Here is a 65,890-nt window from a genome sequence, read left to right as displayed (position 1 = left end):
TTTCTTTCTTTCTTTCTTTCTTTCTTTCTTTCTTTCTTTCTTTCTTTTTCTTTCTTTCTTTCTCTCTCTCTCTCTCTCCTCTCTCTTTCTCTCTCTCTCTCTTTCTCTCTCTTTCTTTTCCTTCCTTCCTTCCTTCCTTCCTTCCTTCCTTGCTTGCTTCTCTCCTTCTAGAAAGACTTTAGTGATATTGTCTATTCCATCCCCCTTCCCCCATTTTTTCCCAGTTTAGCTCATATTTTGTCTCAAAACAAGTGGAAGGAACTTTGGCATTTTGTTAGGAAATGAAAGTAAAATACATGTGAATGATGTCATGCTGATGTGCACCTAAACGTGAACACCTGCTGCTGCAATTATCCCTGCCTTAGCCATCCCATGGGGCCTTAGCTCCACTTGGACTGACCTGCCTCATCACACTGCTCTGGCTCAGCTAGGGCTGAATGCCCGGCTTTTCTCAGCGTGTTGCTGGCATATGCCAAAGAGCTCGTGGATGAACTTAACGGAGGACCAGGCTCTATCGTAATGACTTGTTGAGGGTCTTTCCACGGAGAAGGGCATCCCTGTTGGCTTCTTCCCAGCCAGAATGTAAAAATGTATCAAGAGCAGAAAAAAAAACATAGGTAGGAAAAGAAAAAAAAACACTCCTAAAATGCACCAGGTGTTGTGACAAAGCCAGTGAACTGCCGTAGATTTGTACAATAGTATGTCATCTAATCATCATCATCAGAACATCTCCAGTAAAGCTCCTCTGACAAAGGAGCATTAAATTAGGGCACATAACACAATGGTACAAGGAGCTTTGCCAGGAGATTTAGCTGGAAAAAAGCCTTTCCATTTTCAGGCACTCCCCACAATGAAAAGAGCAAAAAGAAATTAAATTCCAAAACTGAAAAAAAAAAAAATAAGGGAAAATAACATTTTATCTATGCTGGCAGTTGGCTAACATTGTTATGCCATGTAACTGTGTGGTTGCTCTGTTCTGGTAACCCCTGCCTGGGCACGGCCTCTGTAGAAATGCTTCTTGGTCTCATGAATCGCTCCCAGGAGATGCCGAACATGACTAAAAGACTGGAAGACAAGATGCATGCAACAGGACGAGAACCAGAAAGACTGGAGGATGACTGAAAATCTGTCAGGGGAATATCTATGCAATGACTGTGCAGGGAAAGGGACATGGAGGAAAGATGCAGGATGTGATCGCAGCAACCTTTTGCCTGTCCCTCCCTTGCTGCTGGTCCCTTGCAGCCCTGCACAGAGCTGAGGGGGGAAGCAGTTGTCTTGCTGGTCCCAGCTCCAAGACAAGGAGACCGGCGCTGGCCTCCGTGACATATACCTACCACTCTCCATCGCACACATAAGCTGTGCAATAGTTTGCTTGGCTGAGAGTTGACATTGTCTTGCTATTTATGAAATCAATAAAAGCTTTTTGTTTATTGGGCATATGTTCTTGGTTAAAAGGTTTATTGAAGCACACTCATCCCTCAGAAAACATGTGGATGTCTTCTGGGACGGACAGTTGAATTTTTAATGTCATAGGAGGTCGTATTCAATTACAAATACCATAGCGTATTAACAACACATGTACAGCAGCTTCAAAATTGATAATGTGCCATAACAATCTACTAAAGTTCATAAAAAGGGTTGGAGGCTTTTTGTGAATCGATGCATGACAAAGTACCGGGGCACATGAAATGCCCCCGCACCCTGCCTTTGAAGATAAAAGTACGTATGTCTCCATACACTTGCCCGACTGACGCAGGCGCTGAGCAGACACCTCTCCTTCTCTCCTTCTGTACTCTGCTGGGAAGAGTTCTCTGTGATTCTGCCACCCACCGAGTAGGCATTTGCCTTTAGAAACTTCTAAAACACAATATGCATTGGTAACACAAAGCAGAAATGTCTCAAATGCTTCAAGCGACATCTCGACGTTTCCATTTTTCTTTCCCTCTTCCCGAATTTGTGGTCATTCTTCAAACATTGATACTGTAGCTCAGAAGATATTTTTTCTCAGATTGCCACTTAATGAAAAGTCTATCACCCTGAGAGCAGCTAAAATCAGATTTCTTAAAATAACAGCACTATTAAGGGAGCATTTAATGTCGACAATGCGGGGCTGTGGAAAGTGGAGGGATGCAATATTTATGTAACCGAACCAGAGTTTGGAAACATCTTGGCATCAGAGACTGTGCCAATACTTTGTAAATCATTTAGCTTAAAGCAATTCAGGGAGAGCAATATGGAAACTTTTTTTCAGGTTCAGTTCAGCACTTCAACAAAAAGAAGCCAATGAAGAGAAAAGATTAACCCACAGAAGTCGATCATGCATTTCAAAAGAATGTTTTCACTTAAAAACTGGACAAATAGTAGTAGTAAATGAGCTTAAAAACTACAAAGCATTAGCTAATATATCATTTTAAAAAGAAAGAAAATAAATAACCTCCTATTTTGCCTAGTTTTTGTTTTGTTGAAAAAGAAAAGGCCACCAATCAATTACTTGTACAGCTCTATCTGAGCTCGGCTGTTGTTTGACATTTCCTTTTCCCTTTGTTTCAGTTTTAACACCTTTCTTTCAAACACCTAATTTATCTCACTCTTATTCTGCTTTTCCTTTTAGATTAATATATATATATACATGCATTTTTCTGCTTGCTTTGAATCTAACAGTGAAAGATGCTGAGAAGATACATTGTATAGGTGTGTTTGTTTCTTTCCTTTTTAACCTTCTCAGCTATGTTCTTTAATAACAATTCTTGACCCAGATTTCTGTATAAAAAGGCAGCATAAGCATAGTCGCTGAAAATTAACTGTACACTACCAAAACCAGGATTAAACGACGCAGCACTCTATTCTAGAATATGTAATTGTATTGAATAACTTCAGCTAGTGTGGGTTGTTGATTTTGCATCATAGTCTTTTAAGAGGTCACAAAAATGTACTGAACATATTTCTGCTAAAAACAAACAAACAAACAAAAACAGATAAACATATTATCACGGGTCCATTAATTTCAAAATGTGGATCCAATTGCAAATGATCCTTTTATTTTTCGTGGTGCAAAACTTAATCAGATCAATACACTGTAGATCTAAGCACCTGCTGTGTTTTGTTTGCTAGCATAACTATGTTTCAAGCTTTGTCTTAACTTACTAAAAACCAAGTTTTACGCACATCCAGCCACGGTATCACCAAATTTCTATTTCTGTCAGTAACACAAACAACTCCTGCATTTTGCTTCATGGGAGAAAGACAAGCAGGTTTAGCAGTAAAGGAAAGCTCTAGCAGGGAAGTTCACAAGATAATTAGAGATGGCTGAAAACCAGAACTGTCATTGTGCAAAAAAAGTCATTTAAATTGTTATTTCAAATTTATTTATAATTTAATTAGACCACAGTTTCTTTGCTTAACGTAGCAGGGGCTAGCAGTAGAGAGTTTACTTTGCAAAACTAAACTTGGATTTACTTCGGGTTTGTGAACACACTTTTTCCTTAACATAGCACTGGCAGTATGGACTGAATAGGATTTTCTTTTGTGATTTCCACGCTCTTGTTTCATTTCAAAAGCATCACATTTTTGGGGCATTTCCCGAGTGACTGGCATCTGTCACTGTTACAAATCAAATGTTGCAGGACTTCCTCCGCCACAGAGAACTTTCATTTTTCTAATTGCAGTGATTTCTGTGATGCGTGTGGCAGGACCCTGAAGTAAGCTTTGAGGAAGTCTTCCTACCTCTAGCAGATTTTAAACATAGGCTGTTTTCCTGCAGAAACCTGTCGGCTGCCTCCCTGCCAGACCCTCAGCGGGTGGCTTTGCCAGGAGGCTGTGGGGTGACAGAGCAGCTAGGCCTGGGGCTGGGGACAGCTGTAGGACGGCGCAGTCACCACAACGTGCCACGCCAGCCAAGAGGCCCCGGGAGCCCCTGGATTTGGGGCACCCGGCAGCTGAGCTGTCCCAGACTCCTCTTTGGGTGGTTTTACCCTGCTTGGATGAGGATTTTTTGAAGTGGACATTCATGCCCATGTCAGAAGAAAATAGCACTGCTTCACCAAAGATTTTTTTTTTTTTTTTAATAAAAAATGCCTGTTTTCACTCATTGCCATTGAAGATGCTCAAAGGAGCATAGGAAAGGAAGGTGCCACAGCCCCATGGGTGCCAGCGGGGCTCAGGCACCTAACCCCTCGAGGTGCCACGGAAAATCCCAGACCGTTATGAAATCAAGCGATGCTCAGCTGTCAGCGCACATTCCAGCAAGGGCTGTATGTCTCTCATTTGCAGGCTCCAGACTGTCTCTAACTGTTTGTGCCTCTCTTTTTAGCACAGGAACAGTGCTGCTTCAGGGAACAACGGCGCGTTCCTGGTGCATTACAAAGTAAGACCCTTGCTGCTCTGAAGGCGCCCGTGGCCAGCGATGTGGGGACAACAGATCCCACTAAAGATAGGTTCATAGTTTGGGTGTCAAAATGCCTCTCAAGGACTGGGCTTCCTGTTCAAGCTTTTGCTATATTCCCTGGTTTGCATTTTGCCACTCATTTTTCTCCATTCCTCTGCAGTGAGCTATTTTTCATGAATATCTAGCCAGCAGGAACCTACCCTGCTTCAACTTTACAAGAATCTTGACAATTGAAATGCTCCCCATCATGTGTTTCAAAGCAAATCTCAACAATTCTCCATCTATCCCCTAGCTGTGAATTGCCCAGACATCTGATCCAAATTATGGCTTCAGCTGGCAGGAACAGGGGTCTGCTCAGTGCAAATCAATTGCTTCCAAACAGTTCACTTCATCTGTGCAATATTTTTAAATATAAGTTTGAAGACCAGATTGGTAAGAACTCTTGGTTATCTCTTATTGTCAACTAAAGACTATGAATTCCTCCACAGTTTTCAAAACAAGTGGAAAATTTGTTTCCCTGGAATTCCATTGTTTAAGGGGAATGTATCCATTCTGATGCAAAATTTCAGAAGTATATATATATATATTGGAATTGCTTAACAGGAAAACAGGAGATTGCTAAATTACTCTCATTTTCTCTTCATCTGTCTCATTTTCCTTTTATTGTTACATTACAAATTTTGTCATGTCAGAAATGCTGTTAAAAGGTTGTTTCTATGTTTTTGGATTTTTTTCTCTTAGAAAAAGAGAAAAAAAATCCAAAGACAAACCTAGTCTAGAACCTAGAATTTTTATTCTAGGATTTGTTTGTTTGTTTAATTTTTGACTTTTCGTTGTACATTAGAATGAAAACAAGCTTCAAAATGTAAGAATTCACCTTGGGATAGAAATTTCTTCCTTTAACAGTTCTGAATTTGATCACAAAACTGGCTGAATCGTCTCATTGATAGGTCTCGCATTACACACTGGATTCCAAAGAACTGGCCACTGTTCATCTCCATCTCCAGAGAGATGCACTGCCTTGGTGTCAGGCTCTCTGAACCTGGGCTAGGACACACCTCCACAATGAAGAGCTTTCAGTGAGGGCCGACATGGCTCAAGCCCATCACTGTTTTCAGCTGCCGTGTGCCTTCTGCCAGCCTTTCCCTGGGCCGTGAAAGCCCATATTCAGGCTCTCCAGGTACTGAAGCTAGTGGCGCGGGTCATGCAAGGCCCTTCTTGCACAGCTGCATTTCCCACCTACACATGGGAACTCACAGTTCATCACTTATTTCTTCCAGGATAACAGAGTGAAAAAGGACACAAGGCAGGTGCAACAAAGGGCACCTTTGCCTCTTAAAGATCCTAAAAATTTTCCTGAGCTGCAAAGTCTCCACAGGAAGTCCCATCCATGCCTGTAAATCAGATATTTTAGGCCAGGGGCTGGCCAGGCACAGACATTATACCCCATGCACACCGCTCTCCCTGCACGCAGCCCAGCTCCTTCGAGGATAACTACTTGTTTTCTCAGGTGTCCTTGCTGTGGGAAGCCAGGCAAGCTCTTTGAGAAATTCACCGTCTAGCCAGCTAGCTCTTGCATTACTGAGTAACCTTTCTAATCTTTTCCATGACAACTTCCATGGGTATAAGACCGATACAAGTGATTTAAAGGCCCAATTTTTACATAACTGCCTAATCTCAAATCTTCACCTTGAGGATAGCCTGGAAACCATCACCTCTCCTTTGTAAGACTTTTTGCCTCCTCTCTCCTTAAGTCCAAACATCTGTTCTTCCTATATCAGTTAAAGTTTATTTTTTCTTTTATCTTTTCTGGAAAGCATGGTAGTGCTTAGGGTATTGGTCACCTGAATTCACTAGACTAGATGGGGCTGATAAAATTTGACGTCTACTTTGGATCATTTACTATCACTATTGGAGGAGCAGACAGATTTTTATTTAACTCTTAACCTGCTTTTACTACACGTTGTCTGGCCCTTATGTTCCTAACCTCTTATATTTTTGAACCCTATCAAGATAAAGGATATCAGATAAGCGTCTCTTTTTGGAAACATGTCCAGCTTCAAAATGTAGGTACTTCATGAGGGGAAAGACTAGGTTGGCTGTTTTAGAAATAAGCAAAACAAAATAATTATACTGAAAATTATATTCCTGATTTATGACTTTTTCTAATGGAAATTGTTTTGCCCTTTTTAAAATTCAGAAATGTGAAGTATGCATCATACCAGCGCTGCACAGATTCATCTGTTTCTCTCGGGAGGGCTTTTGCCATTTTGCAAAAATCACTCATCTTAGACTCACTCCTTGATGGCGTAGGTTATCAGTGGTGCAAGTGACACCGTTGTCTCCTCAGACTCCTTGTGTGATGGCAGGAGCAGAGCTGCCTGCGCTGGCAGGAGCTGTGGGCCTGGGCTGCAAGAGCCATGCTGGAGCCCTGGCTGTGCTGCCAAGCCCCACTGACGTGCCCTGCGGACAGGCACAAGCTCACTGTGAGGTACACACAGCTCTGCAAGGACTGTTCAGACCCTCGAGGGCTGACTGCATCCTGCGCCTCTTTTTTATTGGCATCACGGTGTCTCCATAGTTTGTCGTGAGTTTCCTCAGGAGAGTTCACATCCTGCTCAAACGCTGTCCTTTGCGGCAGGAAACAACTCTACCAGCACCTTGTAAAGTCTTGTGAAAGCAATACTGTCAGAGGCACCTCGTTAGCTATCCTGATGGCTGTAGCCTCAGGAAAAGATTTGATCCAGCTGCCATAAACACGAATGTAAACAGATCGGTGTGTGGCCAGGAGTGAGGCAGGGGTCTGGGAGATCCACCTGTGCCCAGAGGTGGAGCAACACCAAACTCCAGCCTCATGCCAGCCCTCACGTTTCCACAGCATGAATCCTCCACCAGTGACAACTGCCTCCTGGTGCCGGATCAGTTATTCACCAGCACAGGGTCACGCTTCTATATCATGGCTTATCTGCTAAGTGCCATCATCCAAACAAGTAGAGGTTGTGGCTGGCACAAAGAACAGTATTTGGTGGTGCCACCTGCATTTCTCTCTTTCCAACCCACCTCAGTGTTTCTGAGCGCCTGCTTTGAAGCATGTGGTTATTCTCAGCCTTAAATCAGAAGGCCAGCTACTCTGAGCATGGGTTTAAGAGCTAGTCATTTACCTGTCGCTGCAGTGAGAAGGTTTAAAATGAATTTGATAAAGCAAATTTCGATATCAACATGTCAGCAGCATCATTTTAGCCAACAACTGCTGCCATGTCTTACCTAGATATACAAGGCAAATTTCCAGCATGTTATTTAGGAGTGAAGGAATGGCCACGTGAAAGAAGATCCGAAGTGCCCTGGCCTTCAACAGCAGCTGGTGCTGTGTGAATCAGAGAAACCCTGTAACAACTGGCACACCTAACCAGGGCTTGTCCTGACACATGAGATGGGAGACATCTGATTTTAACAGGGAGGCCAAAGGGTGCTGCTTCAGAAACTTTTCATGTGATGAAAATACTCTGCACACGTGTGTCCCGTCAGTGCCCAACTCCTGTATGAGCTGTGAGTTGTGGGTCTGAGTGACATCTGTCCTGCCAGGGGGTTACAACACCACGCCTGGGAACAGGGATGTGTTTGGTTTCACCATGCCCGGAGGAGGATGTACTCAGCTGGGTGTTTGGATTAATCTGAAAACAGGATAGAGTTGATATCTCTTTCTGGATTTTATTTTGTTTTAGTTGTCTGATCAATTTATCTCGGGACATGTCTCTACCAAAAGCCTGACAACTGGAAGTGGTACAGACCAAAGATAATGACAGCCGCTGCATGTGCTGGGCCAGTGGCGATGCCAGGGCTAGTGGCTGTGGACGGTTTGGGTCTCAGTAGTTTGCCTGAGGGTTGGCAGCTGGCTCCTTTTCAGTTTCTGTAAAAAGTGTCTCTCTTGTGAGCAATTCGAAGTGTGGGTCTCTGCACTTAGGGCTCTTCAAAGAGACTCTTCTTTTTATAGCGCATGTTCCAAGAGGCGATAGATTTATGTTTTGTGCCAGAGGTGCACTTGAGTAAAGACAATTGAACTGATGTTTTATTGAGTAGCGAAGAGATGCTTTTCTTAAATGTGGTGTAGAGTGTGCAGCTCTGGCTTGATTTGATTACTGTTCAGGAAAATGTTCCAGGTTGTTTATTGGTGTTTTGAGTTCCTCTTCTGAGGAACATAATAGTTTCTTTAATGAATGTTTATGTTTCTTCCATGCAGATAATTTGTTCTCTTGGCAAATTGTTTAATGACTGATTTTTATTTATTTATTTTTTTTTTTTTTTTCTGGGGGAGTGACTTGAGACACTCTTAACTAGAGGTTACACAGGAAACTTTTGGAACTGCATCCTTTCTGCTAAGTGATTTAGTCTTGGCTCATGTTTGGAGACATTTCCACCCTGAGGAAAGACAGTATAACTCACTGAGGCTTAGTGCCACTCCTTTTGTGGTCCACTGGGCGGCCTTTAATGCAGTGGTAGGTTATTTACTTTCTGTCTTTATTGTTTCTAATGGAGCTATAGATAAGAGCTGGGACTAGTACTTGATAGCTTGTCTTTTCTTTCAAATCTTTTTGTCCCTTAACTTTCTAAGACTCAACTTAAATGAAACATGTAGTTGTGGTACTGTTGGGATTCCTCCTAAAGAGATGGGTTTGCTTTGAGGGATGCCTTTTCCTCTGTTTAAGTATTGCTGGAAAGTAGGAAAGTGAATATTCACTTCCTGTAAGCAACACAGAGAGCAGACAGCCCTGGGTCCTTGCCACACAATGTGAAGTTCTGGGATCTGTAGAGCCAACATAAAACACTTGAGATGTAAGCTCAAGTACTATCAAGAGTAAAAAATAGCAAAAAGTAATCTGATAGAATCACAGAATCAAAGAATCATACAATCATATATTCACAGAATGGTTTGGGTTGGAAAGGACCTTAAAGATCATCTGGTTCCAACCCCCTGCCATGGGCAGGGGCACCTCCCACCAGAGCAGGTTGCCCAAAGCCCCATCCAGCCTGGCCTTGAACACCTCCAGGCATGGGGCACCCACAGCTTCTCTGGGCAGCCTGTGCCAGGGCCTCACCACCCTCAGAGTGAAGAATTTCTTCCTTATATCTACTCTAAACCAACCCTCTTTTAGCTTGAAGCGTTCACCCTTGTCCTATTACTACACCCTCTGACAAAGAGTCCCTCCCCAGTGGCCCCTTCAGGCACTGGAAGGTGGCAACAAGGTCTCCCCAGAGCCTTCTCTTCGCCAGGCTGAACAACCCCAACTCCCTCAGTTTGTCTTCATAGGAGAAGTGGATAGGACCTCTGAGATGACAAAGTCTGGGGTAAGAGGTCTGTGCTCAGCTACTGACACCCCAAATGTCTGCTCCTGCTCTCTTCTGTCTCACTCTGGGCTTAAGTGTGGGGCACAGAATGCAAATGGCAGTGTCAAGGCTCCTGGGGGACAAGCTCTTCTTGGACCTCCATTCTGCAGAACATACCAACTGGTGACTCACCAGATCTTATCAAGATCTTCACAGCATCTCAGCTTTGGACCTGCAAGGACTGGGAGGGATTTTGTTCCCTCCACACTGCCCCCTGACCCTAGCAGCCCTGTTCCCAGGATGGCACCCAGCACTAGCAGTTTGCCACTTGAGTTTCACAACATCTGCTAGTGCCTTTTTCAGGCCATCTGAGGGAGACGTGGGGAAAAGTTTCGCCACTCAGCTATCACCAGGCCTTTATCCTGAGGCATATGAAGAAGAAGAAGAACCCCTGGGGGATGAAGCAATGAAGTTTTGTCCCCTCTCTAGATGTCATTGTTAGGTGAAGAGTTTGGCAAATAGACTGCGAGCTGCATGTGGTTTGGCTGGGAACACTCATCATTCCTCCTTTGATCTCAGCTGGGTTTTCTCTCTGAAATATGCAACTTTTGCCTAAAACACATGTGGCTCTTGTACCAGGTTAATGTCTGTGATGGGGAACGTATTTTGATTGTGGATTGAGGGTCCTTGGTCTCTGTTCCAGGTGTTTTTGGAGTAAAGGCTGCATTTATCTCCTGTGTTCAGTTATTGTATAATGCTTAGGAAATGAGACAGGTCATTTGTCTTGTTAATCCCCATAACTCGTTATTACAGCCTCTTTTAACTGAGCCTTGTTTAGGAAAATTGTGAAATTGCATTTCTGACCTTTTCATTTTGCTTATTTCAGGCAGCATGTGAGTAAGCAAAAGCTTCATTTTGTAGAGCATGCAAACAGGATTGCTTCTCATCTGTGCTGTCTCCGTCTCCCCTGCTCACAGTGCTCTCCTGGGCAGCCTTTTCCAGTGAATCTCATCCTGGAAGGAGAATATGTTGGTGATTGCTTGGCTTCTTCCCCATTTCACCTTTCCTAGCTTAGCATTTCTTGTCACCTACATTTTTGTGTGTGCTTTTCCTTGTTATGTAGAGGGTTTGGCCAGAAACTCTGTTTCAGGGGCTGTTTAAGCTGCCTTTCTGAGAGCACTGTGAAAGAGTTTCCAATCCTTAAACATATGAAAGAAGCATGTAGAAAGTGGACAGTGGGTCAGACTACTGAGGGTGAGTATAGACCAGTAGCACAAACTTATATTGATAAAATTAGAAAGGTGAGAGGTAAAAATGCGATGCAACTAGCAAGAGGCATCAAGGAAAGCAGACACGTATTCATAGAAAGATAAAGACCAGGCAAAGCATCAGTCTGCTAAAGGAGGCAGAAAGCTGTTGTGAGAAAACATTAAGAAAGTCACAATATTAAAGGTCTTTTGAAATGAACTACAAAATGTTAAGTATAAGCAGGTACCTAAATAAATCAATATCAGCTGCAAAGGAGAACGTTTTAATTCTAAAACAGGCAAAGAATGAGTTAGAAATTATTTAGATATTCAGAAGTTTTCAAATGGGCTGGGACTGAGAGGCTTCAGGCTGTGATCCTGAAGACCTGGCTGAAGTAACCTCAGAACAATGCAATCACTGCAAACACTCAAAAGGCAAACAAGGTGGCCTGAAGATAAGAAAATGGACCATGTGATGGCTAACTTTAAAAAGTGTAGAATGAAGACAGGAAATGATCAAATCACAGAATCACAGAGTGGCCAAAGGAAATTGCCCCTGAAAAAACTCTTGATGGAAATAGTTGAACAAACTGCAGGTATCTGCAAGACAAAGAAGATGAGTATCAGCCAAGATGGATTTGCCAAGCATAAATAATGTTGAACCAGTTTTATTTCCCTCTACAACAGGGATAATATGCCTTGTGGAAGGACAAAAGTAGGAGTTTCCACATACCATGATTCTAGCCAGACCTTCCTTGTCTCTGTATCATTTGTTATCCTCATTATAAATTAGAGAAGCATGACTTGAATTAGATGTTTTCACTCTTTTCTAACATAGGTACATGAGGAAGCTCAGAGCGCTTCATTGTAAAGTGTACCTACTGAAAATATGCCTACTTCTCTTTGCTACGTTTCAGAAACCAGCTAAAGGTAGCCCCTATCAAAGCCTAAAGACAATAATTTCAAAATCATTAGCTTACATAATACTGCCACAGGGCCAATAAAAAACTGGTTACACATATGTGCCCACAAAGTAGCCACTGGTGGTCCACTGTTAAAATGTAAAATATACAGATGGGATTTCTTTGGAATCTATTCTAGGTTTGCTCTGTTACTAGCTAATGAATAAAAAGTGCATGGGTCTCTAGAGCCACAAATCACAGCTAGCAACAGAAAGGTATGAAGCGCTCTCCAGGGAACAATGTGAGAGGATTAATAAAATAACTTAATAAGCTGAATTCTATCAACAGTGCTGTTTTGGTGGCAAGAGAGCAAATACTGTTCTTGCAAAAGCAAGATTTTTGTCTTGATTGTAAGACATAAGAAAAGACCACCCCATTCTATTCAGTGCTTGCTAACAGCTCAGCTGGAATACTGCGTGAGCTGCTCTAGTTTATGTCCCTGCAGACAGAGAAAGTCAAAGGAAGAGCAGCACAAATTACTAGTGATCTAGAAAATACAGCTTATGAAGAAAGATTGGTTCTCTGGTCAAAGGAAAAGAAGACCAAAGAAGTAAGGAAGAACTTTTGTGTCCTTATATACATATAAGTTTGCTGTATGAAGGAAAGGAATAAGCAGTTTCCTATATTGACAAAGAAAATTATAATAAATAATAGGATTAAGTTACTGCAAAGGTTATTTGAGATAAACATTAAAAAACACATTACACTATTGAGGGTTACAAAGTGGAGTCTGTGAGCGCCCCAGTGCTGCAGGTCTTTGAAGAAAGATCTTGCATCTGTGAAGAAAGGTGCAAATGCACTTGAGGCAGCCTTAGGGTGATGGATTGGACTCAGATGCCCCTTTACAGCCTCTATTTCTAGGAGCTTGTGAAGTTGTCCAGATTAAACACGATGACGATAACTTCTGGCAGTGGATTTCAGCCAGCCAAAGTGGCCAGCTCTTTGCAGTGTAATAGGCAGAATAATTTACAATAGGCATTTTTTATAGTACTGCTTTATAGTACTACAAGCAGGTTTATGTATTATTTTACTTGAGAATGACATAGATGGGACTATTTATGAATCCAGTTTGTAGCTGCTATTTGTTTTGCACCTGGGTTAGATTTAAGTTGTATCTTGAACTTTTTATGACTTCATGCATTTTTACTGTTAGCGATCTACTTATAAATCATCATGTCTTGAAAGTCTTGACTGAAATCAGATAGGCATAGTCTGTCTGAACAGCTTTGTAGTCAATGGAGTTTATTGCTCCACTGTTCACGTACTTCTGATTGTACACGTACATGCTGAAGGGCTTGGGCCCCAGCACTGATTCCCAAGAGATTCCACTGGTTTTACAACCATCAAACCGTAAAATAGTTTGGGTTGGAAGGGACCTTAAAGACCACCTGGTTCCAACCCCCTGCCACGGGCAGGGACATCTCCTACCAGACCAGCTTGCCCAAAGCCCCATCCAGCCTGGCCTTGAACACCTTCAGGGATGGGGCATCCACAGTTTCTCTGGGCAACCTGTGCCAGTGCCTCACCACCCTCAGAGTGAAGAATTTCTTCTTTACATTTAATCTAAACCTACCCTCTTTTAGCTTGAAGCCCTATCGTCTTGTCCTATCACTATGCTCCCTGACAGAGTACCTCCCTAGCTTTTCTGTAGGCCCCTTTTAAATACTGAAAGGCCACTATAAGGTCTCCTTCAGATGTCCCCTCTCAAATACTTCCAAGAAACATCATGGCTTTACTCTGCACAGTATGGGACCTTTACTGACACACCATGTTTGTCTGTGACTGCATCTATTCTCTGTCGTGTCCCTGAGTGGAAGTCGGGACTGCTGATCTGTTTCCTGGTTTGAAAATTAGTACCGCATCTGTCATCTTCCATTCCTGTGGCACCACAGCTGAGGTGCTACGTATGGATGGATTATGTATCACAGCAGTAGTTTGAAGACTTTATATCTGGGTTCCAGCTATATTCAGAACTCCCGTGTGAATACCTCTGGGCCCTGCCAGCTAGCCGTGATCCGTATTATCAGCTGTGCTGAAGTCTCATTTATTCACTCTAGCTTTAGGAAGCTCCTTGCCCTAAAGAAAGAAGAATGCAGTGCACACGGAAAATTTACTGCTAACTTTGTTGCCGTGGCCTTTTGCCTGTCTTGCTCGCTCCTTCTACTGCTTGGTATCATATCAGTCTCACAGACTTCTGGCTGATGTCCATCAGAGTAAAATGTGCTGTGACAGACTGAGAGATGCAAGGTTGCTGTGCCATTCCCCAGCCCAAACCCATTGCAGGGCTGACCATGCGTTCCCAGGGCACAGCTTCCTTTAGGTTCTTATCAAGCAACCTCTTCATTTTTCTGTGAATCACATTAAAAAAAAAAATAATGCAAAGAACACAGTCATTATTGCAGGTTTTGTGCATGTGTGTGTGCCTTTTTGGCTCCTGCAGGACGGCTGAACTTACACACTACAATCCCTTGTGTGGAGCACTCCCCAGACGCACAGAGACCTACCGAACGGCGTGTGCTGCTGAGCAGCGAGCAGAGAGCTGTGCTCTGGTGGCTGCAGGACGGCTTCAGCAAGGGGAGCTGGTCTGGGCTGTCCCTGGGGAGGGTGGCCCTGCGCCTTCCCCCGCAGCAGGACGCGGAGCCGTGCCCGTGCCTGTGCCATGCTGTGTGACGCCGGCCCGGCCACCTGCGAGCTGAGGCCGCTGGCTCCAAGAGGGCCCCAGACACCCAAGGCCCTGGCCCAGCTCCCTTTTGGGTCCAGCTGGGGCTGGGAGTGCTGCTGACAACAAAACCTTAAAGCCGGGACCAGGGCTCAGCGCCAGTTTGGGTTCCCGGCCTAGCAGGTGCCAGGTCCTTTGGCCTGCCACTTGTGCCCGTGACCGGCTCACAGCGAAGCAGGGCAGGTTTGTGGGGAAGGGGCTCGGCACCGGGGAGGAGCAGCCTCCTGCACACTTCTGTAGTTCCCAGAGAAAGGTTTTGGTCTCTGCAGCTGGTAATTTTATTGCAAAGATAGAAAACATCACACTCACCAACTTTGCCAAAAGCACTTGAAAAAAACTTCAAAGAAGGACACGGCTCCCCGCCCCACGCTCAGAGGGCAAAACATCCCTTTATAGGGAGTTAAACCAGACCTATCGCATGGTGGGGGACACGTGTCAGTGTGTCAGACCCTTTGTTGCTCAAACTCCTCAGTGACCCTTTAGACGTTAAACGTGACTTTGTGCTGACAACGGCTGAGCTTGTGTTCAAGCCTCAGAGTAGGTTTCTGTGGCTGAAAGCTTGAGCTTTACGCTGTTAGTCACAGTGTAAGACACGGTCCTTCCAGTTAAATTTCACACAGACATAGCAGCAAACAGCAAGGTACAAGACCTACCTTCCTGTCTTGAGCTCTCCTTGTGGTGGAATGAGCTTTGCTTACCAGAAAATTGGTTGTTTTCTCATTTGTCAAGAATGCATACCTCTTCAAATCCATGGCTTTCTTTAGGGGAAGGAAAAATGCACTCAGTTTTTATTAATTTTCCTTTTTTTCTTCAACTGGTGCATGATCAGATCGGGTCAGTCAACTCACTTTCTCTACATGAAGGAGGAAATGGGGATGGAAAAAAAAAAAAAAAGTCTCACCCACTTCTTTTATGATAAGTAAGACTAATGAGTGGGTTATGTACGGAGGGCTCTGGTGGCTCTGTTAATTTCCCGTTGCTCTCCCATGTGTCTGTCTGTATGTCCCATGTATGTCAAGTCTTGCAATGCTCGATGATAGCACAAAAATCCTGCTGTCATGGGAAAACCACTATTTCTATGAAGTGCTACCTGCAGTCTGACTGAAAAAGTTCCTGCCACGGGGGAAAGCTCAGGGCAGAAGTTCAGCTCTTCCTCGGCAGCCCCTCCTGTACCTGTACGTTGCTCTGGACAGTGGCTCCAAAGGCTTCAAAAGGCTTCAAATAAAGGAAGGAGCTAACCTTTAAAATACTCTGTGGCACTATGAGCATCAAGCCCTGTGTTGCCAGCCTGACAGAGCTTGCTGCCCCTGCGAAAGCATTTCTTTCCTTAGGGACACCACAGGGAGCACCAGGTGCTGCAGCACAAATACTGACTAATGCCTGGCAGCATCTCCACAGCAGGTCCAATGCAGACATACCTGGGGGGTTCAATGGAAAATGGACCTCAGGGTCTTAATTTCTGAAATGTGCACGCACCAACCAAGCTAGCATACACAGATCTTGTTCCAGAGCAGTCCTATTCACAGCACTGCCAACTGCACATGTCCAAAAATCACAAATCCAAAAATCACTCCCTGTATATAAAGGGACTAGTTTTATAGTAACGGGATTAAGAAAGAAAACAACAGTGACCTTTTGCCGTGCTTGAACCCTTTAATCAAAACCAAGCAACAATTTCCAACTTCTCTCTTGCTCCTGACAGCTAGAAACTGAATTATTGCTTTTAATCAAGCCTGGGGTTGCCCTGTGTTCCCCAGGCTGTGGGCACCGGGGCTCTCAGAGCCCTCCAGTACCGTGATAGCTGCAGAAAAGCTCCTCGGCTCCACAGAGCGCACCTGCAGCAGCAGAAGAGCAGCTCTGCATATGGAGTTCATTCTCAATAGCTATGGGATGAGCTTGTCTTCTCTTTGCAGCCTGTTTGAGCTGATATTTCCAGCAGTGAGAACTATAAGCCAGCTTTTGTATCAGTGTGTGGTGAACAAACACAACCAGCTGTGTATTTACACGGAGATGCTGAGCTCAGCACAGCTACCTCGGTGTGGCAAAGTGCCTGTAGTTTTTACCATAAAGGCAGTAGGCGAAGGCACAATAAAGGCTGTGATATATAAATACGTGTGGCCAGCCTTCATGCTTGCTCATGAAGCCACGGTGCCTTGTCTGCACCTGGTTTCTACCAGGGCAGTTTTATCCCACGGCAGCAGCTTGCAGCATGCGCAGCAGGGCCAGGAGGCACCTCCTGCGGGCAGAGGCCAAACACAGCTCTCCAAAGCACAAACGAAGAGGCCAGGTAGGAGGATGTGAGACTCAGAAGGCCATTGAGATTCTGTTCTGTGTTCCCAAAATTATTTTCACTTTTTATCCAAAGACTGGAGTGCAATGCATAAGCAGACCTGCCCTCTGTGCCCCAAGCACAGCCGCTCATCCCTCAGCCACACAGCCAGGCTCTTTCTTGCTGATTTTCTCTGATGTGGCTTTGAACATCCTCCAGCTGAGAAAGCCTTAAAACCCTTGTGTCTCATTTCCTGAGCACATGTTCAAACCACTAACTTAAAATTGAGGCACTAACCCCGATGGCTGCCTAACTCTGCTGTGCCAAGGGTACGGCACCCAGCTCCGGGTCCCCAGTTCCACCTCAGTAGCCCTGCGACTGCAAGCTGACTGCAGCAGCCCCATGGCCCTGCAACTCAGCAAAGGCTTCAGAGGAAATCATGCAGGCAGGGAGCGGTGGACAGGGGCCCACCTCCAGCTGGCAGGCCAGCGGCCTGACGGCTTTCCCTCAACGCCCGCCGCACAGGGAGGCTTCACGCTGAGTGTGGTAGCCCCCAGCTATTACCTCAGTCTGGTAGAAAATAGATGTAGAGCGTTTAAAAGGAAATAAAATGTGTTCTCCAGACTTTAAAATATCCCTGTGAATTTCAATAGAGACTGTGCTTCTGTCAGGTGCTCCAGGATTAAAATACCACTAGAAAATACCTTTAGGGAAATTATACCTTTTAAAATAACCCTATCGCATAGCAAGAGCCTGATTAGTTTCCTTTGTAATAATGTATCTAAGACTTCTCCATATGGATTTAAGAAGCTAACCCAACTTGGAAGTGTCCAAAAGGAAAGCACTTTTTAATGTGAAGCTGTCTTGTCCAAGAATTTAATTTTAGCCCCGTGTTTTTGTAGAAGAAGATTTACCATTGCTGAGAAAACCTTGTGCATTGTCACTCTAAATATAGATCCGCATGCTGCAGGAATACTGAATAGTTTGTTCTGATCTTCAGGACAAAATAATATTTTTACTTCAGCATGAAACAGTGCTCAATCTTCATCCCCTTTGTGGCTCCAGATAAGTCAGTCTGGCCCGCTGCAGACAGAAAAAGCTTTTTCTGCACTGACATGGAACAATGTTTTCTTATTCCGGTACAAATTTAAAAACCATATTCCTTTTCAGGGTGAGTGTTTTATGATGCTGAAAGAGGAAAAAATAACAGATAAACATTTATTTTGTCATAGAGAAGGAGTTACTTAGAGCTGTCCTTCATTTTCTAGGCATGAGATCACAAACAAATGAGATTTCAGGTCCCCAAAGCGATGCAGCAGCCCAGCCAAGTACCCCAAAATCTGAGGGGATTCATCACATCATCCCACAAGCCACGGTGGGACTGGGATCCCCGTGCTGGTGCCCAGCTCAGCTTCCCCCACTGCTGCCCCAGGTGATGCCCTTGGCACCCCAAGCTGCTGGGGGGCTGGCAAGAGCTTCAGCCCCTTACATCAGGCTGGGTGAATGCAAAACCGCGTGCCTGGGGGGTGTCAGGGACGGTGGTCCCCGTTGATCCGTCAGGTGTTGTGCCGGGAGCCCTCCGGCCTCCTGCCCGCCACCAAGGTTGATGCCCTCTGCCAGCACAAGCCCAGCCTCTGCCAATCTGCCTGCGAGGGATTCTGTGCTTTGTTCATGGTTTTTGGTTGTGTTTTTTTTTTTTTTCTTTTTTCCTCCTTTTTTTTTTTTTTTTTTGTTTCCCATAGAAATATTTCACAACTATGGAAGGAGGAAAATGGCTCACGCCATCAGCTCTGTCTGCAAACTCTCTCCCACTTCTTGGCAGAGGAATTTACTGGTGGTGCTCTGGCACCATCGTGCACTCCCAGGCTGAAGAGATTAGTTGTTTTAGTTGTTTCTAATTAATATAGAATTTTAAATAAGTTTTCCACATAAATTAGACTCTTGCACTCTTCAGTAGTGCCAGATGGACAGAGTCATCTGTCAGAGATTAACAGTCATTAAAGGACCACTTAGTATTAAAAAGAAATAACAATTCTGTAGGATTCCAAGAAAATTTTTGCTTTGTACAGGGGCTGAACTAAACAATCACATGTGAAGCTGCTCTTGTTTTCAAAGATCAGCATTTATGACTGCTTGTATAATGCTTTGCTGAACTTGAAACAAGGGATGGCTGCATGATTAACCCATTTTTACCGCTCAGGGACGTTTCTGAGGGCTGCTCGTCTGGGATGACACTGCAAATGCTGCAGAAAAAAATGGAAAGTGAGAGACAGCGCAGCTGGCATGCATCCATGGGCAAGTGACAAGCAAGTCAGGGATTGTTGCAGGAAAGGGTTAAGCCCTGGATAAGGTGCCTTTCCCTTCGACTTCAGAAGATGGCCCTGTATATGGTCAGCAATGGCACTGCTCAGCTGAGGCGTGCAGCCCCTACCTGCAGGCTCCCCCCCCCCCCCCCCCGAGCCTTCAGCACACACGCAGCCCTCAATAGCACAGAAATTTAAAAAATGTAAGCTCCCAGATCTCCAAAGGCTCAGCCTGCCCTTTGGGTACCAGAAGCACGGGGTGGTAGCCTCACAGCAGGAGCTTGCTGGGGCGCAAAGCACAGAGAAAGATTTGTGCAGCCTCTGGGCTCAGGTTGTACCTGGCAGCCACTGGAGGTGGGGTTCGCTGGACCAGGGGGCCCTTCGCCTTCCCCTGTTTCTGTCACTTAAATCTATCGATGCCAACCAGGACAGTGCTTAACAGAGTATTTTCTGTTTCCACTGGAAGAGTCAGGTGTGGTCAGACAGGTGACAGGACTGCCACCAACAGATTTCAGGGTGCTAAAAAGAAGAGGAAGTTATCTCAATTTATCTTAAGGGACCATCTACCTAAACCAAAAGTTTTCAGACTGGTTTTGCCTAGCACAATTCACCGTAGGTATTTCCACCACTGACAGAGGCTAGCTCAGAGCAGGCTGAGGTTACCTGGGGGGCGGCAAGCATCACATGGGGTGGCACCACACAGTGCTGAGATGTGTGAGGCCATGAGGTGATGCTCCCCACTTTCACACCAGTCTGACCTCAGCAGAAATACCACGTCACTTGGGATGCTGTGCTTTGGGGAAGCGTTGATAGCCTGGAGGAAAGCAGCAAGTGCAACAAGTCATGGTGCAGGAAAGGAGGGAGAGAAGCAGGGCTGCTCTTGGAAGGAAGAGAAAACTGAGTAGAGGTACAACAAAAGGTTTTTGTATTAAAAAATAGTCAGTGCAAAGGAGGTAAGCATCTTGAACAAGCCTGCTGGAGCAGGAAGGCAATACACGGGATTAAGTTGCAGAATGGAGATCCATACTCAATTCTCTCTCAGGAAGGGCAGAAAAGCCCTGACAGGACCATGCCAGGGACTGCAAATCACCATGCCAGAGGCTTTCTGCGGACACGTGAGAGAAACGTCTGCCAAGGGTAATTCAAGTGTGCACACTCTGAACCAGAGGTGGCACGAAGGATGTCCTGACTGTCACACTATGTGACACTGGCATCTCTCCAAATGCCTGCAAGCCAAAAAAATACCCTGGTAGCCGTGGTGGAGGTCACTGATGTTACTCTGTTGCTGCTATCTAAAGGAAGTCAAGTAACACTGCTTCTGTTTTTAAAATGAGGAAACTGAGGCACATATCCCTGCTTAGGTAAAAGCCTGGTGTTTGACCAAGCTTGCCACAGAAGTGGACAAGAAGGCCGGTGCGCTCTCCTCTAGACTGTGCAGCCCCACTGACAGGGATCTGGGGGAGCAGACGCCCAGCTGGAAGCTGCTTTTTGATAAAATCAAGGTTATGCTCAGTTCTGTGTCTATGTTATGTTGCTCAGGGAAATAATTAGGAAAAACATTGTTTCATTTATATAACAGCTTAGAAGAACTTTAATCTTTTCTGTGAACCTTAGGTGTAAGAGAAAGCTGAAGGTTTCGTTACACTTCATTTATCTATTAAATCAATGCACATCCCCCCATCTCCAAGGGGGTCCTTTCTCCCCTGTAAATTTCTTTTTAGAGTCACACGCTGCAGGAGGTGATGTATTTGTCTGTTAGGCCAAAAGGAAAAGGGCAGTTAAAACAATAGACTTAATCCTTCTGATCTGATGGGAGAGCTGAAGAAGCTTCAACCTCTTTTGAAGAATCCCGGGAGGGCAGAGACTGAGAGCTGTTCCTAAGCCATCCTTACAAAGCATTGCGAAATCCCTTGGTGAAAAATACCCCAGAGCAGTGAGTACATAACTACCCAGCTGCGCGGTACCAGCAGTAGTGCAGCCAGCAGAGGAAGGGCTGCAGTTATTCCTCATCTCACCTGGGCCCTTTGTCTCCTTTTTATCCCCCACGTTCAAGAGGGACACTAAAAAACTGGGGCACACCAAGATGGTTATGGGGTTGGAGACCTTGTCATGTGAAGAAAGGCTGAAGGAACCAGGGTCATGCCAGTCTTTCAGTATTTGAAGCATAGTGGTGGGGATGACGACGGCACTTTCTTCACAACAATGCGCCATAGTGGGATGGGTGAGGTTGCTTGAGGCCAAATTTTGTCACTGGATAGGAGAAAGTTCTCCACCATGACACCAACCAAAGGTTGGGATATGTTGCCCAAAGACACAGCAGAATTTCCCTTGCTGGAAATCTGCCAGGCTGGGCATGACAAGGCCTCATATGGCCAAGGGTACAGCCCCGCTGCCAGGACACACTGACCCAGCTGCGCTCTCTCACCCTGACCAACCTGGACTTTGCCCCAGATTTTGTTTTTCTCAGCATAGTGAGCTGCTGGAGACCTTCACAAGGCTGGCTATTGCCCCATGTCACCTCTTCTCCTACAGAGGTGCATCTGTGTGGTAGCACCAACAGGGCCCAAGCCTCCTTTCTGCTGGAGGCAGAGCTTCGCCAGAAGTCAGGCTGCAGCGGTGTCTGGAAAAGGCCAGGAAGGGCACAAGGCACGAGGGGGGCGGCCACTCGCCAGCAAAAAGAGCAACTCAGCCATGGGAAGGGAAGGACAGGGATTTCGAAATGTCTTCACTGACCCAATGCTGTTACAGCTGAAGTCAGCTGGAAAAAACGCAGACACGGTCTTTCTTTCTTCTCTTCCAGACCACGTCTTTAGTCCCTCACCTTCTGACTTCATTTTGGAGCAATGCTTGGTTATAAAATGAGCTGGATCCAGCCTGAGATTTCTCTCTCAGATAAGATGAGTTCAGCAGCTAAAAGAACCTCCAGTAACAGAAAAGCTCAAAGCTTATCTGTCAAGAAAATGAAACGTAGCAGTGTGTTTAAAAACCAAAAACAAAGCAGCTTGGCTCCTAGTCCTTTTTAACAAACAAAATAATCTTGTAAAATCATCTCGCAGATCGGATAATTGAAACGCCTAGCTGGGGTCAGATGGCATGGACATTTTGTCTGCAGACATGCTCAGAGCACCTTCTCGTTGTCCCCAGCTCTGTCCAGCTGCCGGAGCTGTCAGCAGCGCCCACCCACCCAACAGGCAGCGCCTGCCATCTGGCTCCCTATCAGCCTAGTAAGAACACAGGGCTTAATCAATCTCCTGTCGACATTGATGGGAGCTTGGTTGGACTCAGAGGTATTTTTCCAAGTGTTGTAGAAGTCAGCACCCATGCAGAACTAAACGTGCTCAGAGGCCCAGCCTGCACTGCACACTAGGAGCCAGGCAGTCACAAGGATTTTGTGATCTGTGACTGGCACAATTTAGGACTTGGGCTCAGACTGCTGAAACCCACCAGATCTTTGCCACTGACTCGTGTGGTGACAAGATGGCATCCATAACCACTCACCCATAATGCCTCTTCCACCAAGCTCACAGGAAGCCTTCGCATTTCCTTATAAAACTCAGGGGGCGAGGGCAGCTCTCACCTTTAGCAAGTTCCCACCTCGGCCCTAACTGAGGAAGAACAGTCTTCATGAAATACCAGACAAACCAAAGCATTTGTGCATGACTTGCTAAGCACATGAGGGGCCATGCCCAGAGACCCAGCCAAAGGTGCACCATCACCACCCTTTGAACGATTGTTTATGAGCTTTGTCAATTAAAATATTTGTATGTAATAGATGCTGTCGCCATATGTTGGCTGTGGCTTGGGACAAAGGAGAACTTTGGGAAAAAGATCTCAAATGGCATTTTCTGCGGCCCCCCCCATTTTTTTTTTTTTAATACAGTAATGTGACCGCTTGAAGATGGGCTTTTAAATGCAGCCAGGAAGTTCAGGACAAACTGGAAAATGAAACACTGATATTTTACAAGTAATAAACTGCTGTTGGCTTGCAGAAACAAAAAAGATACTGCAAACCTCTGTCAGGACATACAGTACACATTTCTCCACCAAAAAGCCTCTACTCTTCCCCGGACACACAGAAGCCCGGAGAAGCACGACACTGACACCTAGCGTTAACCAGGCCTCCCCTCCCCCAGGTAAAATTTGATGTAATTTAATATTTGTTAACTGTCTTTCAAGAAAGGCACTGGGCACCCATGCTTCCCTTTGTGGTCTGCATCAGTTAGATCACTGAAGTGCTCAAGCGTAGGCCAAGTGCTATTATTTTTTGAGATTTCTCCCACGCTCTCGTGTTAAACAAACAGCAGAAGCAATGCTGTTACTCTGCTGGTCAAAATGGGACTGCTTCCCTCCCGCTGGGTCTCTGCGAGGTGACAGTGGGGCAATTTCTTGCACGCACCTGGACTGCAAATTACTGTAACACTCCTCAGAGGCAGAAAGGGTGACACAACCATTTCCACACACTGAGCCACCGAAGGCACAGGGCACTGCCCCACGCACAACCCTCCAGGATGGCATGGAGACAGGCAGCCCCCAGGCCAGAGGGTAGGTGGTGGCCAGGAGAGGCCATGGCAGCAGTGACCACCCATGTTCTTCTGCCCATGGGCTGCGTGGTGGTGGGAACAGAGCCCTGGGCCCCAGCAACGCCACAGGCCTTTTACAAGGCACTGCCCGCAGAACAGGCTTTGGTTAAGACTCCTGCTAAAGGTCACACAGCTCTACTGCAAGCAGAAGCAGGTTTTTGGATGACTAGCTGACACCTTCATGGAGCAGAGAAGGCCTGGGCCTGGCCAGCGGAGCACCCGCCTACTGCCCATGCTTCCGGGCAGCTCCTGCAGGCCTGGGGGCATGGCCTCCACCCCAGCCTTGTCCAGGCCCTCCTCAGGAGGCGAGCATGGTTGGAGTCATACCTACCCTCTGCAGAAAGCTGCTTACACATCTTTTAGATTTACATATATACATACACACATTCAAGTGAACACAAAAATCCCCTTTAAGTTTCCATGAAGTACACGTTTGTTTCTTCTGCAATCCATGTTATCCACTTCACTGGAATTATTTTTCCACACAACCTCAGCGTTTTGGACAGTGGATGGGCTTGGAAATGCGTGAGACACACACAGGTGGTGCATTGTGTTGCTGTGCCTCCACAGCAACTTTCCTGATGGACAAATGCTAAACACTATCAGCACTAGGTACTCATATGCAATAACCAAGATCATTTATTCCAGAACTGGCTGAAAGCGGTACTGTCAGCTCGCAGCCCCACAAACTGACATTTTTCCCAGTGCAGAAAGCATCATTTCTCCCTGAACGTATCATGACACCAGCTGGCAGTTCCCAGCCATCCATTTACAGCAGACATCTTACTGACAGGATTGTCTCCTTCAATTGTGATCGTGAAGGAAATAAATTAAAAAAAAAAAATGTAGCATTAAAAAAGACACAGGAACTCAGCAGCAATTCACCCCAGCTGAGCTTAGAGGCTCACTGTCCAAACCTTTGTAACAATTTCTGGAGATAAAGGGAAAGTAATTGAGTCAGCAGTTCAGCATTAGCCAACACATCCCAGGGATGTGCCCCAGAGATCAGGAGGTGAAAAAAAAAAAAAAAAAAAAGGCAATCTGAACTTTTTACCCAAGCAGAGACTTGATGCAAGAGCACTGTTTTGTCATTGTTTTACAATTTGCCACAGAGAAGATCTGAGGAACTCTCCCACCCTTAACTTCTATTTTATTAACACGGTTATATTTCTCTTTTCAGATACTGTACCAGGGAAGCCTGAAGTTGCACTGCTGGCTTTGCTCACAGATTTGTAGCCCTGGGTCATTGCTGTTTCCCCCCCCCCGCCCCATTGGATTTAAATACAGGAAGAGAGATTGGGATTTTAATTTGTTTGAAAAGAGTAATTATGTAATTTTGCTTTCACAAGCTTTGAAAAGCATATATGGAACTGTTTGTTGGGAATACATATTTACCACCAATGGGAAGGGCTAAAATGGCTATTTTCATCTCTTAAATCTACCATACAGGGCCACCATCAACTTAGAAACTTGTGTTTTGCAGGGTGATGTCCATCAGTCACTTCTGCACAAAGGCCCAGGCACCTTTATTTACCTGTAATTTGAAGGTATCAGTGTAGGATTCTCACCTTGGAGCTTCAATTCGTTGAATCCAATGCTTCTTCTCCCCTTCGAAGCAGCGGTGACAGACTGCCCACCACTGCAGCAGGGTGGGCAATGCTGCAGCATGCCAGCTGCTGCACAGGACAGTAAACCAGCTGACATTAAAAGACAAACTGCAACCATTTTCTTCCCACCGAAGCCTATTCTCCTCATCTTTCTCTGCTCTCCTCAAAAAGAAGTCTAAAAAAAGCAAGCAAGCTAGCTGATAATTGCATCTAAATTTAGCAATATCACCACCGTATCATTTTCGTTCCTGAGGTGGAACTAACAGGAGACGGATCTCAAACCTTGCATCAGGGAGCACTTAGACTGAACAGGCACCCAGAAATTACAGGAAGAAGCAAATGCTAAGTTCGCAGCTCATGCTGGAATTAGATAACCCCAAATGACACCAGGCATCTGGAAGTTGTCTGCACTACACACAGACAAATTATTTCTAGAATTGGATAAAATGAAATAAGGAAGAAGACAGACACCAAAACCCCACAACCTTGAAAGAAAAAAAATCCTAGAAAGCTGGAATAGAGATAATAGATTTTGCATTACATTTATCAGCACAGAAAGACTACAGCCAGCTCATCCCTACAGACCAATTCAAAGCCATAAGGTTTTTCTACCATCTATTGATTACACTACCTGGCTGCACTGTACGCCCAAACCCAAAACATCTCACATCTTTGATGTGTACTGCACCAGATCCCAAAATTCAGTTTTCTATCACAACCATCTTTCCATAGGCTAGATTCAGGCTCAGCTTCAGAAAGTTTATCACAGAATTAGGAAGGCAAAAGGTCACTAGACAAGCAACTTCAGCTATTTCACCATGAACATATTAGCTTGGGCAATTTTTTGAGAGCAGATCAGATACTAGCTGGCACACTGAATTCAGCCTGAGAAAATAACAACTGCAAATAATAACGTGATGTTATTTGAAAGCACAGCTTCCCTTCATGCAGCGGAGTTTTTTTTTTTTTTTTTTTTTTGGTCAGAGAATAAGGGGAGGAAACAAATCCATTAAATGCGGGGGAGGAAAGGGGGCTGACAACCAACCCGGCACCAGCCACTCAAACCAAGTGCTGAAGCACTGTGGGGCTGCATGTGCAAACATCAAATGACAAGTTCCCAATGCCTTTGCTGCCCATCGTGCTCATGCCAGCACTTCCTCATGCTTCTGCTGAGCTAAAACCTAGGCCAGGGAAGAACTAGTGCTTCATTTCACTGCCAACAACAGGAAGCTGAAGAATTGTTTTAAAAACTCCTCTTAAAGACAGTATGTTAAAAAAAAAAAAAAAAAAAAAGGTCTAGGAGGCCCTTTTGTACAATAACATGAGAAGAGGAAAAAGTGTATTTTAATCAACATTTTCACATATTGAACATTTCTAAAACATCAACATTTGAAGACAATCACTTTCCTGGATGGATTCATCACACCATGAGCACAGTCAAATCCCGGTAATCCTAAGCACAGACAAAGCCTCCACAGAAGCGTACAGGACTGCGAAGATTCACTGTTGTGTAAAGCAGATACTGACCATCCCAAAATGCTATATTCAAATGTGGATTTGAGTGAAAACAAAATCTGTAGTAAAGGCAGTAGTGGAAACCGGAGCCCTCAGTGAAGATCTTTTCAGGAGCTCATTATACTTAGTTTCTTTTCCTTCTGACATTTTAAACCGAGACACCAGGAAACTGAGTTCTGAAGTCAACTCCCTCCAACCCCACCAAAGATTCAAGATCCCCAAAATTAAGTTATTTGAAACCAGATATATTCTGCTCTCAAAGTTTTAAAAAAATAGTCCTGAAGTTAGAGCAGACTTCAGAACACTAACTTCCTCAAGTGGGTTTCTGAACTTCCGTTGCTGGTATTATTAGTAGGCACAGAAATTCCCATTTTAATTAAAAACTTTATTTTGAAATACATTACAGAGTTTACATGTGACGTGCTTTCACTGTAAGATATTTCGTAACATTGCACTGAGCAAAATGGCTGACCATTTTCCTTGAAGCTCTTCCAGTTATGCTGTGTTTTTATTAACAGGATCTTAGAGAACTAAGATGCAACTTTGATATTTGTATTCAGAAGCTATTACTACATTTACCTTAGGGAGAAAGCATACATTTAACCCCTCCAATTAACTGCGTGCTTCAGTAGCAAAGATAAGCATTCAGCATTAAGACTGAAAGAAATCCGAGTCCTAATTAAACTTGTATCCACCAAAGATTAAAAAAAAATAACTTTCATCACCAAGTTATTTTTAATAAGGCACAGTCAGACAAATATTAATAAAGACTGGCTACCAACTCAATTTTACTTGCACAGTCTTCCTGCTGGTCTGTCAAAAACAATCTGAAGTTGTTTTTCCTGTCTGCTGCCGGGAATCTTCAAGAACAAGACCAAGCAATAAGGCAACTAAAAGAAAGAACATGCAAGGAGGTTTGGCATTCGTGATAGATTCTGAGCATCTGCAGAGTAGGTCATCCTGTCAGTGGTGCTAACTTCTTATTAAAAGTGTGAGCAACTGCGATAGGGAAGACAGAAGTGGTGTAAGGAGGGCCTGTTTGTAACAAAGGCTATTGCAAAGGGTTGGGGTTTTTTTGTTTGCTTTTAACAGAAGAAAATCAAAATGTTGGGTATGCTTTCAGGTGAAGACATTATATGCAGCAATTCCCACAGCTTTCAAAGATAATCTAAATTGAATTCTGAAATTCCCCTCTGCTCCCCAGAAAAGCTGAATGTAACAGGAGGTTGCCTGACAACTGGTCAAATATCAGGGAATGAAATCTCCATTTAGATAATGAGCCAGTACTGCCATCCTATTTAGCATTTCTTATTAGAATGAAAGGACGTTTTGGGAATGATAATAGCTCAGACAACCACACCACTATTTTGGCAGGAAAAAAGTTCAAGAACTCCTAAGATGAGATGATATTTGAAGAACATGAAACAATTCAACCCCCAGCCAAAGAATTAAAAACACAACAAAGGGTGGGGAGGGGAGATGGGAAGACAAGGACAGGACACAGGAGAGAAGCATTACCCTCCCCTCTCAATTAAATCTGTAAGGATTACCTGCTTGAGCATAGCACTGTATGGCTTCTGTGGACTACGGACGCTTCATAGACACTCGTAAGAATTGTCATTTCAAGCTCTTTGTTTTCAGTTTTAAGTAATTTCAAATAAAAATACTGCATCCATTCCCCTTCAATAACCAAATTAAGCATAAGAACCATTAAAAGTATTTCTGATACAACTGTGTATCACATACTAAAAGATAGTATTTTATAGATAATACTGTAAGCCCAAATTAAAATATACAAAAGAACTTCAAAAAACCTTTTGCACAGCTGAACTCATAGTGCAGGTTTAAGAAAAATCTGTAAATGAAGTAGTCATAACAAACGTTGAATATAAAATACATTCTTAAATATTTTACGGAATGGCTGAATTATCAAGCCTAAGAACTGAGGATAAGGGATGTTAATGACAAGCAGCCACATACAGAACACAAAGCAATAAGTTTAAATCAGACTATTTTGGTTTGTGTAGCCCTTTATTAGCAACTAAAATAGAAGATATCTGTTGTACATCACGGGTAGTAACTGACTATACTGGAGTTTTATTATATTCTAATACAGGATCATTTATAAATGCGTTGTTTTCCTTTTTTCTTTTATTAAAAAGCTTCCACCCCTTTTTCCATTTACAACTTGCAAAACTATTCTGAAAGCTGAGTACATGTGCACAGGTCTGCAAAGAGTGCAAATTTAGGATATGGTAAATGCTTTACATGTTGCATTTGTAAGGACTGTCTGCCACCATACCTTCATAGCCATTACCTTTTCTAAAAAAAAAAAAAAACCCACAATGTTTTGATACCAGCCTTCCTTCCATTGTCCTAAACAAGAAAGCATTTTTAAATGAGTTGAAACTAAGGAAGGACTACACCTACTAGAAAAGAAGAAAGTTCTATTAGTTTGAGGTTTCAGTATACCCAAAGACCAGGGACTGTATCTTTGTAAGGGCTAGGCTGGGACCCCGTATACAGAGTGTGTGCAGGTGCCATCCCTGAGCATTCAGAGGTTCAGTGGACCATAAGTGCTCCAGCTGCATAACTCACTGAGCTGTCTTGCCAGTTTCGACACTGGCTTGACTGAGCATAATTCAAAAATGAAAAGCTCATATTCATTCCATTCTTCTGCAGCTCGTTGATAGCCTGAGTAAAAAAAAAAAAAAAAAAAGGATCAGTGAAATAATTCATGACATTTTCTAGATCTCAGTCCTCTCACTAGCCCCCTGGGAGTTCTTGCACACTCCCTTAATAAAACAAGTACCTCCGAGTAATTTGTGCACCTAATCCATTTCTGTGCTGTTTCATCCACTGATGCTCCCCATACCACACTAGGTATATCCATGCAGCTCTATTAAACAATACTAAACAACTGTTCAAAACAGGACTAAAAGCATGGCTTCCAGAGGATCTGTGGGGAACTTCCACAGAAACAGGCATAACCAGAAAAAGATACCACTATTAACACTTCTTAGGCAGCATTTTTTTCCATTAAGGAAAAAGAATGTATCAAGTATATTAAGTGTGAAAACTGACACAGAAATGAACAGTTTAGATGAGAATTGCAAAACTCATCATTATTTGAGGTTCAGAATTGGTATTTATGCAGAGTTAAGCCATAGTACTGAATTTTGCTACGTGCATCCCCAATAGTGATATTGCTCATACAAACTTTTATAGACCTCACTTTAAAAGATTCCTCTTGATGTTCTTCATAGATTTCCAGTGAACTAAGTTTTCCCTCATAAACAGGTTAACATGCCTATTTTAGATTTAAATTACACTGAAAATATAGTGAGACTCACTCAAGCAATATGATAAATCTGCAGCACTCCATCAGTAAAGCAGCTGTGACTGAATTTAAACAACTAAGTTAAGCTAGGTTTATGCCTGCACTGCATCACCAGAGCAGAATATGGTAGCTAGGAAGCACCAGTTAATCTGAACGCTAATTGCCACAAATTTGAGTTAACAGTGCACTGCACTCAGAGAGGCAACTTCATCATATTTGCAGAAACTCAGAAATGCCGTCAGACATCACAAGGCATTCACGATTGCTAACTCATAGCAATACTGAAAAAATATATACTTAAAGCATGTTTGTAAGTATTGACTCGTGAAAGTATGTACTACTGCATGGAGATAGATTTTGTTTTAAGTGCCAAGAGAAAGTGAAGGACTATTTCACTGAAATTCAACATGAACACAGTACCTTATCTCCCTCAGGCAACTGAAAACCTTGGCCCTTGTAAGAACATTTGTCTATGTGCAAGACGAGGAAATCAGAAACCAGACTGAGAACACTTGAGAAAAATCAATTAATTCAAGACTTGCCATTTTAGGGCTAAGAAATACTCCAGAAATATTACATTTAAAACAAATGCACACACTTTGCTAGAGCTTGTACTTTGTAGCAGATCAAGAATTACTTACATTTAATAATACACCAATAGGATGTCTTCCACATATTGTATTATGGTATTTCTTCAAGTAATTGCTAAAAGATACAGGATCTAGTTGCTCTATAATGTTCATACCCTGAAAAAGAATTGATAGCCATGATTACTTCACACATTCATAAGCAGCTGTTTATGCATCACCTACTTATGACAACACAGAGTACCTGAGAAGTAAAAACCCTCTATGTTCTAACAAGGGTATCAAGGGAATCTCAGCATGTGAGGGTCTAGCTTGTAGTCTTCTTGTTGCCATCTCCTAACAAGCCAAAAAGTGCAGGAACTCTTCCAAAGCTGTCAGTGATCCGAAGATCTGTGAAGCTATCCTTGTAGACAACCATGAAGCTCATGTTAAAAAAGCTCCTCCCACAGACTAGATGACCCCCACCTCCAAGGATGCCCTGCTTTCATAGGATTTTGCACTGCAGTAACAAGTTTACTAAAAAAGCAGAGCAGAAAGAAGCTTTCCTCCATCTCTTCTCCCTGTTAACAGCATTCATGACCGAGCACTGGCCTCAGACTTACAGATATCCAAACACCCTAGACAAACCATCAATATAGACGTGCAATTCCACCACACAGCAAGTGCAATGTACCCTAGACACACCAAACATTCAAGGCAGTTCATCTGGGCACAGGCTGGTCATGTGCTCAGAGCGTAAAAAGCAGATCCAGAACATGTCTAAACGCAACGGTGCACAGCAGAACCCTACGAGCCAGGAGACGATGCCTCCACATTCCATGAGGCAGTCACATCTAGGCATTTTTTTCTCCTCCCACCTTAGTGAGACCCATGATCCCACAGAGTTAGTTATACTGTCAAAGCTAACACTTGCATACAAAAGAGAGCTTTCCACACATAGAAACATTTGCATTCTCAAAAGGCAGAAAGAAACCTGCAACTGCAGATACAGACTATTCTTGCTCTATTCCCATCTAGCATTAAAGCAGTTTAAAGCAGGTCTAACTTAATTATTGTCTGGGTTTCATCATGGCTTCCCTATTTTAGCTTTAATAGCCTCCATTCTCTGCTGTTTTTCCTCCCTCTGAAGATGATTAATTCCCTTCACCAGGTAAATGAGCCCCAAACACTTACTAATTCAGTACGACACATAGCTGTGCCTCTTGCACCTAGTTGAGGAAAACCTCCATTTCTTCAGAGACCAGAAAAAAAACATTTTGCATGGGAACAATAGGAAGTCTGTATTAGAAAGCGAGATAAGAGAATTTCTCCAAAGGTTTCTCCTGTTTCTCTGATTGTCCCAACCCCTCCCCCTGCTTTTAGGGAAGCATGGGTGTTAAAAGGAGAAATCATGACAGAGGAAGCCATCAGTCTGTCTGAAATCTCCACCTCAGGAGTGAAACCTCTCGAATACTGTGCAAGGGCGTTGGCTGATCTGGCAGATACACCAATTATACAGAATGGATCACAGCTTAGTATGGAGGAGCTAGACATTCCCAAGAGAGCCAGGGAGGAGAGGATTAGGTAACCGCAGCCATAGCCACCACCTTTGTGTAGTTTTAAATAGAAACAGACAGACATCAGATCATTTCATAAAGAGATTGATTTTATGGAAAAAATAAACTCTGCTGACCAATTGCTGGCAAGAGTTCGGTTCTTCCAGGGTCACGGAGAGGGTGTTTGGACCCCTGGCTGGTAATTACAGCTGTTACTCACTCCAGACCTACAGAACCTGAATGAGTGCCAGAAAATAAAGGTAGCTATTCTCTGACTAGTAGTGATTACACAGACATCATTGCATTTCGAAGATGCTTAAGAAGCATGTCTTTGAACCATCCATTTACTTGTAAACAGTACAGGTCAATACACAGCTAGAGGAAGCAGAACCAAAGAATTCCTCTGTATTCTCAAGTGAGAGCAAACATGCATAAGGCACTCAGTCAGATACTGAACAGCTCCTAAGAACGTATTTTATCCATTAGTAAACACTCTTGTGACTTTTTTAAAAAAAGAATGGCTGCTCAATTGAGGGGCTTATACTATAGCCATAAGTCACTGGAACACACTGTGCATATGCATTTGAGCATTTGCCTGGATTTATCAGAATGCTTTGTAAGCTTATTTCAATGCACAAATCAGCACTGCAAAACATTTAGAGCTACACGGTTCATCCCGGCAAATATCATCTGAACTCCATACACCACAGATTTGAGAAGAGCCATAGGAAATTGGTATTATCCTACCAGCACTCAGCTGTACTGAACTACCACATATGTCAAATTTTACAACTGTGGCAGTGAAGCAAAGATTCCCAAGGTTGTTTCTCAGCCTGAAATGATTTTGAGAACAATGGAAATACTTCTGTCAGGTTGTGTTTTGTTTATTCTAGAAACAAGTATGAAGCTAGTCAGAAATTACCAGCATTCAACATAACTGTTCTGAATCACGTCCAGCTGTATTAAAATACATGACAAAAAACACATGATAAAGATGCAAACTATCACACAGTTCTGTAGCTTATCACATGGTTATTATGGCACCCCATAGCAATAGCGTATCTCAGTTAACCAGACATTACAAATGGCATCTGCAATATCCTAGCATACTGCATGTCATATGATTAGAAGCATTTACAGTCTACCAAATGATCCCCATAGGGCCGAGTATCTACAAGTTTACAAAATAAACTCAAAAGACACCCCGCAGGCTTATTTTATACTATAAAGCACTCAAAGGATTATAGAAGCTTAAGTTTGTGAACAGTTATCTCAGCTGCCTCTTCACACTTACAAACCAAAACACTAGTAGCATGCTTATGGAACCGGGAACAAACTTGGGTCTAGCACTAGTCAGTCCAACTCTCCTGGCATGTATGAATCACTCGGACGACGAGATAAGCAAGCAAAGGAAGATCACTGGTTGGACACAGTAAAGATTGGAAGGCACAAAGTGAGAGTCTTGCATTATGCCCAAGCTAAAATTTCCTCCTGGGCTGGAGCACCATGGAAGGTGCTAACACACCAGAGGGGCACCACAGAAACCTCCAGAGTTCAGTATTTCATTGGAGCCACCTCAAAAGCCAGCAAGGCTGCACAGTGCATCTGCACAAAGCCTGCTGGCTGCTTCTGCACAACTCTGCCTTATCCTCCCCCATGTCCCTTCCCCTTTCAGTGTTCAGGGAAAGAGAACCCTCCCACTGACTCGAGTGAGGTATAAGGTTTCACAAATAGATATCAAATGAGCATCTGGCAGAGCAGACTGAAGTGCACAGTCTGCATTTTCTGGCTAGCCATAAACAACAAATAATTACTCTTCAGTGATCTATTAAACAATACTCCCCAGCTCTTCTTTAAGAAGTTGGCAGGTATCAGGCTGTGATTTACAAAGAGTATTGTACATCAGCTGCCTAACTGCAGCTCTTCATTTAAGGATTCTTCCCCAGGGTCCCCCAGTTAATCAGGGGGACGTGTACCCTGGCAGTGGTCACACTGCAGGGTGCACCGAGGCACCTCCAGGGCAACAGCATGGTCACAGTAAGAGTTGCCATGGGGAAAGTGATGTTTCCCCAGCAATATTTACTACTCCGTATATTTTATGCTTGAGTCTAAGGGCCCTAAATAAAATTACAGCAAGTTAAATTCCTCACAGTGATAACAGCTTACTCAATCTTCAATGCCCAGAACATTTTGTGTTGCTTTAGTGTTGCTTATGCAACTAGGAAAAAAAAAAAAAATCACACATATGCACTTAGACCAGACCTTAAGTAAGAGACCACTGTCCCCTCGTAAGGGGATTTCCATTACTTTCCCTTTGGAAAAGCCTGGTGGTTATAAAATACAAGGCTCTTTAGCATGCCAAATCTCATTAGAAAAATGTAACATTCATCTAAGGAATCAGGAGGTAGCTGAGCAAGGCACATAAAATTGAATGAACTCCTCTAAAAAGCTGGCAGAACATTACAGGTAGATCTTTGTGGCATTGTACCTGACGTCCCAATGATGACACAATACTGCTAGAAAGAAATTTCCAAAACCCACCACAAGCCTAACCTGCTCTGCACAAGGTTTGGACGTGGAATCATATTCATGTACGCATAATAATAACCAACAGGAAAAAAGTATACTGCCATGCAGCATGTTTAGTTTTCAAATTAAACTCAAGACTGAAAAAAAGTACTTTTAGAGTTAGTAAACCATGTACAGTAGGCATCGTTTTCAGCAGTGTTACAAAAACTGTCATTTCCTGTTGGCTGAGTAACTACAAAAGGTAAGAATTAGCACAAAGCAATGCATTCACCACGAGTAATTAAATGCCAAAGTCCAGTCCCCCTACAAGCTTTCAGTGCAGAAATTAGCAAGAGGAAACCAACGTTTGCTAATGCACCTTAATCTGCTCTCCTACAAAACAAGCTGAGCTGCAAATTCTGAGACTCCACAAAAACACAAGTCTTTATAACAAAGAGAAACCTCTCAACTGAGAATGGGAATTATTAAACATGGCGTAAGTAGAACAAAGGCACATTATTCTCTGTTTCCATTCCAGCAATGACTGGTGAAGACCAGAAGATGTTAATATGGATGGATACAGAAAGCAAGAAATTCCAGAGATTTCTCCAACAGATTTATTATTTTACTCCTTCAAGACAAGTGGGGAGGGAGGGAGAAGAGGAGGAGAGAATAAATAAACATGCCCTAAATAACAACAGCTGTCTCTTCCAAGAGATTTACAAAAATTGCAGATATCTGATATTTTTTAGATGAATTTTAAAGCTATTTGTTTCCAGGAGAATTGCTTCTCTTCCATAGCTTAAATATGGCTTTGAAAATTAACAATTCATTAAAAAAAAGAATCCTTGGCTCCTGCAATTGCAAAGACAATGCAACAAAATTGGCATCATGCTCTTTTGTGTACTTAGCATTCCCTCCAGCCCTCTGCCAAACCTAGAACAAAGTATGGTCTAATACTTTTCCCCACCACCTACTACAGAATAGAAGGGGGGTAGGACTACCCCCAAGGAAACAGGGACTTCCATTTTCCTAACCAGCATGATCCCCTACAGCCTTTCCTCTGCAGAACGAACGATGCTGAAACCACTGACATGAAGACAACACTATTTCAATATGCGGGTATCGTAGCTATTGAGTCTGAACTACCACAATACCCAGTAATTTTCATTGCTTCCCACAAACATAAGAAGGTGTGTGGACAGGAATTCAGTTACACCAAGGGATTTTAAGTAGGTGAACATGCATTTATTCTCAAGTTATGCTTACTACATTATACCCACAATAGACTGTGCACACTCAGTAAAACAGAAGATATTAGCTAAAAACAACAGCTAAGTTCTTTTTCTGGTAAGCAAAGGAAAAGTATACATTTGATAAAATCGCTGAGCTGTAACACTTTGTTAGAGAAATTTCTAAAGTGTTCAAAGTAATGTAAAGTACAGGAGAAATTTGTTAGTTAGTTCCACCAAATCTGAAAACTTACCATTTTATCTAGGTGCTCAATGGATCTATAAATTTCTCCTTGGGATTCATCATAGTAACTGTAACGGAACCTCTGACCTTGAAACAAAAATCATGTATAAAATAAAAAAGGGAAAAATTGTAGCTAAAACACTCCCTAGTACTCACAAAGTAATTGAAACTATAACATCTGTAAGTAGTAATCTTCATTTATTTTTATTTATTTTTTTTTTTTTTAGCTCCACTGAGGAAATTCTAGGGCAATCATCAAAGTAGCAGCCCAGAAGTGAAGTAAAAAAACTACATGGGAAGGGCAGATATACTTCAAAAGAAAAACCTGCTCTGTAGAACTGACACTGCAATATTTCTTTTTACTGTCCCTCTTTAGGCAAAAGTCAACCCTGGAGTCAAGCTACTTGTGCTTGCACAACAATACCCACTGTAAATAAAGGTTAAAGTTCATGATAAATCAATTTACAGTTCTAGATGGTTCATTAGCCACAACAGAGCACAGGTCATTCTTACATAGCTCCAGCTATTCCGCAGTTCAAAGATGAGTAAAATATGAACTTAATTACATAAGGTGACCAAAGATGACCATGAAAAAAGAGAAGAAGGTCTGTTGTGTAACATCAAACATATGTTTCTGAAGCAGTTCCTTTTCCAGTTATTGTCACACTTAAAAGGAAAACAAAGCATTAAAGCAAAAGGACAGAAGTCAAGGCTTCTGGAAGTTCTGCCACCAAGATGAACTGGGATAACTCTGGTGAACTGGCATAAAGACTCCATTTGCTATCTTACCCAGCAAGAAAACATACAAAACTTATTTCCAAAGGGAGATGTTGCCATGTCCAGTGACTTTTTACCTAGTTAGTTCTGCAAATTCCATTGAGATGCTTAAGGGTTAAAAAAAAAAAGCAAGAAACTTCAGACACATTTTACTGCAACAGTGAAGAGATGCTTATAAACCATACACCTTCACCACTTCTTTCCTCCACTATACTGAAAAGATGTTACAATAATATTTTCCAATCTATTGTTCCAAATTAAAAAAAAATATTTTCTTTAAGCTTTACAAAGGTGCTTAAGTTTCAAAAGATGCATTTACAAGAAATTAAAATACTTTTTACAAAAGGCAATCTTTAAAATTAACTACAAAATATTCATCATACTACCATAATGAAGAGATGTGAAACTTACCCCAATGGCAAAAGTCAGAAGAAACCACAAAGAGGTTACTAGGATCAGCTAGGTATTTACTGAAGAGTTTTCCAAATTCCTGCTCTTTTGTCTCACTCAGTGCTCCGACCAACACAGGAATAATAGTAAACTCATCCTTATGGCTTACAAGCAAAAGAAAAAAAGGTTGTAATTTAACTGACATATTAAGGTTTTTTAGGGCTTGCTAACAAATAGCAGAATGATTTAAAAGGACACTACTGAACTAATGATAGAGTTAATTTGATAAGATCATACTACGAAGTTGTTTTAAAGCCTGAAACTACTTCAATTTCACAAAAACAACTCCCTCCCCAAAACAAAATCTATTTTTGCTGCAAAGTGAAAACACCAAGTCAACAAAAAAAGAAAAGATGCAGTGAAATCAATTAATAAAGAATGAAATTCTATCTGCGTAAGGGCTGCACAGATGTTGGGTGCTTTTCCAAGAGCTATAAAAATGCTCAAGATAGTACCCAAATATATACTGATACTCCAGTGGAAATTTAAAATGCCATAGAAGAAAAGTAAAATAAGACAAAAAAAAGAGATTGACAAAACCCATTACTTTTAATAATCATATTTTTTCCCCAAAGTACTCATCTGAAATAGCAGTTGTAGACAGACCCCTGATGTCAATGTTCCAAACAAATTGAAACTTGCACAGAAAACACCCATTAGTATTTGAAATTTTCAGAAATGCCTTGCAAAAAGGAGAAAAATCAGCTATTCAGAAAGAGTCCTGTGAGAATGTCTAATACTAATACTCTATTAAGTCAATATAAGCATATAAACTTTGTAACGAGTATTCCAATTTCATTATTCAGGAGTTAGTTCCACTCACAGTTTCTATTACTGCAACAAATCCTCATCTCTGAGCCTTCCTCCCCAAACTTTTTACTGTGGGATGAGGGAGTGCAGTAATAAAATCCCTATGAAGGGAATTATTACTTCCTACCGTACCTTCAATGTTTCAACTGCATTTTAAGGCACCTAATGCTCATTCTTGGACAAGTAGTAATTAGCCCTAGTACCTTTCCATGGCTTTAGCAGTATAAGGCAAATGCATTTCAATACTGTGTTCATCTTCATCTGTCTGTAGAGACATACGCTCAAACATTCCAGTCTTCCACAATTCTCCATAAACTGAAATGAGTTAAAACCATTATTTTTACCCCCAAACATAAAAGCAGAATACAGTGCATCATTATCAAAACCAAGTCCATTAAATCAAGTTACCTGCCTCCAAGAGTTGTCAACATAAACCACTTTTTTTTATTCAGTTCAGGATTAAAATTATGTCCAAGTCAGGGACACAAACATAGCTTACTCAATTCACAAAGCGTGTTAAATCAGTGGCCTTGTTAGCATACAGAAACATTTTCTGTTATGATACAAAATCCAAACAACAAAATAAAACATTTGAATATACACATGCATCGGTCTAATCACTGAATTATTATTTTCCCAAACTACATCATAATGTTTCAAAACGAGTTGACCAGCTGAGTCATTGCTGGACATGGTGCTATTTAATCAAATTTGCCATTAACTGAACTATGAGGTCTAGAGACAGCAAAAACTGACTAAGTAATCCACACCTATAGGTTATCTTTTCTTCTCTTAAGTGCACTTGGTGAAATACAAACTGAGTGATCTCTGCACTGGAGAACAGTCCACTTGATGAACAATTTGATGTAGGGCTCTGCTTTGTTCTCCATTCCATGAAGTTCTACAAAAACTGAAACATTTGTTACCTAAGGTAATTTCCGCAGGCACTACGCAGAAAGCCTGAACTAGCAACACAAATTTGGCTAATTAGCTCTTCTGAAAAAGCTAGTGTATTATTTAAGTATGCCTTGAAATACATGCGTATTAATACATCAAGATCATCTTCATTGCAGCTACTTTGTCTGAAAGACTGGTATTTCATGGACTGTTTTAGTTCTCCATCTACTTTTTAAAAAAGTCATGCACAATAGTGCATCCAAATACAGCTAGCTTGTTCCATGATTAGAAATAAACTCAAACCAACTCAAGTGCTATCTTCTTTGCAGATGGCATACTGTGCAGAATGGTGGAGCAGGTGTGTAGGGGGCTATTACTCAAATGTAACACTTTTTAGTTCTGAGATCCCTTTTCAAAGATCATTAGTGAACAGGCACACACTCATAACGGGAAAGATAAGCAGAGACTGATAATTCTTTACATGCAGGAGTAAAAGACACAAGAAGATTTTAATATAGTAATGCCTGCAACCACCAGGATCTTCCACAAGTTAGCTTTCATCGGAGTAAGAAGTTTCACATTTGTATGCCACATAAAAGCAATGACGTGCCCAACAATGCGAGGGTCCTTGGCACTGCACTGCCACAGTTAGTACTAAAGCCTCAGCAGTCTACAACACGTAAGCTTTATCAGGCACTTACTCTTTTGGTCAATTCGGAGATCATACAGAGGTGTTCTATAAATGTCCACACTGGAAAGTGCACATCGGGAAAGGGGCACGTGATGGGAAGGCCCAAGAATGAAAATTTTTCGGCTACAACGATTAACAAAAAAGCCCAGAATTTAGACAGCAGCAATTGCACAGAGACCTGGTTTAGAGTAACAAATTAAGAACGCTGATGTACAAAGTGATACTTCCAGCAGTTACCTGGTGGTTAATGGTAGAATTTCTCAATACTATGCATGAGACAGGGATCAATGACCCAGCCTTGCTCAGAACTGATTTGAGATCAGTTCAATAATGCTTCACATAGCCTTAAACCCCTTAAACAGGTTACATGTCAGAGGGCACTAATCTGATAGTAATTGAGTGGACTCGTTTGAAGGCTGAATTGTAGTCCCTTACAACAGATTTTTGGTTTGTTGCCATGGACCATCTCAACCTCCAGTTGCACATCACTGTCAACAACTACAGGCATGTAATCCCAAAATGAGGATTATAGATTTATCATCTTTATACAGCCTTTCACTTATTTATTTGATTGCCTTAAATTGGAATTTGGTAAAACTTTAAGTAAGGCTATTTGCAAATGCTGTATTTACCCAGCTGTTGCCTTAATAACATGGATTTGGACCCACACTTCCACAACGTTAGCTGATACTGCAAGCTTTCACCCATCATCATCATATCATTTCATCAAGTCATCAGTTCAAGGCTCTTGATTAGATGTTAAGAGTTCTCCTGCCACAAGACTTTAAGGAAAACGTATAGGAAATGCAACTTGTTCTGAATCAGGACCTTAAGATGTTGTTTCTGTACTGAACTGAAGTGATGGGATATATTCAAAGATCTTTTTTTATTCCCTTGCATTGGAACGTTACAGCAATCGATATTAAAATACTAAAGCTGTTGACACTGCTCATACAAACAAAAAATCCAAGTGTTCAAAAATTTGGCTGAAAGATTAATTATACTCTGCCAAATTCTAAACATTCAAAGCAATAAACCAGCAAGTGATCCATAAAGTTCAATCAACTCACTGTGTCACTGAACCTGGGGAATGTAACTCTGTCTGAAAGCATTAGAGAAACCAGTTCTCTGTCACACTGTAAGTTATCTTCCCTTTGTTTACAAGAGCTTAGAATGTATACAAAATACTGTCTTTGGGGAGTATTACATGTTATCTCAAACGACTGATAAACACAGACAGTTTTTATGATAACACTGCCAAATACATACTCCAAGTAAATACTGGAGACATTTTTTTAAACGGTGCAGTCCAAATATGTAAGAATGGTATTTCTTTCTAGAAAAAAAATGACTTTGTATTTTCAGAGGCAGGCACAGACTACAGTGGGTTTCTGTTTTGTTTTAATTTGGGGGTTTTATTGTTAAACTGTGGTGCTATTAGTAACAGAAGTCCATTTAAAATTATCACAACAAGTAACTTTCACTGACTTCAAATATTATATACACACAATGGTCACTTTTTCTCCACAGCAGAAGAGAATCCTGGTAGCATTCAGCCCATAATCCTGCACTGAAAAACCAATGCAGAATTGTGATCAAATATTTTTATACTTAAAAGACAAACAAACCTCCCACAAAACAAACAAGCCACAAAATAGAAACAAAGACACCCTGCAATCAGTTAAATAAAATAAAGGCTCAGGCTTTCATAAAAGCAATGGAGCATCGAAGTAAATTGTGTGCAGTTATTTGCTAAAATAACACCTTTAACCCCTCCCTTCCACAGCAGTGTTGCTAACAATTCTCAAGAATTTTTGAAAATATCACTTCACATTTTCTTCCTCAAAAATACTACGAATTTTTTTCTTTTGTAAGATCCAATCAAACTGAGCATTTACAAGGTTAAAAAGGAGTAACAGATTATAAAAGACTAAAAAGAGTAAAAGAAAATAAAATGTTAGTAGTCCAAAGTATAAAGACAAAGAACAGAAAGAATTGCATTAAGAATCATCTTAAGCTTTCTAAAGAAAATTTTAATACTTACGTAATATTAGGATCCACTTGTTTGTAAGCATGGGCTGCACAAGATCCACAATAGGTATATCCTGCATGGCTGCAAATCAGTATTTAATGTGTTAACATTTTGTACTACATATATAATGTTGATACTATTATTAAATGTTAACAGCTTTATCCCCAAACACCTAGAAATAACAATAATGATTGAAAAAGCAATTCCTGGAAGAGCTGGAGAGCACTGCTCCAGTCCTGTACATGGGATATATTTGTTAAATGACTAGCAGTGATTAGTATGTCAGCTTCCTGATCAAAGGACCTCTCATTAATTGTAAAAGATACTAGTGGACAGACTGTACACTTGCATACTACCAGAAGCTCATAGAGCACAGTCATAAGACATGGTAACAGCAAGCTGTTGGAGAAAGCTCTCCTAACCATGCTCTGGTGACTGAGTAAGGATGGTAGAAGGGTCTTGCAAAAACAAACCACACGTTACAACAGGTAAATGGAGTACAGAAATGTTCTGTCAACGAACAGCACCTCAGTAACAGAATAAATAGGCACTTGGGAAGGAGTGGAATGCAGCACTGCAGTTTTTACTGCAGAGAACGAGACACATGCTCTTACCATTTCTTATCATTCTCACCTAGAGACTTGGCCTCATGTTACTACTCCGCTCCAGAAGCGCTTGTAATTATTCTGACTACTTGTTCCAAAGACAACACCCAAATCTTAAGATCCATCTTAAGACTGTTAAAAACGGGAGAAAAATCTGAGCTGCTAAAAGCATTAATTCTAGAGAACATCCACTGCCCAAGGTCCCAGGGCAGGTGGTAGAAAACAGCTCATGATCACTCAGTAGCACCTTGCAACAGCTCAACTTCAGCTTTCCAGATAATGTTTCTAGAGAATGACACTGAAAATGTGTGCCGCAAGTCCTGGGACATGCGGGATGTTTGAAGACGCAAACTCCCCATTGGCATTACTGGAGGATTTTGTATTTGTATATATTGTGCACGCACATACACAGATGATACCTGGAGCAAGTCATCCTCAAAATTACTCCTGGATTTTACTTCAAAAGAGTACTATTGTACACACTAGGTACAAAAACAGCAACTGAGATCTAGTGAATCAGCAAGGTAAATTATTTGACAACGCCAACAGAGCCTTCTGAAAGGTTCCCTCTGCTGCAAGCTTTTTAAGTCTTTCACAAAACATTATTACCTATATCCCACTTCATCTGCACCGAAACAAAGGCACAGACAAATGAAGCAATGTGGCAAGACCATATAAAGATATTCAGCAGTTCTGGAAAAAGAACCCAGATTACCTAACCCATAGTTGAAAGGCCACTTTACAGAAATTCCTGCAACAAAGACTAAGGCAGACCTGGAACAACTCCTTCCACAGATTCAACACTACTATGGAATACTTCCACCATTATCTTAACACTGTGTTACGACAGGAAAAAACAAGAAGTTAATTAAGGTACTTTTTCTAGCATTTCCTTCCAAGTCATAATAAATTGGAATAACCAACATGTTTTTCTTATATATCTCAACTACTGTCATTAAATTTAATTCTGCCCATATAATTTAGATGATCCCTGTTTCTACTTGGACAAAAAATAAACAAAGACTTAAAAAACCACCAAAACAAAAGCAAACCATTTTGGATTGCTAAATAATGTTTCACTACAGCTGATAAGCTTCGCAAAGTTGTTTTGTTTTTGTTGCTTTTTTGTTACTTAACATGCATAGCAGTTCTGTACTACAAGTGCATTGAAGGAGTTGTCATCTTAAGCTGCCATTCCACCTGCCTTAATTGGTCACTAGGAAAATAGTATGTCTTTAGACCACCTCTGAAAGGAAACTAATCATACACCAAAACATGCACAGACTTATGCCACTTCCACTTCAGATTCAAAATATTTAGAAACCACACAACATTCCTTTTGGTTACAGGCAATTCTTCACCCATTTTCAAAAATCACTCAGAATAAGCAACTGTTTGACAAATCAACTCATACATACACACACACACACAAAAAACAGACTTCAAACTTACGGTGCAATAATGGCTCTAGCAGGTCTCTTTGTGGACTGTACTTGAGAAAGCCAGCCTTCTAGTTGTGCATTCAGCTGGGGTCCTAGGAAGAGGAAGGAAATACTGAAGCCATAAAAAATAACTAGAATACCCCCAAAATCAACAAATACAGTCCAACAGATTTAAAGTAATCTTACATTTCAAACCCCATATTTCAACCTTAAAAACAAAAAATAGGGTAAAAAATAATACGCCAATAATGTTTAAGCGTATACTACAACAGCTTCAGCCTCCTAGGCCTTGAAGATCATTTCTTGTATATCTATAACAAACTCTCATTGTTTCTTGCTCTTAGGATCGATGCACATCATTAGAAAGGGAGCCTACTGATCTCCAAATGGAGGCTAACAGATGATTTATTCTTCTGATAATCATATTCCCAAAATTCAAAAGTAAAAAGTTAAGACAACATTTGGCAAGAGAGGCCAATATGGAGAGATGGAATACATCACATACTGAGACGATGATGGCCAATGGCTATGCTATTTAGTCCTTCATTGTTATCAAGCAAGGCAAAACATAGCAGAACACAAAGCACGCTGTAACCTGGAAAACTGTAAATACACAGAAGACAGCTAAAATGAGAAAACACCATGCTAATTCTAATTCCATAACCTCTTCTGATCACTCAATATACACTACAAGTACATGTATTCCTGGCAACATTAGCTTGGGTAATCAGTCAACCCAATATTCAACATTTTGTTTCCTAAATGCTGTACCTCAACAAATGGCAAGCATCGCTTGTCAGATAACTGAATGGAGACTTAAGAAGGCCTTCTAGAAATACAACATTAAAGAGCACATTTTTGGTATTTTCCATTACAAAGAAAACCTTTTGACATAAAGCTACTTCCAAAGAAACAAGTCTGGTAAGTACAGCACAACTTTATTTAGTAGGAAGAATACAAAAATCTCCAAGTAAAAATCATTCACCTGCTATTGTTATAGGCTGTTATTAGCAAAGAGAGAAAAAAAAAAAAAGACTTTTTTCAGTTCACTCTGTGCTTTTGGCAGAAGTGTGTGTCAGCAGAGTTTATCTGTAATTTATGACACAGTAAGCTGCTTTTCCTCCACCGTGCACCACATACGTCTTCCCCATGCAGGTGTAAGGCCACCAGCTGCCAGGAAAAAAAAAAAAAAATCAAATTAAATTCCTGAAACTATTTTGCAGCCATATTCCAAGCTGACCAGATCTCCAGTTGACAGCTGTCTGAACAGCTGCCTATAGCCCAACAGAACTTAGCAAAGATGGCGGCCAGTCACTCCTCAATGATGAAGCTGAAAAGCTTCCTCTGGAAAGCCGAGGGAAGGAGGGAAGGAAGAGATCAAAGCCACCTTTATTTTTCTAGCAAGTTTAAATTCAAACATTTCATGGGGAAGGGTGGGACCCTCCTCTGTGGTTGCAAAGGATACACTTGCTTACAGGCAGAAGGTGAACACACACATGTAGAAGGTGCAACGCTGTTCCGCTGTACCAACAATTGCCTCAAATGCCTCAGATGCTGCCTACAGCTTTACCATGGTGTGGTGGTTTTACCAGCTGGGCAGCCAAGCTCCACCACAACTGCGCTCTCACTCCCCCTCCTCAAAGAGAAAGCTTCCCGGGGCCTGCTCCTGCAGGGGCTCTCCACGGGCTGCAGCCTCCTCCAGGCCACATCCACCTGCTCCACCGGGGGCTCCTCCACGGGCTGCAGCGTGGAGATCTGCTCCATGTGGGACCCATGGGCTGCAGGGGGACAGCCTGCTCCACCAGGGGCCTCTCCACAGCCTGCAGGGGAACTGCTGCTGCGTGCCTGGAGCACCTCCTGCCCTCCTGCTGCACTGACCTGGGGGGCTGCAGGGCTGCTTCTCACTCCTCATTGTCCCTGCTGCTGTTGCACAGCAGTTTTTTCCCCCCTTTCTTAAATATGCTCTCACAGAGGTGCAAAAAACATGATTTATTGGCTTGGCTCTGGCCAGCGGTGGGTTCCTTTTGGAGCTGGCCCTTATCTCACAGGGGGCAGCTGCTGGACTCTTCTCACAGAGGCCACCCCTGCAGCCCTCTGCTATGAAAACTTTACCATATAAACCCAATACCCATGGCAAAAAAGACAGCCTGGACTAGCTACCATCACTGCTGTAATACAGGAACTTTGTGAAACAATGAAAACGTAAAAAAAACAACCTCAATTTTGTTCTACTGCTCCTGTTGCTTGGGGAAATTACAAGCAGCAGAGACATGAGATGAAGATAAGGATAGTGACATCTTAGAAAATGGAAGCTGTTGGGGAAACTAATGAAAAAGAAATAGATCTATTTCCATCTTCTTTCCAAGCTACTAGGAGACTAACAATGCAGTACTCTATTCCAGTCATCACTATTGCTATATATTTAACAGGGAAGACACCAATGACTTTGAAAAAAAAAAAAAAGACTTTCTAATTCTCCCAAAATACATACAAGTACTTTCTGAAAAAAAGCTCTCGAGGAGGCAACTTTTCCAAATGTCCATTAACCAGAAACTTAAGCTGCCCCATCTTGCCCCTTCTCCCTGAAAAAGGGTCCAGTGGCAGCCCGAGAGCAGAAATGCCAGAACCTCTGGGACAGCCCCAGACAGACCTGGGACTCTCCCTGAGCCAGGCAGTGTACGTGGCTTCCTCCGCTCCTTCTTGAGCAGCTATTTTTGATTAAGAAGGCAGTTAAGGCGATTTATCTTTAAGACGAATCAGGTAACTCTGTGAACAGTTTTAAGACCAAGTGTAGAATTTCTGGTAATTTTCTAAAATTCCGTATGAGCGTTCAAAGCAGCCCAAAACTTCTGATGTCACAGCGTAGCAAGAACAGGTAGGAGAGTATGATGCCCAGGCTTGCTTAGCCTGTGAGTACAGACAGACTGACAAATTAACATTTTTTTCTAGAGGCAATAAAATAACTAACAAATCTGTATAACCCAAGGGATGAAGCTTCTGTCAGGATTTACTTAAAGACCAGGTAACAAGTTTGCTTCCAGATTTCTTCCCCTTCACTGCAACTTTACAGTGCCTTTTTAGATCCTTAGTGCAAGTTTCCATATGAACAGATACACTTTTTTTGTTTGGCTTTTTTTGTTAGTTCGTGTTTCTTAGTTAGTAGAAATAAGTAATCAAATCTCTTTATCCAAAGGACTAAGACAGAGGCAGAACGGAGAGTACAAGATATCCACCTGACCTTTTAGTTAAACCAAACCCAACAACCCCCAGCACCCCAGCAGACCTCACGTGAACTGGCAGGACCACAGCCTACGGGCAGCTTGCTGTTCTTACAAATATTCAAGGGGAATATTGTAACACTGGCATTTTCTTGTTACCAAATTACCTAGGGACAAAGAGCAACTGGTAGCATCAACTTGAAGTGTTTGGAGAGGTTTTTTTTTTCAATTTATCAAACATGACAGCGCTTAAGGTAAAAGTCAAAATATTTGAATTAAATATATACAATTTAAACAAACCCACATTATCACAGTAGGTATGCTCTGCCATTTGGAATTACATAAAAGGAGATGAATAGCTTCTTCATGAAGAGCACTAAGTCTCGTTCATGTGCAGATTTAAGTTGAACTAGAATAAAGCCTTTGCAAATAGTCCGAGACAACGGAAGCAGTTAGCTCCTAAGGTGAGGAGCAGGGAGGATGAAGTAATGCTGCCTATCTAACCTACCGCAGAGGCGGGAAGTAGGAGAGGTCCCTGCCTCTTCAGCAGTAGGTGGAAAGCCCAGCTTGAAAAAAAAAACAGCAGACTGAGCACCACTGCCTTTTTATTCTTTTTTAAGGCTAGTAGGACAGAAAGCCTTAATGGATGAAACTTTCATGCACTGTCAACTTTTAGGCATTGGCATTTACACTGTAGCTTTGGTATTAATACTGTAACAGGAGACCTTCCATTGATGTAGGACAGATGAGGCAACAAAACACAAGCTTCACTGACACATAGTATTATGACCTGATTTCAATCCCATGAAATTAGGTCTAAATACAGGTGTATAAACTAAAGAATGCTGAGATTATCTGTGGATATTTCACATCCTGTTTTGTTTAGGCAGCTGGCAGAAGTTACGCCAAATCAAGACTTATTGCAAGTACAGACCAAGTCTCCACCAGACTGATTTATGGAGACAGCTACAGACAGATTTTGTTCAGATTTCCTGCCAAAAAGACGACATTCTTCTTACAAATCATCATCAGTGAGCAAGAAGGAAACCTTCCACGTTAAATGCACGTCACTGTTACCTGATGAATCAAAGACACCGGGCAGTCACACGCTTCGGTTCATCACCTCAATTTACAGCTGTCAGGGTACAGGCTTTGTGGGTTAAGCCAAACTAGGACATCGTCCCCACAGCCAAGCTCACCTTGCTGGATGAGGCTGAACTACTCATACATCACATGTCAACGCAATACACTGGAACCTCAGTAATGAGGGCTGCTGTGGCCAGAGCAATGCAAAACCTACCTGTCCAGGTTGATGGGCAAGATCTGGTGCTTGCTCTGAGCCATCGTTCTCAGTGAACGCTGCTTTCATTGGAAGAGCTTAAAGCTCAACCAAAATTCTGAGCAGCACCTAGAAAACTTACTCAGATCTCTTAGCTGCACGTTCACGCCACTTGCAGCAAGGCAAGCTGTGGTGAAGCACAATGACAGTGACACTTTTTTAAAAATATATATATATATTCTGTGCTTTGTTTTCAGAAAAAGAATAACCTTACTGGGCAGACCCAATATTATATGAAAATGCAGAGCCTGTCCCCAGCTTATACAATTTCAGCTTTTGCTCTTCTAAGCATCTGCTATTCTACAAAAGCCAACATTTTTTTCTGCACTTTACTGCTTTGATCTTTGCATTACTTTTACCCATAGATGAGAAAGTCTGTGGCTTAAAAGTACTTCTAAGAGACATCACTGCAGACATACTTGTTAAGTCCTCAGTATTGTGGGCTGTTAGAAAAATCAAAGTAAGCAGTAACAAAACCTTGCGGGGCTAGCACACAAATCACTTTCAGCACTGGAACTAAGGGAACTCCTGTCACCTCAACTTTGAAGGGGAATAAATAACATTTAATTGACTTGGCAGGCAAACTGTGATCTGAAACATGACAGAATGCTAGCACATTTATCATCGTAGTTAAAACTGAAGAAAATACAACGGGGGTTTTAGAGAGAACAGGACCCACTTGGAAAAAAAAAAAAAAAACACTTTTTTTTTTTAGAAACTGTTGCAATTTCTAAACTGCAACAAAGGCCTAATCCTTGAATAAAGAGCAAGCTCTGTATGTACAAAGACTAGGATTTGTCAGGAATAGAAAATGATTTTCAAAGATTCACGGTGATGAGCACATTCACTGCTGCTACCATATAGACTCTTCCAATACAGATGAAACAGTGAAATCAGCCTAAAAGCAAAGCAGAAGTTTACTTATGCAAACTACAGAACTGAAAAAGAAAACATTAAGATACAAATAAAGATTATACTCAGGCTACAGAAACTCCTATTCTACACATTGCAAGATGAACATAAAACAGCAGGTAATGCTTGAATGAGGGAAAATATAGCTGAAGCTCTAACAAAAACATTGAAATCTGCTTTGGTGGCAGTTCCCACTAGCCTGTCCCAGTTCTCCTGTATTCCACTAGCTCTTCAATTTCCTTTTGCTGAAAGCTATTGGGAAATAAATAGTCAAACGCTACCTCCATCCGTTACGAGTGTTGGCCAACGCTCACCTCCACGACTTTACGAAACACCTTCCTACCTTCCCAGTTAGGCCATTCGGAGATCCAAACAAATGCCCTTCTGCTTTGTAGCTCCATCAAAGTGATTTCGGCTCTAATGAGGAAACGCTTAGGTGCTACATGTAATCTGAATTTGTGAAAGTATTCGCTAGGTGATACTTGTGGGCCTCGTTTAACACCACTGGGAGCACACCAAATGTAAAGCTCTTTTTCACTTTCAGTTGTACTGCAGAAATTGAATCTACGTTCTTTACTTGGCGTGTCTTGGTTCCAAGTGTATTTAAGTGACTCATCTAGAAACAATAGCCCGGAAATTGTATTTTAAATTATTTTGGTATACTTCTGCAGTATACAATGTTGAATAATACAGCCTGCATATTAATGGTGTGTTCCTTGATCAGTTTGTAAAAGATAGAGCAATGACGCACTTTCACCGTGATTTCTAAAAAAAACAGAAGGCCAAGTGGAGAAGAACATTATGCTTAGTATTTAACCTTACAAAGCAAATAATTTATAAATTTGCAAGACAGTGCAGTTAGTTGTTCAGATTGCAAGGTAACAACAGCTGTGCTTGGCTGTATTTGAAATGCTCCAGATAACATCACAACATCACGATTTTGTGATCAGTGAATTAATGACCTTGCTCCTGCACAAAGCTCCTTTTGCTAATTCTCACCACAGGTCACTACTCCCTCTCATTTCAGTGACCCTCACGTGCATTTTGTATTTTTTTCCTGGATCCACTCGTTCAAGACCATCTACAAACACCGTGGTGATGAATTACTTCTACATTATGTTTATGAATGAACCTTGACGAGTTATTCCAATTTGTGGGACCAAGCCAGGGCTCCTGGCACACCAGAGGTAAGGACTTCCAAAAAACTTGTATGAAATAGCGTCCATCTTCCTCAATCCCCTTCCTACATCTGCATTCACAGTCCAACCCGCAAGGCTGCTCGCATTCTTTACTTCCAGCCACTTGTACGGCGGCGGAGACTCAGATCCAACACGCTACACAGGAGTGTCCCTGCGCTGAGCTGAGGTGGGATGCAGCAACTCTGACGGTCGGCAAAAGATGTCCCAGCAGCAGCATTCACCCTGAAACTGCGGGCAGCAAGCCTGGTGAGAAGATTGTATGCATCATATCCAGGAAGACAGCAGCTATATCGGCGCAGAATGTATTGTAAATCTATTGTGTATTCTGCCTGCTTTGGGGTTCATAAGCCAGGGCAACGGTAAAGACTACCGTGGGGTTTAACCTCTCTTCAAACATCTGTGTTGAGACAGAACGTTTGCTTGGCTCATTACACAAAATACTCTGGAAAACAGTACATGCAATGGCCTTTCAAGCCAGTACAGCAACTACTATGACAACTGACATTTGCATCGATAAGCATGTGGAAATTGAGTTTCTCTGAGGTCAAAGGACTTGGCCCAGGCTACCAGAAAGCACACCTCTGACTACTAACGTTTAGTCATGGAGATCAGAGCAATAAACCATACCTAACGCAATGACAAACTCGTTTCACAGGGCCAGTTTCAGCTCATGTAGTACTGCTATTCACACACACAGTTTGATTTTGCTCATGTGAACTGGAATTGCTTGCTAAAATCCTTGGTGTTTGTCTGCATCAGCATGCCTCCGGTGGGGGAAAGGTTGAGACAGGACTTAGCAAACACTATGAAGGAGTGCTACAGCACTTGATCAGCCCCTCCAGAAGGCGGGCAAGGCAAGCCAGCTGCCAGAGAACAAAGCACATTAAGTGCCCTAACGCGTGATATCTCACTTATAATGGCATGCTGTGCACAGAGTAAGGAGATAAGCTAGGTGGATACACACATACATTAATATTTATTCTTATTTCTTCAATGTGCGGATTGGTTCCACGCAGAACTGGCTCAATGCCTGCAGAACCTACTCACACAAAGAAGTAAATTGAGAGACCTCATTCACACCCTGTCCTGCAAATAGCCTGTATTCAGGACAGCATGCCATGCCTGTTATATTTTAGCTGCTCCTTTTGTATCTAGGAATGCATCTGTCCCGAATTTGAAGCCATGGAAAATTATGCCATCTTTGTTTCATGTTGTCCTTAATCTTCTCCTTCCCCCTGCTGGTCAAAATCAATTTCTCAAGAGATCTGGATGATAGGTGGTTGAATTAACCCAGCAGGATTTTCTTCCAAAAATAAATCAGCGTAATATTTTTCACCACAGAGGGATGATATTTTAAGCAAAAAAATCTACACGAGATCAGTGCAACAGGTTGATCATTTCATTTCCAGAGTATGCCTTTCTCTCATTTTTGCAAGGGTTTTTAGCAGCTACCATGCACCAGGTTGCTATGCTAGAGAAGCAGTGGCCTGCCACATACCATTTTTAACTTTATTTTCAAGCAGACATACGGCCCAAAGTCTGCAAGTGAGAAAATAGGTTATTCAGACCAGTAGCCTACTATCAGCAACGTTCATAACGCTATTTCAGTTTGGAAGCTTACCTGTAGAGCTTCCCATTTCCATTGCTGCTGCTAAGTAGGAGGAGGAACAACACATATCTAACTGACCAAGCTGACCTCCGCAGGTCCACATTTAAAGGGATGTGGAACGAACACGAACTTCCCCACGCCAAGAATTCTACCAGAGAAGGTCTGAAATATTCAACCAAAACTATCATCCTCCTCAACTGCAGAAACTTACAAAGCAAGTTTTCCTTTACAACAGCACGTTATGGATGAAGAACACTAAGGAAGCTTAGTGACACCATCACTACAAAGCCCCCCACAACTTCTTCAACACATCGAAGTTGGCAATGTTTTCTACCTGGGCCATCGCTTTCCCTCGTGTAACAACAAAGCTGTTTGCTCCCAGTAAGACACGTTATGCTAACAATGTAGACGTGCCGGGGTGTGCATAATTCCGCAGCCAGTCTCACTGGCTCTGAGTTTATTAGCATCATATAATTAGGTGATGTATTCTCACTAGAGCATGTTTATGCTTTCCAATGCAGAACAGCTCAGCAGTGCCTAGCCCATAGCTGGAGAAAACAGAAAGGGGAACGAGAGCCTCCTTTCAGCTCAAGCAATTGCTGCCCCACAAAAACGATGAGCCTCCAAAGACAAGGAACAGTATTTCTTGTAAACCCTTCTACAGACATTATGTACAGCCTCCAAGAAAAGCAGTGGCTCCCTCTTACTCGGTTGTGGCTTCACCTCTGATACTGCTCCCACTCCTGGAGCACATCCCCTGGAGCCAGGTAACGCAGTTTCAGGATACCCTTTGGCCACAAAAGCTGTTTTTCATTTTGGATCTATCCTTCATCCTCTTCTCCCCCAGCTTGCAGGGTCCACACCTCAGCTGACTGAAGCCTTTCTTTCTCAGAGTAACTTCCAGAGAGATCTTACAGATACAGTTGGTTGGGTTTTGGTTTGTTTCTATAAACATGGCAATGGCCTCTACTTCTGCAGTAAAAACAAACAAGAAAAAACTGCCCCAGGACTGCAAGCATCACCCTGGATGTTTTGTTGAAGTTTTACCCTCCGGTACCAGGCACCTCTGGATGAGCTGCTGTTTAACTGAGGTCATCCTCACACAGCCTCTTCAAAACATTTTCAAGATGTAATGATTTTGAACACGTGCTTCAGGAATCGTGTTTCTCATTGCCCTTTTGGACAGGCAGAGAATGCTAATACAGTCATCTTAACTATGTGGTAGGATGAGGGTTTCCAGAGCATCTGCTTGCCCTGCGTAAGCAAGCTCAGCTCGATAGAAATGGAACAGTTTTCTGGAGACGTGAAGCTTAAATGCTAACCGGTTTATATATAAAGCCCAGTAAATCACTTCTGGGCCTAGATGGTAGGCACAAAGAGAGTAGGTAGGAAGATTTGACAAGATAGTCCCTGGAGAATCACAGCAATGCACCCAAGAACTATTACAGCTCCAGCCCTAATCCCTGCCTCAGCTGTATCCATGAAGCTCCGTAGGTTGAAACCACATGGTAAAATGCAGACTTTCCTCAGACAGCAGAGGTGCAGAAACAAGCCCATGTTGGTCTAAAATACAAGATGCTACATTACGTCTATGGTGAGCACATACCCTCTTGGTCCTCATTTGCTCCCTCTTCATTTTTTAATGGGCCCTCCCTAAAAGGCACTCAAAAACGAGCCCACCAGCAGCAAACAACAGGCAGCCCCTGCCTCGCGGAACGGGAACACTCCTGTTCTCACATACCCCGTGTAACAGCACGCGATAGCTCTGCAGGAAGAGACACCATGAAGCTGTTTTCTTGTTCAAGGAAAACCCTACGCAGGAAAACAACATTCCCCAAGGCTCCCGTCTATGCAACATGAACCACCAACCCAACCACACGCACCCCAGCGGTTACCACTCAACTTGGTAGAGGTACAGTCACCGTAACTAGTTACAACATGATTCAGTTTAATATTTTTCCCCGTTTTCCTGCATTGGAGGTGCCTGGGCAGCCACCCACACCTCCTCGACGAGCAATAACCAGAAGGCATCCCAAAAGCAACCAGAGCAGCGTGCTTCTGGCTGTCCCATTACAGACAGGTCGTACTGGCCAAACAGGTCACACAGACTTACCGTGGTGCAGCCTCACAGCACTGTACACTGAATTATTAGCACGGGGGAGGACAAAAAAGGAAAAAAAAAACATAGCACCTGTGCTTTGTAAATGAATTATGAAGAAACTACCCATCTTGCTTTATTTGCAGTATTGTGGTATGAAGCCCAGTACCAAACTGCAAAAACGTACGTAAGGTCATTTAGCCGTTCCACTGTGCGAGGCAATTTTCTGCCATATCAATAAATGAAAATACAAATAGCACAAAGGAGCTTGAAAGTTCTGCCACAAAGCCTTAACATTTTGATGTCCCTGCACACGTTTAAACATACCTTTCTTTGACACAGTTCTGTTCACTTGCTGTAAAGAGTACTGCCTACCTTTCTAGGCAATTGGAAAACCTGTAATCGCAAGCGTCTGGATGCAGACCTGAGACCAGCTGGGTAACGAGCACAACAGCTCTGCTTTGAATATTAAGCTCAGAAGGAAAACAGCCCCCCTCTATTGTTGTCTCAAGCCTGCACAGCCACCGTTGGAAGCCCAGCCACTTATCTCACAGCCTGCATCTTCCTGCAGCACCTCCCCAGGGTATTCCTTTACTTCCCCTTCCATTTTTTTTTTGTTTGTTTTGCTTCATACCTTATTCATTAATTTGTGGAGGGAACAGAAAACTGCAACCACTGTAGCCAAGTGCTTTTCCCATCCAAGTGCCAGTTCAGGGCCCTGCATGCATATGGTTTTCAGCCATAGCTCCCTGCCTGCTCTGAACTCGAGGCGTTCTTTATGACAGGCTCTTGCTCGCCGGAGTGTTTTGTATCGGTGCCCACTCCAAAGGCCAGGGAAACACTGCCCCTTGCTCATCAGCTTAATGACAGCTGTGGAAATACGAAGTGCATTCGACAGAGCAGGATTCAGCCCCCAAGCCAGCCAAGTTTATTCCCAGACGTGCGCTGCGAAGCCCCTAGCACTGCTTTCCATTTTCCGCCGGGCGGGCGCGGCGCCCCCCCCCCCCCCCCAACACACCGCCTCCCGCTCCTTCGCTGCCAGCACTTCTCTCCCACAGCCTCTCAGCCCCTCGCTGCCGATGAGAGCTCCCTGAGGGAACGCCGCGGCCCCGCGCCGAGCTGCGGGAGGAGAAGCAGACGCACACCGAGCCCTCGCCGCCCCCCGGCCGCCCCCCGGCCCCGCAGCGCTGACTCACGGCGGTACCTGAGGCTGTGTACCAGCTGCCGGCGTGGCTGGCCTCCCGGCAGAGCACCCGGTTGGACATCTTGCTGCCGGAGCCGCCTATGGTGCTCGGGGGAGGCGCAGGGGGACGGGCCCGGCCGCGGCGGCGGTGGCGGCGGCGGCGGCAGCGCTGCTCCCCGTCCTCCCCCGGCGCGGCCCGGGCCCGGCGGGCGGAGGAGGCGCCCGGGGGCGGCGGAGGAGGAGGGTGAGGGGGGGGGCGCGGGGCGGAGGCGCTGTGCCCGCGGGGGGCGGGGGGGGGGCGCGGGGACAAAGCCCGGGACTGCCGCCGCCGCCGCCAACTCCGCGCCTGGCGGGTGGGGGACGCGCAGCGAGGGAGGCCGCGGCCGCCAGCTGGGTTTGGCCCCGCTCGGCTGCCGTGGGCTTAGGGGCCGCGCGGGCGCCGCGCCCCCATTGGGCAGCAAAGCAAAAGGCTCGTCGCCATTGGCCGGCGGCCCTCGGAGGGCCCGCCCAGCGCCGTGACGGCGCCGGGATGGAGCGGCGGCACCGCGCGGGGGAGAGAGGGGAGGAGGCGGGGCCCGGAAGGGAGAGCCGCTCTCTGATTGGCCTGCCGCGTTGCCGTGGATGCCGCTTCTGCCCCCGCTGATTGGCCGGGCCGTGTCTCCGTGCTGCCGGGGCAGATTACGGGCGGGGGTCAGATGAGGGGAGGCCGGGCGGGGGCTGAGGGGAGGCCCCGCCCCCTCCCCCCGCCGTCACCGTTACAGCCGCCGTTACCGGCACCGCGGTGCCCGAGCAGCGCCCCCCGCCGTTGTCCCTCTGTCCCCGCCGTTGCCGTCTATCACACATTACCACCGGCAGCGAGGCGGGGCGGACCGGGCAGCGAGCTGTGCCCCGAGCGCCGCGGCGTGAGGGCCGCCTGCCGCCCCCGGCGGTGCCCGCAGCGCCTTTGTTCCGCGCCCACCGGCATGCCTGGGCTCCCGGCTGCCTTGCCGAGGCGGCCCCGGCATCCCGGTGTAGCAGAGGTGCTTCTCTCGGTGCTTTCCTTCTGGCTGCCTGCGTGGCCTCACCGCCAGGGACGGGCCATCCTTTCCACAAAGGCCGAACAAATAACCATTTTTCTGGAAAACACGAGGCTGGAGCTCCCTGTTCCTGAGCTAACGGCTCCTTTCCTACCTGTTCTTACCCGGACGTCTACATCTTTGCTACTATGGCAAGCAGCGAGGGCTGTGGGAGTCCGTTGGTGTAGAAGTCTCTGATCATTCCCGGCCTAATCCTTCCCCACCCCGTAAATTTTTTATTAGCACGGTGAATGGACTGCTGCCATGGAGACGGCAAGCCCAGCTCAAAATAGCTAATAAGGCAGAATTAGAAAGGGGAGCATGGCCGGTTCAAAAGGGGGGGAGGGAAGAGGCAACTCTAGGCACTGGCGGGGGAGACGCAGCCAGGAGAGAGCAAAGGCACGTGGAGAGAGACGAAGGGCTTGGCCGTGAAGACACTGAGACAGAAGGATGCTCCTGAGGTGGGGTACGTAGGGGCCAGCTCAGGCGACGTATCCTCCTTCTCTCTCATCCCCTGTGCCCTTTTATTTCCTTGAAAAGCCTTCCAACCAAGGTTATAAATGCATGCAAAATAGAGAGCTTCTGATATTGTTTTAAAAAGCAGAACAAAGGAAATGAGGGGACAAAGGCACCGTGTGCTGTACGTCCTGAAAGGCTGGTGCTGCAGGGAAGTGCTTGATGTCGTGGTCATGAGGGAGGACCCAGCCATGGCACAGGCCTCCCAGTACACCTGAGCGGTGATGACCGGTCTACGACGAGTAACAGTTGTGATGGGTTGTCACGAGGAAACGGGGACTGAATATCCCAGCAAACGTTGAATGGTTTCAGTAGCCTTCACTGCTCTATCTGTCCTTTCATTATTAAGCTGTTATTTTAAAAATAGCGCTTTGGGTAAGATTAATGTGAATTATAACTGCTGCCTAGACTACAAGCATTATCCTGCCTGACTGCTGTAACATAAAACTATTTTGGCAGTTAAAGTTCCCATTTTTATGGGAGTTATTTCTCAAATCTTTTACACAAACATCAGTACCGAGAATATTTCCTGACCTGACTACTAAAACCTCAATAAAGTAAACTAAATAATAAAGTATATTTTTTACTCTATGGGAGAAAAATAAGAGTTGTGATGATATAGCTACAAAAAAGGCCGTGCTAGTGTATAATTCAAGTTTTTGATGCACTGTTGTCCCACAGTCCACCAAGAACAGTTTGAGGAAGCTGCTAGAAGGAATTCTATTTCAGGAGAATTAGAGGTTATTTTTTTAATTATCTGGTATTTCTACCACTTAGAGGAAGAGCTTCCGACTCCCTAAGCACTTCTCTATTTAAAGTAAAAGATAAGAATTTCCAAGTGGTAATCTAGAGTGCTTAATGGGTAAAAACATTGCTATCAGATTACAATTTCTGTATAATAAGAGGCAAGCAGCAATGCCACATAATCAAGTGCCTTGTGTATTTCTAGACATTCAAATACACCCACATGCACTCTTGAGAGACACCATTAAAGTAATCACAGCAAGCAAGTTATTTGCCTTTTCTTTACTGTAGGTCATAGGTCATCTATCAGAGCTCTGCTGCCTTTTTCTGTACCATTTTTACATTCACATTACAATTTTGGTAAGTAAACAATCTTCTCACAGCCTTCTGAGTTTGTTTTGGGTTATAAGCATACTAGTTTTTCTAAGTGACTTTTTTCTCTTTTTACTGCATTTCTTTATGTAGTATTTTTTATTTTTCTTCTTCAGCTTGCCTTTTTAAATTCCTTCTATAATTCTTGGTTTTATTGTTGTCCATCACCTTGGAATGGATTCCTTTTCTCCTTATGCATTCATTTTAAGTTTCCTTCTCCCTTGCTTTTCTCATAAACCTTTGCTTCCTTCAGTGTAGATGAGGTGTAGACTAGAATGAAATCTTTACGTAACATGAACATAATATCATTGTAGATGCAGAGGAACAACTGCAGCTCAGTGTTAGCAGGTCATAGAAAACAAAAGCTTTTTTACTAATACTTTGCTCATGGCACATGCCACAAACACTACAGTAGCCTGTTCTCCAGTGAATCTCTGTCCTCCACTACCAACTGGCGTTGTACACTCAAAGCCCAGTGAAACTGGAGGACGTCCTCCTCAATTTGTACCTTTTCCTGCCAAAGCTTGTCATCAGTAGCACTACAGGAGGAATTTCCAGTTTCCACTGGCAAGGGTGAAAGGAGGATTTTTTTTTTCCATCATCCCCTATCACAGGTGGACATAAGCAGCATTCAGTGGTTAGTGTTCCAATTTGTGGTTTCTTCTTTATAAGCTTTTAATGATCACATCCTGATCATGAATTGTTTCCTTGTTTAACAGCTTGTACAGAGGCAGAAACAGACAAGCAGGCAGCTCTTCAGGTAAAAAGAAGGCGGCAGCGCTCCGCTTCCAGCTACTCAGGACACAGAGGTATGGAAAATGTTCTAGTCACGGGCTGAGAAACTGGGCTCAGCTTTCAGGGAATGCTGTTGGAGCACGAGTGAGGTTGAGAGATACTCCTGCTTTGTCTGCAATTATTTTGAATGCTGTTTGTGGAAGGAGAGGTAACAGAAGCACTTACCCATTAGATCATTTTAAATCATTTTTCTCTGATATGCAGGGCAGGGCTGACACGATGCACAGGCAGATCCCTCAGGGCAGCATACCCTTTGAGCACAGACAACCGCCTCACATGTGTTTTTGTTGGCATCTTTTTCCTTACCTGGAAGAAAAGCCTGAAGGCAGTTGCCGCAAGATAGACTTCCTATTTGGTGCGTCCTTAACATGCAGGGTTTCCAGGAGTAGTGTCCTATGCCCAGCTTGGGTGGCAGGCACAACATGTCTTCAGCTGGCCCAGCTTTCCAGGTCTGTTTTTGTTCCTTGCTCTCATTGTCCCGTTGAACGTGCTTCACTTTGCATTCTTTCCTGTTGTGCTTTTCACAACGTTCACTTCCCGTGTCCTCCCTTCTCAGGTTCACTGTCACTGTTACTCTATTTTTTTTTCCTCTTTCCAAACTGTCATTTCCAGCTGTCATTCTCCATCTGAGGAACCTGCTGTTCCTAGCAGTCCTTCCTGCTAGTATTAAAAGCAGCCCCCCCGGACTTCATACCCCTTATAAGGGAAACATTACCATTTCCTATATCATGCAATAGCATCTCAGCTCATGTAAGAGATTAGTACCTGTCTTACAGAGGCCTCAATGTACTCCAGAGAAAAAGGAAAGCCACATGCTCTCCAGCAGGAACTTTGCAACCATGCAATAGACTTTTATCATTTTAGGTTCCTCGCAGAAAACTTGTTTATCACACTCAGTTGCAAAGCCAGCTCCAGGAAGAGACAAAAGTGCATTGGGAAGAGGGGTACGGCACATTCCTGGTCAGTGTCACACTGGTGCTGCTGTAAGCTTCCCTCTACCTACTCACACACCATTTATATTTTAAGTCCTCACTTTAATTGAATAGCAAACATTAGCAGAAACTGTGCTGATGCTCTTTTCATCATAGCAAAATGCCTCTTGCTGTAACGTCTGGCATTCTGTACTTCTGTGATCTACGCTATGTAGTCACTCTTAAAATGAATTTTGACTACCTGAAATTGAACAGGAAACAGAAGCAAAGGCTTGGCTAAGAATAATTTGTTACATAATTAGAACAATGACAGGAGTAAATCAGAACTTGTGTTCTATCAAGTATGGAAGACATAGGGATTATTCTTATGTTCCTTTCCCAACCTACTGATTTCACTTGCTTGTATCAGTCAGAATTTTTCCAACTTTTCATCTGTTTGAAAGTCATCCTTTTATTTCTAGAAAGTCTGATGGAGAGACAGCCTTGGATGTTCTTTGGATCAAACTGCATTCGCAATAGTTACAGAACTTCAGAAACTTAAATAGATAGCTCTAAGAGCTCTACTGATTATGGAGAGTCTTTAATAAGTTGGACATGAAAAAATATTTGGCAAGTGAAACTGCATTTTTAGGTGACAACACGTTTCAGGATTCGAGAATGGAACCCTGAGATCAGTACATCTTTTAATGTCGTTACCTTGTGAGCCTCGCTTCTTCATTCTCCTGAGCTAACCTAGATGGGAAAACAACAGCAGGTGACAACCAGCGCACCAGACAGCAGGTACACCGACAGCAGGTGACAACAGCAGCACACCCAACAGTGGTGGTGACAACAAAGCAGCTGGCACACTGCTAGCAGGAACAGCTCACCCGAAGACTTCCACTAATATTTAGAGATTTTAGGTCTATTCAAGAGCTGTACAGAGAGCCAGTCTTTTCAAGCTTTTGTACAACTGCCTGGAAGATATTAATTGAGGCTGAGAAATCTGGTTTTGTTTTGAATTCAAGGCAAGGCTGTATGTTCTAAGCAAATTGCTCAGTCTGCAGAAGATTCATGATTGAGCTGCTTCTTTTTGTTAGGGATTGCATAAATTCTCACCGAAGAAGTTTGGGATCAGCATAGATTTTTTTTCAGACTTGACAAGTCTTACAGTCTTGAGATGTTGTTACCAACAGATCAAACTTTGGAATGCTGCTTTAGCAATAAAAATAGCAGTATCAAGTCTTTATGGTGTCTCCTTGTCTTCACTTAAATGGTAGTATTCATTCCAGTAAGTCAAAACACTGTTAAAATCCTTTCTTTCAGTATCTTAAATGTCAGTGTTTGATGGAGACTGTTCACCATAACATGATAGAATTAGTAACCTTGTTCCACAGTTTTTATATGATTTCCAAAACAGGAATGGGTTTGGGTTTGCAGTTTTCTTTCCATTTTTTTTTGTTCCCCAATTTTACTCCTCTTGAACTGCACTAATTCTGCAAATAATGCTGAAAGTACAGTACATATCTTTAACTTGTCACAGGCCCGATATAGTCCTAAGCCTCTCTTTTATGAATTTATGCATAAATTACTAAACAAATTGTGCAATCTTTAATCTTACACAGAAAAACCTCTAATCATTGCAGCAATAATTTAATTGACAAGGTTTTAAATGCTTGCTACGTTAAATCAATTAAATAAGAAACAGAATTGAGATGAAAATGGTAAGATGTCAATGCTGAAGTTTATTTGAATAAAAATTAGGATTTTGATTAAATAAGCAACTCATGGAAGCCAAATTTACCATTTTGGTGACTGTCAGACAAATTATGGTCATTGTGGTCTATGAAAAACTGGTCTATGCTTAACCTGGATTCTAGTGCCAAACGCTAATGAACATTGACTGTGTTCCTTGTTATGTATTTCAGAAAAGAAAACTAGGAATTCTGAGGGCTATGTCTAGCCCCTGCATACATTGCCAATAACCTAGTGAGCCTGTTTGCCAGCTCCAATATTCCTATCTTCATAGCTTTGAGGGTATTTTTCCCACATTTTTTAATCTCTTAAGATCTCTACTTCATCTCAGAAGGTATGTTAAGAATGGGAAACAAACAAAACTGCATTAGTAAACCTAAGGAAAAAAAAAACAAAACACAGAAGATTCAGTATTTTACTGGGTTAGATCACGATTACGTTTGACAGAGAAAGAATGTACCGACTAGGACTACCAGTACAGGTAACTGAATTACAGAACCGAATTACAGAACTGAATTACAGAATCGTTAAGTCCCTTCAGCCTTTTTTCTGTATTTCAGTTAAATCCAGCACACCACACATGGGAGACCCATGACAAATGCTGAACAGCCAACCTCATTAATGTAAGCATCTAAAATGATGGACACTGCAAGTGATCTGCAAGTTCTATCCTCTGTGCTTTATCAATCCATCCTCAAATCAATTATAACTATTTTTAATTAGTTTGCGTTCTGTTTAGGTACCTTGCATGGGAAGGGTGCTATATAAAACCAAATTAAGTTATAGGCATGATCACCAGTATGATTCCTATAACAAACTGTTGCCTTTTGTTTCACGCATTCAGGTGATGTATACCCCAGGAATTATTCAGACGTTCATCCAGTAGCGCGGTTTCAGTACTTTATTTTCAAATTCTTTTACTAGCTAGTTTAAAACAAGTAAACAAATGAAATGTAAAGTGTTCTTTATTAAATAACTCAGAAGGTAAAGCAAATTGTACGATTAAAAAAAGACGTCACGTTTCTAAAGGATTTTTACAGCAGAAAATAAGTTGCGACAAATAAGCATTTCAGTCTAGCAGCCAAATTGTCCTCATTTTAGTGGAGTTAATTTCGGTCCTCAAATTGTGCCTTGTTTTTTAAAAGATATGCTGCTAGAAATTCAATGGGATTTGGCGGTCTGTAAAGAAAAGCAAATAAGTAATTATTTTTTGTTATATGAAACTGGGGAGCTGAAGAACTCATTACCTTCTCTGAAAAGCAACGTAACTCCTCTCAAACACTTGGAAGCATTGACTCAGGGATGGCCCAACTACCTAGACAAACCCAGTAAGTTTCTAGGTTACATCTGGTCAGTAAGTTTTTAAGAAGGAACTCCTGGTTCCTTATTAAATACTCTAAGCCCTCAACCTGAAGCAAAAAGTTATGTAGCTTAATTATGTGATCTGTGAAGAATCACCTCCTTTTGCTCATTTTGGATTTGCTACCTGGTAGCTTAATCTGATTACCGTAAAGAAGAGATTACAAAATAATAATAATCCACTGCAATCCATCGCCTCCATGCTATTCACAATTTAACAGTCTCCTAATATATTGTCACTCAAATCTCTTTTCCAGGTTACAGCACTGTCTGTTCAGCCACTCTGTATACAGACGGCATTCAATACTTCTCACCACCTTGTCACTCCTTTCTCTTTTTCCACTGTACTAGAATACAGAAGAATTGAAATTACACATAATACTCAAAATATAAGAAATGATATATTTAAACAGCAACATGCTTGTTTGTACTCCCTCAATTTCTAAATCCCAGCATTCAGAATTTACTTGGATTGAGCAATGCACTGACATAAATAACAATTTAAAGATATTTTTCATAGGAGTAATGGTCACTTTATAAAAGTTCACATGCAATTGTTTTCTAAGTTGATCAACTTAGAAAAACAACAGAACAGCCTGTTCTGCAAAAACTCTGCCATCATAATTGATAAATTTTGTCAGCCACTTTTTCAATTTTTTTTTTTTTTTTTTTTACAAATGATCCTTTCCATGACTATAGCGCTGAGCTTTGTTCACCAGGGAAATACATCATTTACTTCTACCCTAGGTCTTTCATAGTGCAGCAAATTTCTCATCCATATAAAGGCTTTTTCTTTAGTCCCACAGCAACATTCTCTCTTTAAAAGCCGTTTGTGATAGACTGTGCCAAAAGACTTCTGGAAATTTAGATAGACTCTGTCATTTGGACTCCTGCTTACAGGTGCCTTTTGACTCCTTTGGTGAATACCGAGACTCATAAAAGTCATGTTGATGCCTCCCATATGGCATTCAGTCTGCAGCACAACTCCCACGGCTGGCAACTGAAGATGGGCATCCTGCCTCTGGGGCAGGGTGTACCTTCCTAAATGCTCTTTGGCCTATTTAGGCAGCCTATGCAATTAGTTCAAATTCATGACTCCTTCTCAGGTTAAGACACTGCCGATTCTTCTTCTGGCTATAGGTACAGTGAGGTGATTGTGGTCATCGCACCAGGTTTTGATGTTATTTCAGCAAAATGGAGAAATGGTTCGTATGCAGTGTGACATCACCAATAGTTCAGACAAATTCATTTGGATAAGGTGAACAACTGTTTGTTATTTTTGCACCTCTCCATTGACTGACGAGAGATTTGGGGCACCTTGCAGATGAGTCTTTACTCAAAAGATTAACTATCAGTTTGTTTCTTATTACCTTGACACAGTAGGGTCACTCTCATCCGTTAAGAAGTGTTTTAAGTATTACTAAGATGCACGTCAGGCTTGTTTTGTCTTTGTTTGTTTCTTTTGAATGGCAAACAGAACTCTTTATCATCACACACTACAGAAATCTTGTTCAGAACTAGAACAACTTCCCTTGTCTTTATAAGGTGAATTACATGACAAGATTAATGAAAAGTATTCTTTTCCCTCCAAAAACTTTTCAGTAACACACCTCGCTGTAAGGTAAGAAGTTCACTAAATAATTCTTATGTTAAGTGAGACATCCTGCCGTGTTCACTCACAGTATTTATGAACCTGTTGTAATTAATTTCGTACAACCATGAAGCTAACAAGACCATGCCTGGTGTGTGGGATCAAAAAAAGTTACATGCTACCCAAGTCTGAGACCTACTTTCTTCCTAAGAACAGAAGAAAGATTTCAGAATCTTACCTCTCTTTTGCAAGAACAGCAAGCCCCTGTAGCAAGATAGGTACAACTGTCTGGTCCAAGTAGGCACGCGTGGGTAATGATTGGAGATCCACCTTCTGCTTTGATGTTTTCTCTGCGTTTATTTTCTCGTTTTCTACTATCCTCTGAAGGAAAAATAAATGAACGTTGGTAACAGCAGTGAGATCTACTGTGATGCATCAGTGCAAATAATACCCATTTCTTCGCAAGTTCACTTAAATAATTTATTTACATCTTTTAAGAAAACGTAAGTGTGCAGTTTTCTTTGGACAAATCTAAACTGGAAGAACCTTCTGCTTAATTCTTACATTTTGAGAAAACAATGTTAGAAAGTCATAAGTTTAACATAAGCAGTCCCAGTTGAGTATTTCCTGCACGCATGCACTTCCAACGCAAATGCTAAAAGCATCAGAAATTTAGGGGAAGTCTGATAAAAAGAGACCCTGCTCTACTGAAGCATAGATGGATACTTTAAGACACACAAAATGCTTCCAAGCCTTTTGGTCAAAAAAAATGCTGAATCTACTAATTGTAAAAAATGCTAAAATCTACTAATTGTAGCTAAAAAAAGGATACCCTATCACTCCAGTGAACCAAATGTTTTCAACACAACATACAGGGATCCACCAATATGCAATCAATGGATAGGGTTACGATTTGGTAATAGAAACTGAGGTATAAAGGCAAACAATTTTCAGGGAAATCAGTAAAAAGGACACTTAAAAAGTTTTTGCGTGATCTTAGCATACAGCATGAGGTTATAGTGGAGGAAGACAGGAGGCATTTCTCTAGGGAGCAGTCAACAAACATCACAAAGTAAATTAACATCTAACCCATGCTGTTACCAGGAGCAGCGAGACCGGATTGTGCCTACTCTTGGCATAAGTAATTAAAGCTAGCTTGGATTGTTGTGATCCAAC

The 65,890-nt window shown here is 42.8% G+C and overlaps 2 protein-coding genes across 4 annotated transcripts in view; both read right to left on the bottom strand.

Moving 5' to 3' along the window:
- Positions 1 to 28,920: 28,920 nt before the first annotated feature.
- Positions 28,921 to 55,864, bottom strand: MEMO1 (mediator of cell motility 1). 2 transcript variants are annotated; one of them, XM_035322891.1, is made up of 9 exons: positions 55,638 to 55,864; positions 44,069 to 44,150; positions 42,024 to 42,092; positions 39,990 to 40,102; positions 38,595 to 38,706; positions 37,543 to 37,685; positions 36,365 to 36,441; positions 30,890 to 30,994; positions 28,921 to 29,602 (listed from the first exon to the last, which is right to left on the bottom strand). In XM_035322891.1, exons 1-9 carry the CDS (start codon positions 55,696 to 55,698, stop codon positions 29,471 to 29,473), a joined length of 894 nt encoding a protein of 297 aa, XP_035178782.1. In that variant the 5' UTR covers positions 55,699 to 55,864; the 3' UTR covers positions 28,921 to 29,470. The 2 variants fall into 2 exon arrangements, with proteins under 2 accessions (XP_035178782.1, XP_035178784.1); XM_035322893.1 differs by lacking the exons at positions 37,543 to 37,685; positions 44,069 to 44,150; positions 55,638 to 55,864 and having other exon boundaries at positions 42,024 to 42,090.
- A 6,203-nt stretch (positions 55,865 to 62,067) lies between these two features.
- DPY30 (dpy-30 histone methyltransferase complex regulatory subunit) overlaps positions 62,068 to 65,890 on the bottom strand; it is a 4,509-nt gene continuing 686 nt past the window's right edge. Inside the window, exons 3-4 of one of the 2 annotated variants that reach the window (XM_035322894.1) lie at positions 64,953 to 65,095; positions 62,068 to 62,943 (exon numbers count right to left, since the gene is read on the bottom strand). In XM_035322894.1, the coding sequence (XP_035178785.1) occupies positions 62,871 to 62,943; positions 64,953 to 65,095 (216 nt within the window). In that variant the 3' untranslated portion in view covers positions 62,068 to 62,870. Of the gene's footprint in view, positions 62,944 to 64,948; positions 65,096 to 65,890 lie in introns of those variants that run through there. The other variant, XM_035322895.1, reaches the window with a different exon arrangement.

This window comes from Oxyura jamaicensis, chromosome 3, assembly GCF_011077185.1.
Source record: "Oxyura jamaicensis isolate SHBP4307 breed ruddy duck chromosome 3, BPBGC_Ojam_1.0, whole genome shotgun sequence".
Classification (NCBI taxonomy): domain Eukaryota; kingdom Metazoa; phylum Chordata; class Aves; order Anseriformes; family Anatidae; genus Oxyura; species Oxyura jamaicensis.
Note: the sequence above shows the minus strand (reverse complement) of the source record. Positions and strands in the feature narration are given on the sequence as shown.

What these genes read in the sequence shown, in the direction of transcription:
- MEMO1 (XM_035322891.1), bottom strand. Translation starts at nt 55,698, where the DNA reads ATGTCCAACCGGGTGCTCTGCCGGGAGGCCAGCCACGCCGGCAGCTGG. An exon ending in TTGAGCACCTAGATAAAATG is followed by an intron (nt 30,995 to 36,364) that starts GTAAGTTTTCAG and finishes ATTCTTTTTCAG; the next exon opens with GGTATGAACATTATAGAGCA. An exon ending in CTATTGGTGTATTATTAAAT is followed by an intron (nt 29,603 to 30,889) that starts GTAAGTAATTCT and finishes TTTTTTACTCAG; the next exon opens with GCTATCAACGAGCTGCAGAA.